Source organism: Mizuhopecten yessoensis, unplaced genomic scaffold (genome assembly GCF_002113885.1).
Source record: "Mizuhopecten yessoensis strain PY_sf001 unplaced genomic scaffold, ASM211388v2 scaffold8381, whole genome shotgun sequence".
Taxonomy (NCBI): Eukaryota; Metazoa; Mollusca; class Bivalvia; order Pectinida; family Pectinidae; genus Mizuhopecten; species Mizuhopecten yessoensis.
In genome coordinates, this window is record NW_018407519.1 from 327,712 (window position 1) to 399,800 (window position 72,089).

Sequence of the window (72,089 nt, forward strand, 5' to 3'; positions counted from 1 at the left end):
CTGGAAAGTCTGATATCAATCATGAGATCTGACTATCGATACGAAAATATTTGCAACAATTGAAAAATTAGAGCAAAATAAACTTTGATCACTTAGATGTCTGATCTTAAGTTCTCAAACTAAGAAGAGATAAGCTTATGAATTTCTTCTGGGAAATTAATGTTTGTACTGGTAATTAATTCGACCTTCCAAGAATTTTTCCGTCTTCTTGAAATTGCGATCAACTGCATGTTTATCGATGCTGGGAAATTCTTCATAAAACCTTTCGGCGGGTGACAGTCTAAGAGATCCAAATCCAAATCCAAATATTGGACAAATTAAGAGGTACCTTCAGATGGAACAGTTTACTACTTTATGTTTAAATCTCTGAAAGTTTATGACACGTTTAAATCAAAATACTACAGACATTTTTATAGTGATTTGCTCTCTACTATTTATATCCATCTACTTCACATGCTATATCAACATTTTGGCATACACACTGTGAACTATTGACGTTAATGTTTCCTCTATTTATATATCCTTAATTTTCTTTGTATACATGTATATTGATGTTTTTAGAGAATGCATCGGGGAAGGATATTTCTTGTTGCTAATTGTGTCACTTCTGTAAATAATACATTATTGTTTTAATTAGTATTTGCACTCTTCAGTTTCATCATGATTGTACTGGTAATTAATTCAACCTTCCAAGAACTTTTACCACAATACGCTGTGTAACATGTAGACTGTTTGATAAATACGAGTTATACACCATACGCGGTATATGACCTTCCGTAGTTTTGATTGGTCGAGAAGATGAACCATGACCGGACAACTTCTTTCACGCGCTTTTTGCCGTGTGCTGTTTTGTTACGTCGTCTGCTGTCAACATCAAGCAAATGTTGGTGACTTTTGTGAGGTTATGCGATGGGAAAGGGGGTTATTAAGACAATCTCAAAAGAAGATGATACTTAAAGATTTGATCGCTAGTTTCAGGCAAATTTGCTACAGACGCTCGATATCGTTTCGACGCAATACCGTCGCGTGTCCAGGTCGTGAAACCCAAACAAGATCTGTCACAGTGTCGGAAATTTTTTGTTATCACCACGTCCCGTGATCAATAGTTGGAGGGCCTATCTATGGCATAACTCTGACTATAAACGCCAACCATAGAACCGTCACAAAGAAATGTCCCAGGCCTATGGTTTTGGACATTGACAGCGATTAGTTCGTCTTCATCATTTGGCGGGAGGCAAACATCGTACGATATGCTTACGCGCATATAGTCTGTGGTTTATTTTTATATTAATTAATGCAATACTACATACTTTCAATATTTAAAGTCGTTCATTTATTATATTTTTCATGAAGTTGTTGCCGAAACATTAATTTGAAATTATTAAATTTGTGAGAAAAAATACATTTTTGAATATTAATGAGTGACTTTTTACATATGGGTCATATCACCACGCCAGCCTTGTCAACTAACACACGTGTGTGTGTAATACTCCAGCTGTTTCCGACTCAGGTTGTGGTAGAAACAGATCACACGACTCATGATTGTTGAATATGGTATTTATTTCTAAAGCTCGTGTCTTTTGTAACTTTTGAAAATTAACTCACTCGAGTGAAATAAATACCATATTCAACAACCACTCGTTGTGTAACCTATATATATATATACAGACAGTATATATTTTATTCAATTATTATACGCTCTGATTACAAACTTCCTTGTATTATACAAACATAGAGATTGATGTAGCTATATCATCTAGTTTAATAAATATGAGAATAATTTGGAATGATAACATCACATTATACAACTCAATGAGAAAATAAACGTCACTTACCTGTTATGTCGTGTGATTTGTTGTTCGGTCATAGACTTTTTAAGTATCCGATCGCGATCTGGATGTGTCCGTAATATTAAGCATATTAATATATTGCCTTTTTCTGGTTCTATCGAAGTTACCAAGCCTGTGTTATACGTTTACAGAATACCACAGATATTTTGCCGGCGATGTAACAATACTTTTAAATGTGTTACATGTATCAATAATGTATTATTTGGCAGTAGACATGCGCTTGTATATTCTGCTTGCCCTAAAAGACCTTGTTCTGTTTCCCAAAAAGCATATCCTATATTTCGAATGCAAACAAGTGAGCTATATTTGAATTATAGCTTAAGGCCACTACAAAACATGACATCAGCTGAGCATTGCTTGTTGATGACAAGAAAACGAGGCATTATGTTAGAAATATTTGCAAATGAAAAAAAAATATGATTTGATTATCTTGTTCACGATGTCTTACATGCACTATAAAAGAAAAGAAATCACTTTTCATCACTTTTTGACATGGTAGAATAGAAATTAAATCAACAAATGGTTGTATATTCTGGTGTGTGTCAGGCATAATTCAGTTCTAAAAAATGTTTGAAACATGTTTAAATCAGGGTAAGCGACTCTCCATTATTATTGTTATCAAACAATTCCTGACCATCAATGTACATTTCGCAATTATACACGAACATGATTATGTTTATTAATTTTTCAATCATTTACTATATACTCAAGATTGTAAAAGGAAGTAGGATTGTGGTACTGATATATGAACACTTACAAATAATGCGGTCTGCAGCTGTTTGTCAAAATGTAAGTTGAATAACATGCATATTCCAAAAGGAAACCCAGCATACTTTTTACACCGATGTGTTAATAGTCACTTCGAAACCAAATGACGCTGTTATCAATCCGAATTACATTCGCAGAGAACACTTAATCTAACTCTACAGAGGTACTGATATTGTTGACAGGGTTGTACGAAATAGTAAACATTCAAACTATCACGAACAAATGTTTTAATAATTGCTTGTTTATTCGTTCATAAAATGGTACTGTCACTCATACGTCTTCAAATAACAACGTTGAAATATTTGTTTACAAGAAAGTGTCGTGGTATAAAATAATTAGAATTTGTACATTTTGCGACAGGAAAAAGCATAGGTATAGAAGATGGGGATTACAAAAAGAACCTCCCTGCATCTTCGCGGGTAAATATTTCTGGAACAGCTACAACGGGTTTTTGCATGAAACGTTTAATATTATTTGTTCTTAAATCAAAATCCAATTTTTTGTAGACAATTTAGCATATCATTATACAATAGCAAAACTTTCATTAAAACTTGCATATGCAAACTTCATTGTAAGGATGAACGTTTGTTAAAGATGTGAAATTAGATACTAATAAATATCTTCAACTATAGTAATTCATTGCACTTACCCGCTGTCTCTGACACACATGTCTTTTGGTCAGAATCAAGTCGGTAAAGATTGCTAACAAGTGATGGCTCCTATAAAGTTGGTATTTGACACAGTATGCCAAAAAATAAAAATAAAGTGAAAATGAAAAGATAAAATGAATCGTTTCGTATTAAATGTTTAAAATATTTTGCTTATAGGGGAGTTTTTGGAGAGAGCGATAAATTCTATTTTCAAAACATAACAAGAGGCCAAGCGGGCCTGTATCGCTCACCTTGCTATTTAAGCAGTCAGAGCAAAATATTCCAACTTAATATTATACTGTACTACAAATATTTCAATCGCAAACCTTGTCGGCTCCATCTGTTGATGCTACCAGCCAAATAATAGTATATAATGGTATGCTTTTCGGTTCTTCTGCAGAGGTTATGGAAGTATTTGACATATTTGTCCCTGTGTACCTTGTAAGTAGGTCAAGGTAATTTTCCTTAACAAACTTTGTCGGTTCTATCCCAAGAAGCTACCAGCAAAATCTTATGAATCCATGCATTTTGGTTTTTAAGAACAAGTCGTTTGAAATGATGTTAACCTCTGTGACCTTTCAAGTACGTTATGGTCATTTCCATTCGGAAACTTTGGTGAGCTCTATCGCAAGAAGACACCAGTCAAATATTATGATGATATGCCTTTCAATTATTCAGAAGAAGTCGTCTGATGTATTTGACATATTTGACCCCGGTGACCTTGAAAGAAGGTCAAGGTCATGTTCATTCACAAACTTTATCGGCCTCAATCCAAAGAAGTTACCAGCAAATATTCAGTAGCTTTCAGTTCCTAACAAGAAGTCATTTGAAGTGTTGGAAATATTTGATCCCTTCATCTTCTTTCTCAAAATTTGTTGCGCTCTATTCCAAGAAGCTACCAGCCAAATATAAAGAATTCTCTACCTTTTAGTACTTAAAAAGAAGTCGTTTGAAGCATTCGACATAGTTGACCCCTGTGACCATGAAAGAGGGCAAGATCATTTCATTCTCAACCTTTGTCGGGCTCTATATCTAGAAGCCACCAGCTGAATATAATAATTGTATACCTTTCAGTTCTTCAGAAGAAGTCGTTTAAAGTGTTTGACATATTTGAACCCTGTGACCTTGAATGTAGGTAAAGGTAATTTGCATTCGCAATCTTTGTCGAGCATCACCCCAAGAAGCTACCAGCCAAATATTAAGATACTATAACTTTCAGTTCTTCAGGAGAAGCTATTTAATGTGTTTGACATGTTTGACCCCTCTGACCTTGAAAGTAGATCCTGGTTATTTTCATTCTCAAACTTTGTAAGGCTCCATCCCAGGAAGCTACCAGCCAAATATTAAAATTATATGCTTTTACATTATTCAGAAGAAGTTGTTAAAAGTGTTAACATGTTTGACCCCTGTGACCTTGCAGGAAGGTCAAGGTAGTTTTCATTCTCAAAGTGTGTCGTGCTCAATCCTAAGAAACTACCGACAGACGACGGACGCTGTGCCATGACATAAGCTCACTTGCCCTACGGGAAGGTCGACTTATAATTAACAAATCTTTCTGTGGAAGCTTACCGTTTTTCTGTACATTTTCATGGTAGACCCGAATGCCCATTGGGTTTAGAGGACTAACGGCGACCCGTTTGAATCCGTCACCTCTTAATTTGTTCACTTTGTTGATAGAATTTGTTCCCCAGTCAGTCCAGTATAGGTTATCCTCGAACAAAGTGATGGCAAATGGATGAGATATACTTTGGGTATCATGAAGAACTGTATAACCAGACCCACCATTTGTATCTACAGACTTGATCGCATCAAACTTAGCATCTATCCAATACAGGCGCTGATCTACGTAATCTGTAAAAGATGAAAAAGCATCATGAACCTTAAATCAAGGCACACCTTGTGTGTTCTACAATATCACAAATATCCCTTTCTTACCCAATGTAAGACCGTTTGGCCACGCCAGACCTTCATCAACAATAACACTCTGGTGCTTTCCGTTAAGTCCACAACGAGAAATCATAGGCTTCTTTCCCCAGTCGGTCCAGAACATCCATCTACAAGTAAAAGCATTATAATAGATCATGATCTAATTCCTCTTGCCCAACTTAAATGAACTCGTGAAATTAATTTATCACAGACACGTGACACCATCGTTTCTAAACATCGTAGTGTTTCAGATTCGTAGAACAAGACAATACAGGTAATTAAATTGAACGTGAGGGTCATGTAACTGCACGAGGCGTATATATGACTTGTCAATTGTAAAGTGGCGGTCCAGACACGGACAATATTGTATATGTGTAAATGTTTAAGAGCGCACATTGTTTTTGCAGGTTTCAATACAAAGCAAGAGTGATGGATGTTCTACCTGATTATGATAAAACAAACGGACCGTCAAAGGCCATACCCATACATTGGTGTTCAGTTTATACATTTTAAGTAACTATGTTTTTTAAATGTCATGTTTTCTTCATCTCGAAAGACTTACGGTAATGGATGTAGTCACTGTAAAAATCAAAGACATCAATTGGAATCTTCCCTACACCAATAGAACAATGTGCAGAGATGTCAATGAAAGCAATAATGAACTTTTATAGACTCTATTGCTCCTCCTCGAACTTCTATATGATTACACATCAGAAATAATGTTTCCCTTATTATCTGTCTGTTTACATACGATAAAACCCGAATAACGAAGAGGCCCAAAAGGCCTGTATCGCTCACCTGGATATATGTTTAAAGTACTTGATATGAAGCAAAGAAATAGCACTGCTTGGTAGGTACTGTATGTACATATGAACTTTCAGAAAGATCAATCCAGTATTTCTCGAGATATAGCAAGAACAAACTTAAAATGTCAAAATCCAAGATGGCGGCCTGGTGGTCATTTTGTTTTAATGAATACATCCTAATAGTAACAGGCACTACTAGACAACTTGATGGAGACAACATTGGGATAAAATCTTTAATTCCTATTGTAGGAGAAGGATTTCAAAGGTTTTACCTCTATTTCCACTATTAGGCCCCACTCCTCTGCCCTGGGGCCACACCCACCGTTTATACAAAATTGAGTGCATTTGACCAAAGGATCCTCCAAACCAAATTGGGATGAATTCCCTTAATCCCTATGGAAGAAGAAGGATTTTAAAGGTTTACCTCAATTTCATTTCATTTTTCATTTTCATTTCATTAAATTTTATTGAAAAATCAAAAGGATTGGACAACAGGCTATGCCTATATAAGTCCTCTCTTAGCCAGAATTACAAACAAATAAACTAGATATAGAAAGAAAGAGAGAGAAATGTTACATGAAGTAGTTACAGAAATAGTGATGCAATGGGAGTAACTTCCACAGAAGTTATAATTAAATAAATTAATAATAAATAAGCCTCATTTATTGTGACCAAGGAACCCCCAATGTTAGACAGCAAGAGATCCACAAGCAACTAGGGATTCTGACCATACAAAGTCCTTAGCCATACACTGGCTTAGGTCATTCACCCTAGCAGACCTTGGATCCTCGCCATGCAAAACTAGGAGATTTTTGGTAATACAATGTATATAGTTAAATATTTTCAGCAGAAGTCATCATTTTTATCATCATCATCCAACCACCTACATTCATCAATTTATTTTACCAATTTATAATATATATCCTTACGCTAGAAGAAGGCTTTTAAAATGGTTACCTCTATTTCCATTATTGGGGCCCTTTCCTATGCCCGAAGCGGAGCCACACTCACTGTTTATACAAAATTGAGTGCCCTTGGCCAAAGGGTCCTCCAAACCAAATCGGGATGAAATCCCTTAATCCCTATGGAAGAAGAAGGATTTTAAAGGTGTACCTCTATTTCCCCTATTCGGCCACACCTATCTGCCCCAAGGGGGGGCCACACCTACTGTTTATGTAAACTTGAGTTCCAGACCAAATTAGAATAAAATCCCTTGGTAGAAGTAGGATTTTAAAAGTTTAGCCTCTATTTCCCCTATTGGGCCTTCTACTCTGAACCAAGGGGGCCACACCCACCGTTTTTACAAACTTGAGTGTTCTTGGCCTAAGGATGCTTCAGACCGAATTGGGATGAAATCCCTGTATCCCTATGGTAAAAAAGGGATTTTAAAAGTTTATCTCTATCTCCCCTATTTGGCCCCACCCCTCAGTCCACAGGGGGTCCATACCCAACGTTTATACATCATTGAGTCATCTTGGCCCAAGGATGATCCAAACAAAATTGAGATGAAACCCCTGCATCCCTATGGTAGAAGAAAGGATTTTAAAAGTTTAACCTCTTTTTCCCCTATTGAGCCTTCTCCTCTGCCCCAAGGGGGGCAACACCCACCCTTTATACAAAATTGAGTGCTCTTGGCCTAAGGATGCTTCAGACTAAATTGGGATGAAAAGCCTCTATCCCTATGGTAGAAAAATAATTTTAAAAGTTTAGCTCTATTTCCCCTATTTGACCCAACCCCTAAGCCCCCAGGGGGTCAACACCCACCGTTAATACATCATTGAGTCCTCTTAGCCCAAGGATGATCCAAACAAAATTGAGATGAAATCCCTGCATCCCTATGGTAGAAGAAGGATTTTAAAGGTTTATCTCGACTTACCCTCTTCAGCACCATCCCTCTGCCCAAAGGGAGTCCACACCCACCATTTATACAACATTGAGTCCCTTTGGCCCAAGGATGCTCCAGACCAAATTGGGATAAAATCTCTTATTCACTATGGAAGAAGAAGGATTTTTAAAAGTTTACCTCTATTTCCCCTATTCGGTCACACCCCTCTGCCCCCAGGGAGGCCACACCTACCGTTTATACAACATTGAGACCCCCTGGCTAAAGGATAATCCAGACCAAATTAGGATAAAATCCCTAAACTCCTACGGTAGAAGAAGGATTTTAAAGGTTTACCTCGATTTCCCCTATTGGGCCCCACCTCTCTTCCCCCAGGGGGGGGGGGGGCACACCTACAGTTTATGCAAAATTGAGTTTCCTTTGCCAGAAGATGCTCCAGACCAAATTAGAATAAAATCCCTGGTTCCTATGGTAGAAGAAGGATTTTAAAAGTTTAACCTCTTTTTCCTCTATGCGGCCACACCCCTCTGCCCCCAGGGAGGCCACACCCACCGTTTATACATCATTGAGTCCTCTTGACCCAAGGATGCTCCAGACCAAATTGGAAAGAAATACCTTTATCCCTATGGTAGGAGAAGGATTTTAAAGGGTTACCTCTATTTCCCCTATTCGGCCCCATCTCTCTGCACCCAGGGGGCACACCTACAGTTTATGCAAAGTTTCCTTTGCCCAAAGATGCTCCGTTTATACAAAATTGAGTCCCCCTTGCCCAAGGATACTCCAGACCAAATAAGGATAAAATCCCTAAGCTCCTACGATAGAAGAAGGATTTTAAACGTTTAACCTCTATTTCCCCTATTCGGCCCCACCTCTCTGCCCCCAGGGGGGCACACCTACAGTTTATGCAAAGTTTCCTTTGCCCAAAGATGCTCCGTTTATACAAAATTGAGTGTTCTTGGCCTAAGGATGCTTCAGACTAAATTGGGATGAAAAGCCTTTATCCCGGGATATGGTAGAAAAAGAATTTTAAATGTTAAGCTCTATTTCCCCTATTTGGCCCAACCCCTCAGTCCCCAGGGGGTCCACACCCACCGTTAATACATCATTGAGTCATCTTGGCCCAAGGATGCTCCAAACAAAATTGAGATGAAATCCCTGCATCCCTAAGGTAGAAGAAGGATATTAAAGGTTAACCTCGATTAACCCTCTTCAGCACCATCCCTCTGCCCCCAGGGAGTCAACACCCACCATTTATACAACATTGAGTCCCCTTTGCCCAAGGATGATCCAGACCAATTTGTGATGAAATCTCTTATTCACTATGGAAGAAGAATGATTTTAAAAGTTTACCTCTATATCCCCTAATAGGCCACACCCCTCTGCCCGCAGGGAAGCCACACCCACCGTTTATACAACATTGAGTCCCCCTGGCTTAAGGAATACTCCAGACCAAATAAGGATAAAATCCCTAAACTCCTACGGTAGAAGAAGGATTTCAAATGTTTAACCTCTATTTCCCCTATTCGGCCCACCTCTCTGCCCCCAGGGGGCCACACATACTGTTTATGCAAAATTGAGATTCCTTTGCCCAAAGATGCTCCAGACAAAATTAGAATAAAATCCCCTGATCCCTATGGTAGAAAAAGGATTTTAAAAATTTAACCTCTTTTCCCCCTATTGAGCCCTCTCCTCTGCTCCAAGGGGAGCCACACCCACCGTTTATACATCATTGAGTCCTCTTGACCCAAGGATGCTCCAGACCAAATTGGGATGAAATCCCTTTATCTCTATGGTAGGAGAATGATTTTAAAGGGTTACCTCTATTTCCCCTTTTCGGCCTCACCCCTCTGACACCAGGGGGTCACACCAACCGTTTATACCAAATAGAGTCCCTTGGCCCAAGGACAAAATCCCGTAATTCCTACATTAGAATAAGGATTTTAAATGTTTAACCTCTATTTTCCCTATTTAGCCGCGCTCTTCTGTCCCCAGGAGTCTACACCCGCCGTTTATACAACATTGAGTCCCCTTGGCCTACGGGTGCTTCAGACCAAATTTAGTTAAAATCTACTAGGCCGTTCATGACAAGTAGCGTTTTAAAGGAACAGTTGACGGACGGACGACAGAAGCTGCGCCATGGCACAGGGCAGGAGCTAAAAACAAATGAGCCAAGAATATGAATACACCAACAACGGATGTTTAGGAGCTCACCCATGTAATGGATCAACAACAATGGCACGCGGTGCATCCAATCCTTCTGTGACAAGAATCCTACGCATTTTGCCATCATAGGTCGCAACCTCAATTTGATCAGCTGCAGAATTTACCCAATACACATGGTTATAAAGCCAGTCCACAGCAATGCCTTCCGGGGTCTTTATGTCGGAAACAATAACCATCTCATCAACTGCTGGGCCATTCACTATTTTTCTGGCAATGTTTGGCATTTAAAATGTATACTTCACGGTGTATATCATAGTTTTGCATTCATCTTATTATCATCTAAATATGTTTATCAAGACATTGAACATGATTTTTTATAATCGAAACTGAGAAAAAAGAAAGTTTGATTCATATGAATTGACTCATATGTTCATTGTCTTATCTGAATTATTGTGATACCAAAAGAAATCATGAGTTTTAATTTCATATTTTATGACATTCAAGAACGTTATTGATTCATATAGATAAAAATTACCGAAAGAGCTGGTTAGAGATAACATCGGTCCAGAAGAGGTAGCCATCATGATAGTCGAAGTCTATTGCAATTACATTGGACATGTTCCCGAAAACAATCTGCTCCAGCAACGTGTCTATTTGTAATGAACGGATATGTGATCGGTCGGCCCACAGCAGATACGGACGTATACCTGTATTAATCAAGGTCTTAAACTCAGTTATATGCAAATAGTTTCACAAATTGTAGGATCGGTTTCTTCAGATTCAAGAATATCAAGGTAAGCTTTATTCAGAGGAATATGACATTGTATAGCATTAAGAATCCCAGTATCACTACAAAAACCTATTTTTCTAACATGATTGCTTTGATAAATCCTTTCTAAAAAGAAACCCATGCCTTGTAGGATCTATAAAGATACATTAACAAGAAGATAATGGACAACAATGTTCTGAGTATAAATTGCAGCAGGGCTAGTTTTTTACAATAAAATGTGTTGAAATGAAAAATAAAATGTTATTATGTTCATTTTAAATTGCTGTTTGAGCTTGAACGATAAAATTTGCTTTACGTTGACATCAATTTTGTTGGTCAACCACATAAGTGTAATTTGTAGGCAAATACAGTATATATATTTGTAATGTACTTTGTAGGCAAAGCCAGTATATATATTTGTAATGTACTTTGTAGGCAATTACAGTATATATATTTGTAATGTACTTTGTAGGCAAATACGGTATATATATGTGTAATGTACTTTGTAGGCAAATACGGTATATATATGTGTAATGTACATTGTAGGTAAATACAGTATATATATGTGTAATGTACTTTGTAGGCAAATACGGTATGTATATGTGTAATGTACTTTGTAGGCAAATACAGTATATATATGTGTAATGTACTTTGTAGGCAAATACAGTATAAATATGTGTAATGTACTTTGTAGGCAAATACGGTATAAATATGTGTAATGTACTTGGTAGGCAAATACGGTATATATATTATATAATGTACTTTGTAGGCAAATACGGTATATATATTTGCAATGTACTTTGTAGGCAAATACAGTATAAATATGTGTAATGTACTTTGTAGGCAAATACAGTATAAATATGTGTAATGTACTTCGTTGGCAACTGACAGTTTTACTACACTTGGATTTTTGACTATCTAAACATTGAATTAAATTGTATATTTTTTAATATTAAGGAATTGGTACATATCTAAAATTGTTTACAATAAATTAATCGTCCTATTCGCTCAAGGTAGTCAAAATAGTAGCTCACATTTAATAGCTTCCGAAATTGTTGATTATGTTATAAATTGAAATATTTTCTGTATATATTACTTTTTTAATATTTAAACCACAATGAGGCGGGATCCAAATCGAATCTTTCTTTGCAATAAATGTGTCAACAGTTAAGTTATGACAATAATTAGTATAGATTAATATAGAGGTATGCATCATTTCTTATTAAGAGATGATTGATGTTTAAGTTCAAATAGCATCAAAAGACAAATTTCAAGCTCAATACCTAGATTTTTGTTTGGAATGTTAAACAAGTCGCGTGCGAGGACTATGCATTTTATTTCGGACTCTAGGAATAAATTCAGGATATGAAAACGTAGTTTGGTGATCCATTTTGGGTACTGTCACCTTATTACTCATTAGTTGTTAAACAATTGTAAATATAGCCAAACCGAAAATAAAAACCTGATTTGAAAATAAAATTATTGTTTTACCCATATGTTTTTAAAACATTACCTGAATACATATGATATCTATAATAAGACTATTTTTCTCTCAAAGTTTATTATCAAACACACGAACTCCGAACAGTCATATAGAATGATAAGATACAAATTACAATGTTGATATCACAGTATACAAACACACTATACAATCAGTCCTAACTAGAACTGTAAGCCAAAGGTTTACTAATACCCCCGCTCTTATATAAACCAGAACTATACGCTAAAGACTTACTTATGCAAATCAATATAGTCTCCCACCAGTAATGAGTTATGGTAATCACTATTTTATTAAAAACAAAATTAAAATAACAAAAAAATAAACAAGTATTTCGCACAAAGGGGCATAACTCCATCAAAAAGGGTCGAAATCCCAAATTAAAATGGCAGTGCACAACTACATAAGATACCGATCATTCCTGCAAAGTTTCAATGAAATCCACCTGTTAGTTAAGGAGGAGTTGCACGGACAAATATTTCGCAAAAAGGGGCATAACTCCATCAAAAAGGGTCGCAATCCAAATTAAAATGCCGGTGCACAACTACATAAGATACTGATCATTCTTGCAAAGTTTCAATGAAATCCACCTGTTAATGAAGGAGGAGTTTTCCGGACAAGTTACTGCGGAGGACAGACATCCAGTCATCCAGACAGGGTGATTCCAGTATACCCCCCAACTTCGTTGCGGGGGTATAATTGAAAATGACGTTTACCGTGATATTTCGTTGTAACTTGATCCTGCAAGATGTCATGACTTTTAAATTACCGCACAATTACGTCTAAAATTTAGTCTACAGTAGTTTTTTTATTTGTTTGATACGCCTTAAAACATATCTGTATTTGGAAAACCGATGTATTCGTTCCTGTCCGTGAAATACTCTGTGGATAATCAGAAATACGTGAAAAGTAAACACTTATTGGAAAATATTGCTTGTTGTAACAGAAAGCCAAACAAATGCGTTTGCTTGAGACAAATCAATCTTCTTTTAAAATGTTTAAATAATGAGAAATCAATGTTGTTAGTACACCTAATCGTGTAGAATATAGCAAAATCGGACAGTTCTTATCTAACCTTTTATAACGTTACAAGTTCAGGCTACACGAATTTGATTCTTAAACTAATATTTGTGAATTGTACCAAATTAAATTGAAGCTGCACGTCTGTGTATTTTCTGTCTTAAGTTGTACAAGTTATACTAAAAGTAGCATTTCATCTCCGACATTCCGACATACGGAGCAGTAACCCCTTAATTCCCTACCACTTACACATATCCGCCTTGAACTTCCTATCTCACTTCTCCTGCTGTATTTCTGCTTAAAGCTATGACCGAGATTACTTTTGTTTAGTTGTGGGGCTACTAGAGTAGAATGTATATAAATTGCACGTTACATTTACGTTACCAGTCTGATAAAATCCCAAGCATTGAATATAATAACCAATTGACTGAAAGGGGAAAAATATATTTGAATTAAGAAATGATGACGTCTAAGGCAATTTTGACTCTTAAGGTTCAAATTTGTTTTTTTACTTTTAACAGGTTTTTTGTTTTTTTAATTTTGTAATTTTTCGATGAAATGATATTGTGAATAACATGGGTGGTTTATTTTAATTCAAAGGCTTATTAGATCAGTGATTTGTCTCAGAATTCCTTTTATAAGATTTATGCAAGTAAAGTGATTTGTAATATCCGACGTACATTAAGTATATACAGGTATTACGATCAGACTACATGCCCACAAGCTGTAGTGTTATCGGCCAAATCTATATTTCGTGGTTCAAAAACTTACCGTTGTCTGGGACACATGTTACTGTTGAAATGACCAGAAGAACTGCTACTAGTCCAATTAGCCAATACAAGGACTTCATTTCCCAATTTTTCACAAACTGTTACTGAATTTCCTCGCGAACCGGGAATGTACAGCCTCCCTCTAACACAATAGATAGGCCACTCCGTTGTCATGACGACTTTCGATGGTTTGAGGACGTGACGTTAAATAGAAACGGAAGACGCTGCGGTATTACTTAAAGCAAACAACTTTCAAAAAGTATACGGTCATTGATTTTCTGTTTCTGAACGTCATAGGAAAAACAATTCTATATTTACGGAACTAATGAGAAACTGTTTTGTAGGGATGGCACACACTGACTGTTTGATACGTTACTTATCACTTATCACACCTGTAACGTCGTGGAGTGTGGTTCCAGTGTTAGTGTATTATATTTGATCAAAGGTATATTCTGGTTACTCCATCTTGGATCCGTCTGGTCCTGGCTCTTGGCTCCTTTGGTTGTTCTGATAACTACTCAACTTCAACAACAACTCGAGACAGAAATACAATTAAACTTTGATATTTAATCAAATCACAACTTCATATCTAGAAACACTGTACACAATGGCATCCTTAATTAATATATAATAGAAATTGAGAATAACGACGGAGTGCCGTTATAAATAAAAGTGATGAGTAAGTATCCTTAAAGGATACTTAAAAAATAGTAAGGGCTAAGTATCCTTAATATATTGTAACATTTTCGGACGTGGATTTACCGAAGTAGGTCTTAATATTGGAAAATGTTTTATCTAAAACCTTTCATAAATAATGATCATTAATTTATGTCTAAGTAAAATATACTAGTACAAAATAGCTAAGTATCACACGTGGTTAGGCGTTTAGGGGTTTAGCTGGACTTTGGTAATAAGCTTGGTTGCTTGGAATATGTAGGAGGGTAGGAAAGCCTGGCCGCTTGGTTAGGAGATCATGTGCGAACTCCGTTGAATCTGCCGCGGGATACTTTTATACTCTTCTCCAAAACTTCTGACCAATCAGAATTTAGTATACTCGGGTCTCTCGGCACGGAACACTTTAACTAAATGACTCAATAAAGCCCGAGAACACCGAACGCACATCTGCAATAGCGGATGAGTCGTCTGTTTGACAGGGTTCGCATAGCATAATCATGGATTACAACCAAAATACAACCAATCATGAGTGACAACATATCAACCTATAACGAGAATGTTCTCAACATACTAGGCTGTTGTATCTACGAGTCGGTACCGTAAGTGATTATTCCAGCCGTACGGAACAGAAACATGCGAGTACATGCGAGAGCATGATTCTAAATAAAGCGAACGACTGACGAAAACACATCACCGACTCGATGATCCTAAACTTGTAAACACGAACTGTTTTCAATCGAGACAATATTAAATGGTATCATAATTAGATAACTTGGAACTTAAAGACATTTACTATACAGTTTGATTATGATAATAAATGTAGTAGACAAATAACGAAGTTATTTATCAATACACAGACTATAGCAGGTAGGCAAAAGTACAGTCGTTACACACTCTTGTTTTATCATGTGTACAGAGGACAGGTGTAGGGGGCAGGGATGTGAGCGTTTGACAGGCACAGAGATGAGTGTATGCATGACGTGTTTTGGTAGTATACTGCAAACAGGTGTGAACACCTACGGTGTCTTGAAGGAAACATCTACCGGTTCATATTTAACCATATTTCATCATATTAACTTTCATTTCATTTCAACAAATTTTATTCATGATGTTGTGTGAATTGGATCGAACAACAATGATATTAACTTTAGGCCTTGCGGCCCATCAGTACATACATATGTTAATGCATTACATAATAAACGATGGCACGACAAACAGTGCAAAGTGACGAGTGAAGTACATACCCTGTACAGGTATGCTTAATTAAATTCTCAATTTATTTGCTTCCGAATTGTAATTACCAAGTTGACACAATTCCTTGGCGTTGTTAACACACAATATTTGTATATTTAAACATAGGTGTTCAGGATACGAGGTAAATGGGGATGCTAGACTGGAGACGAGTCCGCTGTCGTAGAAAGCACTAAGAAGGTCTGTCTATTTGGATTACTTTCAGTGGTGCGTACTTGACTGAATTGTTCCCAGCAGTGAACATGGCCGTCCCTTGTTCTTTGTGCCCGGAAGCATCGGCACATCAGCACAGGTGGCCGTTGGTTGTGTTACTTGAATTGATCGACATGGAAGTCATTTGGAGGTGTTTGATTTTCCATGGAATTACAGTTTGTGCTGAAGAAAAGAATATTTTAAGGAACATAATGGTTTTGCAAAACGGATGCGTCATTCAACCTTCACAGCCTTATACTGTAACTCGTAGACAGTGCAGCTGACAGGTCTTATACGTAACCTGAATATTTTGGTTCCTGAGGACCACCAGGTACCATTTTCTCTAGCTCTCCGTGCTAATTGGGATCCGTGGGTTGGGCTAAACAGTAGAACAGTACTAGTTTACAATCATACGTGTGATGTCTCGTCTCAGGAAATGTGACAAATCAGAAGATTCTGTGACGAAGATTAATCGAAACAGGAGTTATCATAGAAATCGTGTTCTCATAAGATGACTCATCAGAACCTAACGAGCCAGAAGCTTCAGAAAAATGGATATATGTAGAGTCCGTTCTTAATTTGTTACAAACCTGTCATATATGTTGACAAACGAACCAATGACATACACTTCGTCACATTTATATTTTATTGCGATACGTTTCTTATTGAAACACTTGTTTTAATAAAAACCCATCGCATTTGATGAATTGCATCTTTATATGAATCGTAACATAAAAACGGTATATTGATATGTATCATATTGTCAGAAAGTATATTGTGATATATATCGTATTTGTATGAGAATGGTGTGTGATACGTATCGTATTGTTATGAGAATGGTGTGTGATCGATACGTATCGTATCGTTATGAGAATGGTGTGTGATACCACTGTTACAAGAATGGTATTGTGATACATATCATAGTGTTATTCGGAATAAAATTGTGATGCGTTACATAGTATAATTAAGGACAGTATAACAACATGTGATATAGTTATAAAGGATTGAATTGGTGTATATATTGTATCGTTAGACTAAAATTGTGGTGCGTACCTTATTGTGGTAGGATTGATATCGCGATTCGTTCATAAAAAAACGGGATTGAGATGCATATCGTACTATTTTAAGAATGATACTGTGATACGTATCGTATTTAAGGATTAATATTGTGGTACGTATCTTATTGTTATAAGAACAGCGTTGTTAAACGTATTATATGACTATGAGAACGGTATTGTGGTACGTATCGTATTGTTATAAAAAATGGTATTGTGGTAATATTGTATCGTTATAAAATGGTATTGTGATACGTATCGTATTATTAGAGGAATGGTATTGTGGTACGTATTGTATTGATATATCAAAAAAGGATTGTTTTCCGAATCGTATTGTTACGAGAATGCTATTTTGGTAGATATTGCATTATTATTACGATGGTATTGCGATACTATTGTATTTGTAATATGAAAATGGTATTTTGGCACGTATAGTATAGTTGGAAGAGTATTGTTATACGTATTGTATTGCTATAAAACGGTATTGTTATACGTATTGAAAGGTTACGACAATGCTATTTTGGTACGTATTGCGTTGTTTTATCATATTACAGACCTGCGACCTTGGATGACAACTACATGTAAGTTATTTTTCACAATAGATATAGAAATCAATGTTAGTAATCTGCATTCTTTATGTCATGTCTCTATGCATTTTGGTTGTTCAGAAGGTGCAAAAAGCATATTTAAAAGGATTGTACCTCTATAACATTAAAACTGGTCAATATTATTATGTTATGAAACTTTGAAGCACGTGTTTTAACACATTCTACCCCTGTAGTGTAACATTGAGTACGGCTCATGGTCGTTTATTTGCACACACTTTGCATCATTTCAATCAAGGAAGTAACTGTCCAAATACAATGATTACAGGCCTTTTTGGCCAAATTGTTTTCCAAGTGACACTTTTTATAAACAGATTGTCATTCCTTCACAAACTTTGTAGCACATTTAAAATCACAAATGGTACTAAAAAATAAATATCAAAGCATCTGCATTCTGGTTCGTTACAAGAAGTGTTTACATGTTTTGCCCTAATTGAGCTTGCAGAAGGGACTGATAAATCTTAATAATTATCCCGCAGGGATACGTCCTACTTAATTTGGTTGCAATGTGACCAACACAAAGGTCAAGCGAGCTGAAAACAAGCAAGCATATAACTGACTCTTCTCTTCATTTTATCTCTATATGATCGCTTATCAAGTCGGTAGTCAACTTGATGCATATAGAAATCTCAGAATACACGCGTATACAGAATAGACAAGAGGCCCGATGGGTTTGTATTGCTAACCTATTATTTATTTTGTACCTATGACCTTCAAGGTCAATGTCACTTTCATTTTTAAGCGTCTTTAATATATATGCCTTTCATTCTTTCATTAGCTGTTTGATTTTTTTGATTTTTTTTTCAATATATTTGACCCCGGTGACCATTTTATTAGGTTGAGGTCATTAGTTAACTTTAAATTTGTTTGCTTCCATCCCACGTATGTATAAATCTACAATCATGACTCTTGGCCTTAAATATCTTCAAAAGAAGTCATTTCAAGTTTGTTTACCACAATGAAATTGATCAAGCCAAAGGTCATTTTTTTCTCAAACTTTGTCAGGCTTCGTCCCTGGATGTTAAAGCCAAATATATCATCATCTGATGCATTCCGCTTGTCCAAAAGACCTTTTGGCATAATTGACTCCTGCGAATCGAACATGAAAGTAGGTCTAGGGCATTTCTATCTGTAACCGTTATTTGACTCTATCTCAGAAGACCGTTTGGTTCTCCAGAAGAAGTCCTTTGAAGTTTTTGATATAGTTGACATCTGTGAGCTTGAAAGTAGGCTCAAGTCATTTTTATTTGAAAACTAACAGCCATATATCAAGACTCTCGGCCTTTCAGTTCTTCAGATAAAGTCATTCAAAGAACAACTTGACACACACCAGATAGAAGGACGGACGACACACGCTGCGTCACTTGCATTTGGGGTAGCTACTGTAAGCTAAAACCTTTTTAGCATATTTTGCATAAGAAAGGTTTATTTTTCAATATAATTAAAATGATGAAAGCATTGCATAATACAGATATAAACCCGGTACATACATAGCTGGGTTTTTTTTATAAATGTACCTGCCATGGTTCAAAATCTCCAACACAAATCCTGACCAACAACTTCACAGCTCAATAATTAACACATATAGATGTCAATTGGGTTTGACATCAGGCTAGGCCTATTAAATCCTTTACACACGTCTAAACAATCCAAATTAACAGTGTAGGAGAGATTACTCCATTTAGTTTTGAAAATTATATTTTAACTGCCGTATTAATTTTCAATCAGTGTCTGTTTGTTTTATATTTTAACAATTATTTGAATCACGTTTATTTGCCGACAACCTTACCAGGATAAAATCCACAGGAAGCAGGTCCTAAAGTTCACGTGTATTGGCCATCCACCCACTGCATATGCAGAATAAGTTACCAAGAAACACACATTTTGTACATTTCAGAATAAGATATAAATGGATTTATATACTACTCACATTTTGCTAAGGAACACCTATATTTTGAAAAAGAAATCAAAATGTTATAAAGGATATTACATTTTCCTTCCGTACTGTTTTTGGCGAATATGATAGTCCTGTGTGGGTGTGTTGTCAACCATAAAAGCGCGTGCACGCTTTTCCACGTGTACACCCATTTCAAAATCTAAGGTAGGATAGGTAAGGCGTTGTTCAAATTGTTAAGTAAATCAATTTGATGAATATTCTTTGCGTGTTTTTGTTTTAATATGTCACAAAGACGAATCAGACAACGGTTAAATGACGGTGAAATAAATAGGGGCATCGGAATGCTGCAAGTAAGCATGTCTCAACGTCAGGTTTCTATCTCGACTTCACCGACAGGCGCGTTAGAATATGGAGACAACCTGTGAAGAGGTTCCAGGCACTTGTTTAATTCATCTATTTGATCATATCAAAAAGCAAACTGCTAAGGGATTATTCACAGGTATAATAATGCTTGACCTGCAGAAAGCTGTCGACGCAGTCGATCACCATATAATTTGTAACAAATTGGAAATTATGGGAGTTAAATCTGTTAAATGGTTCCAGTCTTATCTGCAAAAACGAAAACAAGTTGTTTATGTAAATGGAGTAAAATCTGAAGAAGCTGAAGTTGATTGTGGTGTTCCTCAAGGGAGTATTTCCCTTTATTATTTCCAACTTATGTAAATGACATGCAAATCACTAAAAATCCTGCTTGCAAACTTATTTTATATGCTGATGACAGTACAATTCTCTTTTCTCACTCTGACCCAAAATCACAAAGACTACAGAATGGATATTTAATATATATATTAATATATCTAATTAGTTATTAAAAATCTGAAAACTGATTAGAAAACTTTTTTCAGATCGAGGTTGATCGGGGTGATCGACATGGTCATCGTAAGGTAAATACTGCAAATACTACTCAGAAACTGACTATCATCCTTCTAACAACGTTCTTCTCTCCATGTTATTTTAATAAGTGGTGGAACTGAGAACAAGCCGATGAGGTAAGGTGTAGGGGCGGGGATGTGAGCGTTTGACAGGCGTAAAAGACATTGTATGCATGACAATGTACGTGCTTTTGGTAGTGCGAACATACCAGGAAGGCATGTTCAGGATACAAGGGAAAGGGGATGGTAGACTGGAGACGAGTCCACTGTCGCAGAAAGAACTTAGGTCTGTATATTTGCATTGCTTCTGCGTAGTACGTACTTGAATAAATTGTTTCCTGCAGAACCTTCCTCCCATACAAATGTTAATGTTTTAATGATGAATGGACTTGTTTGAGAAGCTAGAACATCAGGACGTGGATGTTTTTACTTCCGAATTCAGCCCAGACGACACATATAAGCAAAAATCAAAGTACTGAAAGTACTGAAAGCTAAGGCAAAAGCTATATATCTATTATTTTTGGAATGGAGAACAAAATAACGACGAAGTTCCCATCATATTGTACAGAAGGATTTACTGTTAATTTGTTATGAATCATAGTTTTATGTAAAAGTGTACCACTGTGAAGTTATTCTTCTTGTGTGTAAAGTATATCTTTATAGGTTTGACAGAAGAGGGGTAACAAGTTTTCTCTAGAATGTATAATTTTAGACCTTTAGATAATTCATTGGCATAGGAATTAGGAATTGCTTCTATTTGTCCATATTTCAAACATTTAAATCTGAAACTGGCATTTACCCCTTTGGCCAATACCTGATTATTTTAAACCATTAAATAGATTATGCACAGATTGTGTTCATCTTTGAACTTTGCCTTTGTTGTTGAATAAGATATCAACCAAGTTTCTTCAGAATCTTGCCTTATCTGACAAAGCTACTTGGCAAAAACCTTTGACCAATCAGAGAACAGTATACTTATTAGTTATGCATGAATTTCACTCAACTTTGAACTTATCGTCTAAGTTTGTATATTGATCAATATATATTCAAGCAAGTTATCTTGTAAAGTGTGGACATTGGCCAGGGCATGCATGCTTTTTAATACGTGTGAACGTGTAAACCTAACCCTTAGCCTAACTCTAACTTGCTGAAACTAAATTGTGGACAGACAAGTGGATGACTGCTGCCATAACCTTTACAAGTCTCTCAATAATTTGAAAACGCTTTTACATACAGTGTTTTACATATTCACTGGAGTGAAAAGGTCTCTTCTTATGAAAAATGGAATTATTTTGCATCTGTGTTCCTAGGGACAAATAAGATAAAAAGCACTGTAATACAATATGATACATTGTTGTATGTTTCAATATTGAATAAGATAAACTAAATAAAAACATGCATACCCACACTCACACAAGATTAGGAGAGTTACATTATTTTCTCTCTATTTCCATTGCATAAATTCTTCACAATAAAAATCAATAGCATATGTTCAGCTTTATCATCTTCATAGGCTAGCAGTTGAAATAAGATGCATACATTAATTTCAAATATATTTTAAAAGAGTTCTGCAAATGTACCAGTTAGAGCACATACTATGTTATTACAGTAGTCATTATTGATGGTTTCAGAACTGATAGCATTGTGCAACAAATGTTGACAACAAGACTTATTGAAAGCTGTAGCCTTCACCTTGAGTGTATGAACTTGACCTTAAAACTTCTTGAACAATTGATGCATGAAATTTAGAAATGAAGTTTCAAGAAATATGGTTGAAAACCTAGGAAATAATTGCTTTCATTGACATAGCCAAGATACTGTCTTGTGTGCGATTCCTCTCATATATCACACAAGATTTTACATCAAATGTTGGACACGATAAAATAGAGCGAAATTAACAAACATCAAGTTGCATATTAAAACTTTTATTTTATTTTATTGATATTGATCATAAGCATTGTTAAAAGTACAATGTATACCAGGGATCTTACATTTCTTTTACTGCTTAACATTTGCGTTGACTTTTAATTCACTGGACAAAAACTAATAGGAAGCCATGACCAGTATTTCTATCTTTAAAAACATATTTTTAATGTTTTTCCAATTTGCTCCCACCACCCATAGTATTATATTGATCAAAACAAACGTAGTTTCCAACATTTGTGCCTTTAGTCGGTAGGGGATGTTCAATCACATTTATCAGGCTTTCAGCATCAAGTAGGGGCTGTTCAATCACATTCATCAGGCTTTCAGCATCAATATTCACAGATTCGATCTGTCCCAAGTAAAGATCTCTGAATTCTCCATTAAGGAAAAGTTTGCGAGGAAAGCATTTGAACTACATTTCAACTATTCGCTGATGGAAGGATCTGTGGACTCGGCTTTCATGTGTCTGAGTTAAAATGATTTAGTCAGAGGTTCCTCCTCTATACAGTAACTGACAGACTTCAAAATGTCATGTCACTGTTGGTACAGTTCTTGCAGCCTTTTGGAAAAGTTTATGAAGTCCTCAAAGGTATGAGAGAGTGGGTTCAGTTCCTATTTCTCATCCTCCTTCCTCCCATCAATAACCATCCCGGTCTGTTGTAATATTGATTGCTTTTCCCCTAAAATAGAACATAGTAACCATATAATTTCTGCACCAGCAATAATAATGTTTAGAGACAATATTTAACCAAATAGGAGGCATAGCAATATGAGCTTGTATAGTGAGAAATAAGGCGTTCATTGAAATGTTTCACAAACATTTCAATAAGTCAATCTCTTTGGTAGCAGAACTAAATATAAGCAAAATGTACATAAATCCAACTTATAACAGCACATCTCATTGGGGCTTAAGACAGCTAAACTAATTTCTTATATGGTAAAACATGTGTACATAAAAAAGGTAACAGTAAAAACAAAACAAAGTTATCTCTCTTTTTTATATATAGGCATTCGAATTGAAAAACCTGATTAAGTTGAAACAGTACTCTTGCGGGAAAAAAGGAAATATTTTCTTGAACCACAGTACAAAAAAGGGACACATGCACTTAGGTATTCACGGTTTTCATTAATACAAAAGATGAAGCAGAACATCACTCTTCCCTGGTTGTTTCCAGAAAGAAGAAATTAACCAGGAAACATGGAGATGTCCATTGCACTCCTTTGTTTTGCTTACAGTGTGCAAATGTGCCTACTATGTGCTAATAAACTTTCCATGTGATGGTTTTGTTTTTTATGTGCTGTGTGCAAATGTTCTAAACGTGCTTAAATTACCATGTGCTGAAGTGCTTACCGTGTGCAATGTGCCTATTATGTGCAAAATGCTTTCCAAGTGATAAACTCTTTTTTCTGTGCTTACAGTATAGTACATGTATGGGTTTTTTTAATTTTTGCATGTTGTAATATTTTGGTCTCTGTTGTTATACTCATGTTTTGTCGAATTACAAGCTCTTTGTAGCTTATGTTGGGTGTTTTTTTTGCAAAATTGACGTAAAATAAATATTTGTGTATCTTGTAAGTGCTTAAGGATATAGAAAAACTTTTCCCCAGTATGAGATATTTTTACACCTTTTGTCATAAAACAAATTATGTTCAGATTTCAGACAGAAGATACTTTAAAATTGTACAACTCAGAAAAGGTTGAAAAATAATTATATTTCGATTTTTTCTGCTAAGAACTATTATATCTAAAGTTATAAATGATAACTGTTTTAACAGGTCTAGTTTCCGAATTGGAAACCGAGCCCTGTGTGACCTATTAATGATAATTAAATAAGGCCAATTAAAAAAAATATTGTGTATCCGCTTACCACACAGATACTGGACACACAATTAGTAATATGATGAGTATAAACTATTAATAATTACACACACATTACTTATTGGTATGTCCGTCACCTGTGGCTAACCCGACTTATCTTAGATTTGTGTGCCTACAATACCCTTAAGTTTGTATATGCACTGTTAAAGTCAGAACTCCTGCTCTATATAAGCGCAGTCAAGATATTTTTTTTAAATTAAAAATAAAATGCCTAGCTAATACTTACCTACCCTATTTTTTTCTGCGGATGATAGTAGAAACACAAGTAATTGTTTTTGCCTAATGTGTCTGTCATTTCATAATATTTAGAACTACTATACTTTTTTAAGTTTCCAAAACAGGAAGAAGTATAACAATTGAAACTTCGATGACAGCCAACAGCACAATGAATCTAATAATACAATGTTTATAACATTTCTTTTTACCAACTGAATCAGAAGAAATGTAAGGCGAAATATCCTCACAAACAACGCTTAACAGGTCCAGTACACCCTGCCGATTGAGCTATATAGCTGTAAAGACCTATAATAGCTCTATTGACCTATCTGAAATAGCTAGGTCTTTTGAGCTATTTTAATGTGATTTTCTTTTTGAAGGAAAACGAAACAAATTCGCTTTTAAAAGAAGATTTTATCATTAGGTTGATAACAAAAGATTTTAAATATAAGTATTCTTTTCAAAAAATAATGATGTAAAAAATCGGAAATTTAACATTTATGAAAAATGAAAATAAACATCAAAATAGTCAACATAACCATAAACCTTATTGTTTTATGCGACTTTGGTTTGATATAATGAAAATTATAGCTCAATACAGCTATAATGTATAGGTGAATATAGCAATATAAGTCTTTATAGCTATATAGCTCATTCTACAGAGTGTACTGGGCCCGCTTAAAGTGAAATCAGTTGGCAACTTAGCCTAGTTCGAAAATGTATGCAACACGTCTGGAGAAAGACGTTCCTTGTGACTCTGGTATTCACTAGTGTAAAAAGTCTATTTATTTTGTTTGTTTATGCAGAATTACCTGCTATACATACCGTTCAAGCACCTTCCTTTTTGTTATCGCCGCTGACAGCATGCGCCATTATCGGCGGCTTCGGCCGCATGCTTGGCCACAAGTCACCGAAATCGGGATCCAGAACCTTATTTATGAATCGGTTGTAGGTAAACGTTGCCGAAGTGTTTGCAAACAACATGTCTTACACTAAGTCAACACTCGCCTGCATTTTCGTCTTTTCCGCTTCGCGTTGCGAATGATTTCTGGCCTACACAAAATGAAAGTAAAATGTGCGCATGTCTAGGCTTAATGTAAGGGAGATCACTCGTTTTACTTTAGTACATGTCTGAAATCATTCCGAAGGCGAAATAGAGTTGTTGTTTTGTGTATATTGAAAAAAGTCTGTTTTATGGTAATACTTGAACAGACATACAGAATGTAGGCCTATCGGCGCATATTTTTCGTTTCTGGCAAAGCTGTAATTAGCGAGCAGGCGTTTGTGACACCTCACCTTTTATTGATATAAAAATGCAAAAGAATATCTTATGATGAAAATGGAACAAAATGATAATAGTGCGAAGGTAAATCAAAGTACTGAAAGTACTGAAAGCTAAGGCAAAAGATATATATATTATTTTTGGAATGGAGAACAAAATAAAGACGAAGTTCCCATCATATTGTACAGAAGGATTTACTGTTAATTTGTTATGAATCAAAGTTTTATGTAAAAGTGTACCTCTGTGAAGTTATTCTTCTTGTGTGTACAGTATATCTTTATAGGTTTGTCAGAAGAGTGGTACCAAGTTTCCTCTAGAATATATCATTTTAAACCTTTGGATAATTAATTTGCATAGGAATTTGGAATTGCTTCCCTTTGTCCATACAATGTATTTCATAGAACATTAAAAACTGAAACTGGCATTTACCCCTTTGACCAATACCTGATTATTTTAAACCATTGAATAGATTATGCACAGATTGTGAACATCTTTGAACTTTGCCTTTGTTGTTGAATAAGATATCAACCCTTGCCTTATCTAACAAAGTTACTTGGCATAAAACCATTGACCAATCAGAGTACAGTATGCTAATTAATTAGGCATGGATTTCACTCAACTTTGAACTTATCGTCTAAGTTTGTATATTGATCAATATATATTCAAGCAAGTTATCTTGTAAAGTGTGCACATCGACCAGGGTTGGCATGCTTTTTAATACGTGTGAATTTTGTTCAAGTTTCAATTTTGCATCAGTCAGTGTATATTGTTACAGAACAATATTTATAAGGATGTTTACTTGCCGAAACTAAATTGTGGATAAGCAAGTGGATTACTGCTACCTATAAATTTACAAGTCTCTCAATAATTTTGAAAAACTTTTAAATAAAGTGTTTTACATATTCACTGCAGTGAAAAGGTCTCTTCTTATGAAAAATGGAACTATTTTGAATCTGTGTTCCCATGAACAAATAATATAAAAAGCACTCTAATTCAATATGATACATTGTTGTATGTTTCAATATTGAATAAGATAAACAAAATATAAACATACATACTCACACACACACACAAGATTAGGAGAGTTACATTATTTTCCCTCTATTTCCATTGCATAAATTCTTCACAAAGAAAACAACAACTTTATAGCATATGTTCAGCTTTATCATCTTCATAGGCTAGCATTTGAAATAAGATGCACATATTAATTTCAAATACATTTCAAAAGAGTACTGCAAATGTACCAGCTAGAACACATACTATGTTATTACAGTTGTCATGATTGTTGGTTTCAGAACTGATAGCATTGTGCAACAAATGTTGACAACAGGACTTATTGAAAGTTGAGGTTGCTTGTGTATATGCAAACAGGTAGTGCATGATTTAATGTTGAGAATGATGGATCAAGGTTTATAAAATTTGGTTTGAATACTTAGTTAGGAATGCACTGACAATTTCTCTGTCACATGTACATGAACAGGTTGTGAAGCTGTAGCCTTCACCTTGACTGAATGAAATTGACCTTAAAACTGTCTTGAACAATTGATGTATGAAATTTAGAAATGAAGTTTCAAGAAATATGGTTGAAAACTTAAGAAATAATTGCTTTCATTGACATTGATACAATCTTGTGTGCTATCCCTCTCATATATCACACAAGATTTAATATCAAATGTTGGACACAGTAAAATCGAGCGAAGTTAACAAATATCAAGTTACATATTATAACTTTTATTTTATTTTATTGATATTGATCATAAGCATTGTTAAAAGTACAATGTATACCAGGGATCTTACATTTCTTTTACTACTTAACATTTGCGTTGACTTTTAATTCATTGGACAAAAACTAAAAGGAAGCCATGACCAGTATTTCTATCTTTAAAAACATACTTTTAATTTTTTTTCCAATTTGCTCCCACCACCCATAGTGTTATATTGATCAAAACAAACGTTGTTTCCAACATTTGTGCCCTTAGTCAGTAGTGGGTGTTCAATCACATTCATCAGGGTTTCAGCATCAAGTAGGGGCTGTTCAATCACATTCATCAGGCTTTCAGCATCAATATTCACAGATTCAATCTGTTCCAAGTAAAGATCACTGACTTCTCCATTAAGGAAAAGTTTGCGAGGAAAGCATTTGAACTACATTTGAACTATTCGCTGATGGAAGGATCTGTGGACTCGGCTTTCATGTGTCTGAGAGAAAATGATTTAGTCAGAGGTTCCTCCTCTATAAAGTAACTGACAGATTTCAAAATGTCATGTCACTGTTGGTATAGTTCTTGCAGCCTTTTGAAAAAGTTCATGAAGTCCTCAAAGGTATGAGAGAGTTGGTACAGTTCCTATTTCTCATCCTCCTTTCTCCCATCAATAACCATCCCTGTCTGTTGTAATATTGATTGCTTTCCCCCCCTAAAATAGAACATAGTTACCATATAATTTCTGCACCAGCAATAATGTTTAGAGATGATATTCAAACAAATAGGAGGCATAGCAATATGAGCTTGTATAGTGAGAAATAAGGCATTAAAGCTGAGGAGTTCATTAAAATGTTTCAAAAACATTTCAATAAGTCAATCTCTTTGGTAGCAGAACTAAATATAAACAAAATGTACATTAAATTCAACTTATAACAGCACATCATATGGGGGCTTAAGACATCTAATTCCTTAGGTGGTAAAACATGTGTACATAAAAAGGTACCAGTAAAAACAAAACAAAATTAGTTTAAACACACGCACTTAGATATTCACGGTTTTCATTAATACAAAAGATGAAGCAGAACATCACTCTCCCCTGGTTGTTTCCATAAAGAAGAAATTAACCAGGAAACATGGAGATGTCCATTGCACTCCTTTATTTTGCTTACAATGTGCAAATGTGCCTACTATGTGCTAATAAGCTTTCCATGTTATGGTTTTGTTTTTTATGTGCTGTATGCAAATGTTCTAAATGTGCTTAAATTACCATGTGCTGATGTGCTTACCGTGTTCAATGTGCCTATTAAGTGCTTTCCAAGTGATAAACTCTTTTTCTGAGCTTACAGTATACTACATGTACATACATGTTTTTATTTTATTTTTCCATGTTGTAATATTTTGGTCTCTGTTATTATACTCATGTTTTGTCTTTGTAGCTTATGTTGTATGTTTTGCAAAATGGACGTAAAATATATATTTTTGTATCTTGTACGTGCTCAAGGATTTTATCTGTAGTTTTTGGGACTATATATAGAAAAACTTTACCCCAGTATGAGGAATTGTTTTACACATTTATCATAAAACAAGTTATGTTCAGATTTCAGACAGAAGATACTCTAAAATTGTACAACTCAGAAAAGGTTGAAAAATATTTATAGTTCATTTTTTTCTGCTTAGAAATATTTAATCTCTAAATTACAAATGATAACTGTTTTAACAGGTCTAGTTTCCGAATTGGAAACCAAACCCTGTCTGACCTATAAATGATCATTATATAAGGCCAATTAAAAGTTTAAAACAAATATTGAGTTTATGCTAACCCCACAGATACTGGACACACTAATAGTAATATGATGTGTATAAACTATGATATATTATACACACTATACTTATTGGTGTGTTCGACACCAGTGTGGTTAACCAGACTTATCTCAGATTTGTGTTCTACAATACCCTTAAGTTTTTATATGCACTGTTAAAGTCAGAACTCCTGCTCTATATTAGCGCAGTAAAGATATTTTTCAAATTAACAATAAAATGCCTAGCTAATACATACCTACCCTATTTTTTTCTGATAGTAGAAACACAAGTAATTTGTTTGGCCTAATGTTTCTGTCATTTCATAATATTTAGAACTACTATACTTGTTTAAGTTTCCAAAACATCAAGTAGTATAACAATTGAAACTTCAATGAAAGCCAACATCACAATGAATCTAATAATACAATGTTTATAACATGTTTTTTTTTAACTGAATGAGAAGAAATGTAAGGCCAAATATCCTCACAAACAACGCTTAAGTGAAATCAGTTTGCAACTAAGCAGTTCGAAAATTTTGCAACACGTCTGGAGAAAGACGTTCCTCGTGACGCTGTAATTCACTAGAGTAAAACGTCCGTTTATTATGTTTGTTTTTGCATAATAACTGCTATACATACCGTAGAAGCACCTTCCTTTTTGTCATCGCCGCTGACAACATGCGCCATTCTCTGCGGCTTCGGCCGCATGCTTGGCCACAAGTCACCGAAATCGGGATACATAGCCTTATTTATGAATCAGTAGTAGGTAAACGTTGCAGAAGTGTATGTATATTGTTCATTGTCAATGCTGCTTAAACAACATGCCTAACATTAAGTCAACACTCGCCTGCATTTTCGTCTTTTCCGCTTCGCGTTGCGAATGATGTCTAGGCCTACACAAAACGAAAGTAAAATGTGCGCATGTCTAAATGTAAGGGAGATCACTCGTGTTTTCCCGCAGTATATGTCTGAAATCATTCCGAAGGTGTTGTTGTTTTTGTGTATATTGAAATAAAAGAGTCCTGTTATATGGTAATACTTCAATAAACGAAAAACACAAATCACACCAACAGACATATAAAATGTAGGCCTATCGGAGCATATTTTCGTTTCTGGCTGAGCTGTAATTAGCGAGAAGGCGATATAAAAATGCAATAGCATATCTTATGATGAAAATAGAACAAAATGATAATACTGCGAAGGTAAAAAAAGCCTTCAGGTTAGAATACCAATATGGAACTAGAGAAGGACAGTGGCTAGTTCTAACATGATTCCCGGTCTCATCTGCCCCGGCCGGTTGATCCCATTTTAGTTAGGCAAGCCTGGTGTGAATCACACGGAGGCGATTTTAGAATTAATTGACAGGATCCGTATCCATTAATAGGTTTGTAATATGAACTTTTTATGTTGATCTCCTACATAATTGTAAGTTATACTCCGCCTTATATTTCGTTAAATTATCAAGTTTACGTAACAAGTGCAAGCGAAATCCTAATTGACTGCCATGTTGGAAACTTCCTCAATCTTTCCGATATAGGTCAGACGTCTAAATATGGGTGTCATGACCAAATATGGAAATTGTAGTAAACATGACCGCATCAGTAGTAATACTATATTTGGCCGTGAAGGCCATATAAGGAAACGGATAACATCACGCGTGATCTAACATGGCCGTCGTTTCTTTTTTTAGAGTTTTTAGTAAGGATTTGTTATTTTAACGATGAACGAATATGCAATATTTTGATAACATTATAATCATATGAAGCGTGAATCAGATATATTATTACTGATTAGCACTTTTGATTATCCTCAGTTAGTTGGAACAGGACCGCTTCATAGCTCTGACCACGCAATATATAATTGTAAACAGGGACGTAAATGTCACCAATTTTAGCCAATCACAGGACAATATTTCCGTGTAAAGGGTTAATCCAGCGACAGTTCCAAGAGTAAATACGAAGTTTTAGAAGGATACTTAGTTCTAACTAAGAATAAGATTATATCCAATGACGTTTGAGTGAACTTGAGTCCGTGGTAATGGATTTTATTTGCAGTTTGTTTAGTATTACTAGAAGGTGACGTTATGTCTCGTTTATGAATATCTGAGCTCATTAACTGAAGTATTTTTACCGGAAGTTGCGTGTAGCATGCATGACCTACATTCAAGTAGCAGTTCCCGATTGAGATAAACAGGGTGCATTTTCAATAAGAATACGACGTTGTGATAAGATCATATGTTCTATAAAGAAAAGTAATGATATTTACAAGCCATTCAAGTGCATTTGAGTCCAAAGTTACGCATAATAAAGACAGTAGGTCCGGTATATGATTCAATTTAGTACCAGTGACTACCGCTAGAGGCCGTCTGTGTGAAATCGACATTTATGAATAGCTGAGCTCATTAACTAAAGTAATACCAATAGCTGGCGGCTAACGCCTTAGCTAAAAAGCCTTCATGTTAGAATACAAATATGGAACAATATAATAATCGGCCTCCTCTGCCCCGGCCGGGCGATCCCATTTTAGTTGAGCAAGCCAGGTATGAATCACAGGAATCCTATCCATTAATTTTTAATTTGAACTTTTCTGTTGATCTCCTATATAATTTTAAGGTATACTCTGCCTTATACGTCGTTAAATTATCAAGTTAACGTAGCAAGTGCAATCGAAATCTGAATTGACTGCCATGTTTGAAACTTCGTCCGTCTTCCGATATAGGTCAGAATTCTAAATATTGGTGTCATGACCAAATATGGAAATTGTAGTAAACATGACAGCATCAGTAGTAATACTATATTTGGCCGTGAAGGCCATATAAGGAAACGGGTAATTGAGATAACATCACGCGTGATCTAACATGGCGGTCGTTTCTATTTTAAGTAAGGATTTGTTATTTCAAAGAATATGCAAATATTTTGATAACATTATACTCATATGAGGCGTGAATCATATATATTATTACAGATAGTAATATATATATGATTTTCCTCAGTTAGTTGGAACAGGACCGTTTCATATAGCTCTGACCACGCAATATATAAATGTAGGCAGGGACGTAAATGCAAGAGTCACAAATGTTAGCCAATCAGAGGACAGTATTTCCGTGTAATGGCTTAATCCAGCGACAGTTCATAGAGTAAATACGAAGTTGTAGAATGATACTTAGTTCTAACTGAGAAGAAGATTATATCCAATGACTTTTGAGTGAACTTGAGTACGTGTTAAACTAATTGATTTTATTTGCAGCTTGCTTAGTATAACCACGGAATTAGATTAGTTATCTAAGTCCGTGATATTACTGGTATGTACGTTTGTCTCGTTTCTCAGCTCATTAACTGAAGTATTTTTCCGGAAGTTGTGTGTAGCATGCATGACCTAGTGAAGTGGCAGTTCCCGATTGAGATAAACAGAGTGCATTTTCAAGCAGAATACGACGTTGTGATAAGATCATAGGTTCTACCAAGGAAATGAATTATATTTACAAGCCATTCAAGTGAATTTGAGTCCTAATTAATACATAATAAACACAGTAGGTCTGGTATATATGTACAAATTTCTGCCGATAGGGCGGAGTATGTGTGAAAACGGCATTTATGAATATCTTGGGCTCATCAACCAATAGCTTGCGGCTAACGCCTTAGCTAAAAAAAACTGTTGTGAATATTTTGGGTCGGGATTTGAGGAAGCCTTTTCAACCTCGACAAAGTCGCCTGGTTCAGGTGATGAATCTACAACAATCCAACTGTCACGGAATAAACAGAGTCGTGCCGAGAAAAGCATTGCTTCAAAGAACTCGTGGAAAATCCAGGTAAATACATTCTTACCACATGCCAACTGATCAGGATTAACACACGTCCATTGACCGTCCTTATGTGTGGTACATCAAATGAGAACATACAGGTAACACTGACAACCAAACCAGCATGGTCTATAGAGACCACCTCTACATCAGTACTGGGGAAATACAAAAAGCATCTGGGTGGAACTGCCCAGCAGTTCAGAGTGATGAACATGGTCAGGACTTTCGCGGAAGCAGCAGCACCAGTAACACATGATCGACATGAAAAAAGGTGCATGGTGTCTGACAAAAAACTTAATCTGACAGACATGTTCTCACGGCATTACAGTTTTTGATAAAGAGAGAAAGATATTTTAAGGAACAGAAAGATTTTGTATGTGTTATTCACCCATCACAGCCTTATATACCAATATCTGAGTACAACTCGTAGACAGTGCAGTTGTTACATCGTAGTTGTAACCTGCTGTATGTTTTGGTTCCTGAGCACTAGCAGGTACCATTTTCTCTAGATCTCCGTGCTAATTTGGATCTGACGACAGACGGACGGTCAGATGGACGGACGCCGCACCACGACATACGCTCACTTGGCCCTTTGGTCCAGGTAAGCTTAAATGTGCATTGTGACGTCTTTATTATACTCTTCTTTTTTTTTGTATGCATGGCATAGTAATGTTTACCCAAGTACACTGTAGAGCAGTTTAAATGTTGCCTCTTATATTATAAACACATTTTGATACGCTATGCTCTTTTGTCTTCACATTAACTTTCTAGTAGACGTAATAAATACTGTATTCTGAAAACAAAGTCTAGTCTAGAGAAAGGGACACATTTACCTTTACTACAATGTGAGTTTTGATTGACATCCAGTTCTGTGACCAGTTCTTTCTGGATGACAACTTTCACCTCAATCGCTACTAGCCAACTTTTAATTTTGTTTTCGTATTCAACATTTTCAAAGCGTTATAAACACAAGACGCATGACTTTCAAAATCCATGCGTCTTTAATGACTGTAGGTATACATTACATGTTGTCAGCCCACATGCGTCGAAAACAAAACCGAAAAAATGGTTACATTGATAAAGAGTCGGCCTTCCAATGTTCAACCAATGCCGTTTGTTCTGCTTTTCTTTTCCACACATGCAAAATTAGAATAACTATAATTCAATAAAATGCATCGCAACATGTGAAAAGGACTCGCTCAAATAGAAACAATGGTAGTAATATACTTGAACATGACGTTACCTTTTTCAGTAATTTTTGTTTTCTTTGGGGGTTTGTGTGGAACGCCAGCAAGTCACTAGCTATATATTATAACTTTAGGCCTCTTTAGTGTTTCAGGTGATACAGTTTGAATTTTTAACATATTTGACTCCTATGACCACGAATACCTGCTAATTTCATTACCGTTCCCATACGTCTTTGTACTACATTCAAGCAACTACAAGCTTCTTGTTATGTATAATGACTCCAGAGCTTTACAATCTTTAGAGGAGTGTTTTGACAAATTTGTCTCTTGTAACCTTGATTTAAGACTATTCCTCTTCTCAAATAGTGTAGTGGTCATTGCCAGCAACCCATACATATATATGCATCTTGCTTTTCCAGATGAAACAATTTGGAGTTGTAACAGATTTGACCCCTGAGATTTAGATCAATGTTATTTCTTTCTTCTAAATATTAGTATTTTGTAAATCAAGGTAGTTTCTTTTCCATAACTTTTTAGCACTCATTGCCCGCCAGCTACTTCCTTTGCTACAATGTATACTTCAATATTCTTTGCAATTTGCTAATTCAGAAGATACATAGTGTTTTAACATACCGTGTATTTGACTCCTGTGACATTAGGATGCCAATCTAGTCATTTTTCACAATAGATATAGAAATCAATGTTAGCATTATAGACAGCAATCTATTGTGTGCTATATATAGTGACTCTATGCGTCCTATTAAATTTGGTTGCAATTGGCCTTTGATGCTTCAGTAAACAAGGTTCAAAGAATGGTTTATGGATGGATGACGCGCAGTAACGGATCCGATACCTCTCCTAGCCTTCGGGCAATGTGACCAAAACAAAACTCCAGTGAGCTGAAAGAAGTTAGGCATATAACTGACTCTTATCTTCATTTTATCTCTGTGTGATCGTTTATCAAGTCGGCTAAGAAAGTTGCAAATAAACATGCAAAACTGTCAACTTAATGCTCTTCCCAGACATCTACCAGTCTAATATCGTGACAATATATTGGTCTTTTGGTTTTGTTAGTTAAGGTATTTTGACATGAAATGCTTGACAAAATTGAAATAACTTGACTCTGTGCCTTTCACTTTTTGAGAAGCTGTTTGAATTTTAATATGTATTTGACTAATGTGACCTTTATAATAGATTGAGGTCATTTACATTCGTCAACTTAAATTTGTTTGCTTCCACCCAAGGTATGTACAAAGCTATTATCATGACTCTTGGCCTTATAGATCTTCAAAAGAAGTAATTTCAAGTGTTTACGCCTGTGAAATTGATCAAGCCAAAGGTCAGTTTTTTCAAACGTTGTCAAGGATTGGTCCCTGGACACTAAAAGCCAAATATATCATCACCTTAGGCATTCGCTTATTCCGAAGACGTTTTGACACATTTGACTCATTCGAACATGAAATTAGGTCTAGTGCATTTCTATTTGTAAACCGTAATTGGCTCCATCCCAGAAGACTACCAGTCTAATATCATGGCTCTAGGCCTTTTGGTTCTCCAGAAGAAGCAGTTTTTGATATATTTGACAACTGTGAGCTTGAAAGAAGGCTTAAGTCATTTTTATTTAAAACATTGTTGTGTTACAAGCCAGGAAACTACAGTACCAGCCCATACCATGGCTCTCGGTCTTTCAGTTCCTCAGATGAAGTCATTTAAAGTTTCTGATACATTTGACAACTGTGAGCTTGAAGGTAGGCTCAAGTCATTTTAATTTGAAAGTTATGTTGTGCTATATCCCAGGAAACTACTAGTCATACAGAATGACGTTCGGCCATTCAGCTCTTCAGATGAAGTCATTTAATACTGCCGTCACACCGGACTGGCGTCCTTACCGCGTCCTAAACTGTCATATTTTGGAGAACGCCGATGGTCGCATTGAGAACGCCAATGATTTTTCTAAAATAAATCCAGATTTCGAGTCAGCCGTCACACCGGAGTTCTGTGCTCTGCGATCTGTGTATGTACACGGCGTTCCCAACACGACCTTACCGCGTTCTTACTGCGTCCTTGGAGTTTCTATCGAGTTTACACGGCGTCACTGCAGCGTCCATACGGCGATCAGCGGCGACCCCACTGCGTTCTTAGCGAAATATCCGCCCTGACATCGCGGTAAGGACGCCATAGACGTGATGGGGTCGTGGTGAGAACCCCATAGACGTGGTAAGGACGCAGTAAGGTCGCCATTGGTTCCCCCGATCCTTTTCTCCGCGTTTACATGGCGACTCTACCACGTCTGTACTACGTTCCTTTGGCGTTGTTCGGGTTCCTACTGCGATGCTACGGCGACCATGGCGACCTCAGGGCGATCCCACGGCGTCCTGAGCCAGGACGCGCTCAGGACGCCGAACCTCGGCGTTTACTTTGAACATGTCCAAAGTAAACGCCGTCGCTCTGCGACCTTCGGCGTCTTTGGGGTCCCCACGGCGTCTTGATGCGTTCTCACCACGACCCTACGGCGTCCATGGCGTCCCTTCCACGTCCTGGGTCGCCGTAGGGACGCCAGTCCGGTGTGACGGCTGTATAAAGAACAACGAATAAAGGACGGACGACACACGCTGCACCAAGGCATAGCTCACTTGCACTTGGGGCAGCTACTGTAAGCTTCAACCTCCATACTATATTTTGAATAAAAAAAGGTTTATTTTTTTAATATAAGTAAAATGATTAAAGGATTGTATAATACATATATAAACCCGGTACATACATAGCTGGGTGGTGGGTTTTTTTTATAACTGTACCTGCCATGGTTCAATATCTCCAACACAAATCCTAACCAACAACATCACAGCTCAAAATGTACAATTAACACATATATATATGTCAATTGGATTTGACATCATGCTATATATATAGCTAGGCCTATTAAATCCTTAACACACTCAAAACAATCCAAATTTAACAGTGTAGGGGAGCTAACTTCTTTGAAATATATCTTCTAACTGCCATATTCATTTTCAATCATTGTCAGTATGTTTTAGATATTAACAATTGAATCACGTTTATTTGCTGACAACCCGGCCTGCATAAAATCCACATGAAACAGGTCCTAACGTCCACGTGTATTGGCCATCCACCCACTGCATATGCATGCGCAGGATAAGTGACCAAGAAACACACATTTTGTACATTTCAGAACAAGATATAAATGGATTTATATACATGCATGGGGAAATGGATTTGGTTCTCTTTATTGGCAAGTAATTAGAGATTAATAGGAATGGACTGTCGCTATAGAATTTATTTAATTCCAGTCAGAATAACAGTGATATTATATAAAGATCTATATATATATTTACCAGCATTAGCATGTATCTGCACAGTGACACTATAAACATAAGTATCACTTTCGCTACACCGCCAGTTCACGTTCTTCAAATCCAGTGTATACTTAGCATTGAGACAATAAAGGATGATAAAATTCTTATTGTAGGGACTATTAATATTATTCCATGATGCTCGGAACAGAACTGTGTTGCATGACATTCTATCATAATATGTATGCGGTCTTTTTATATTAAATGAAAGAGGGATACCTTTGGGTCAGGTGAACGAACAAGTAATCTCGAGGTCATGGTAAAAATTCACAGACATCATACACCAATGGCCTTTTAATGTACTTCATGTCTGAATATATCCTATGAATTGAATAAAAAAAACTTGCCACATACCCTTAGACAAGGATTCCACGGGGGTGGATGTGTTGCCTGCTCAGCGCTTTTTGTAAGAAAGGTGTTTTGGCTTGAGTTATCGCGTAAACAGATATGCCAAAACACGGAAAGTTGAAACTCATCAGAAAAAACCGTAAAACATATTGAACATTATTGCTTCGATTGCTGTACAAAATTTGAAAGGAATAGATTAAAAAAAAAATGTTCTTGCATTTACTACACAATGCCCTTATTTGGCAATAAAAGGGGCATTTATACTCCACCAAAAATACACCTAAACTTCTGAAATGCGAACTTGTCCAAGCTATATTGGTATGCAAAATGTGTACCAAGTTTGAGTTCAATCAACCTAACGGAACTCAAGTTATCGCACGGAAACCTTGTTTCGGACGACGCATCCGACAACGACAAAGAAATACCTATATGTCCCCTCGCGATGCAGGCGACACAAAAACCAGTCTTGTACAAGCCTTGCTTTTTGCCACAAAATCACACCCCTTTTGCCTATCATGTATACTATATATAGTAGTATACCATAACCACAGACATCACACTTGTACAGTTTATCCCATATGTGTCTTGCAGTGCATTTTTACACTTTCTCCCTGATTAAATCCTAACAACAGACATCGCACTTGTAAGGCTTAATTCTCTCCTGTATGTGTCCTGAGGTGTCTATTTAGGCTATTTGCCTGATAAAACCCCTTACTACACAAATAACATGTGTATGGCTTCTTTTCTGTGTGTACTCTATGGTGTTTTTGATTTCACCTGTCTGATTAAACTATTAACCACAGACAGCACACTAGCATGGCTTCTCTCCTGTATCATCTGTCTGGCTAAACTCTTTACCACAGACATCACACTTAGTATGGCTTCTCTCCTGTGTGGATCTTGAGGCGTCTCTGTCGGTCACCTCTCTGACTAAACTCTTTACCACAGACATCACACTTGTATGGCTTCTCTCCTGTATGTATTCTAAAGTGTCTCTGTAGGCTACTTGCCAGATTAAACCCCTTATCACAGATATCACACTTGTATGGCTTCTCTCCTGTATGTGTCCTATGGTGATTTTTTCTGCTATCTTCTCGACTAAACTCTTTGCCACAAACCTCACATTTGAATGGCTTTTCTCCCGTATGTACCCTGAGGTGTCTTTGTCGTTCACCTTTCTGACTAAACTCTTTACCACAAACTTCACACTTGTATTGCTTCTCTCCTCCGTGTGTCCTGATTAGGTGTTTCTGTCGGTCACTTGAGGAAATATAACCTTTACCACAGACATCACACTTGTATGGTTTCTCTCCTGTGTGTATCTTGATGTGTATCTTTAGATAAGAAGCAAACAAAAACTCCTTACCACAGACATCACACTTGTATGGCTTCTCTCCAGTATGAATTCTGACATGATTATTTAGAATACCCAAACGATGAAACTCCTTACCACAGACATTACACTTGTATGGCTTTTCTCCTGTGTGTGTCATGAGGTGTATCTTTAATTGATAGGCAAATATAAACTCTTTACCACATATATCACATTTGTATGGCTTCTCTCCTGCATGTATTTTGATGTGTTTTTGTCTACCGACTTCCTGACCAAACCCTTTACCACATATATCACATTTGTATGGCTTCTCTACTGTATGTATTTTGATGTGTTTTTGTCTACCGACTTCCTGACTAAACCCTTTACCACATATATCACATTTGTATGGCTTCTCTGCTGTATGTATTCTGAGGTGCTTTTGTCTACCGTCTTCCTGACTAAAACCTTTACCACAGACATCACACTTGTAAGGCTTCTCTCCAGTATGTATTCTGAAGTGTTTTTGTCTTCCATCTTCCTGACTAAACCCTTTACCACAGATAACACACTTGTATGGCTTCTTATCTGTATGTTTTCTGAGGTGTCTTTGTCTGCCATCTTTCCGACTAAAACCTTTACCACAGACATCACACTTGTATGGCTTCTCTCCTGTATGGATCATGAGGTGTCTCTGTCGGTCACTTGTCTGACTAAACTCTTTACCACAAACATCACACTTGTATGGCTTCTCTCCTGTATGTATTCTGAGGTGTTTTCGTCTGCAATCTTCCCAACTAAACCCTTTACCACAGACATCGCACTTGTATGGCTTCTCTATCTCCTGTATGTATTCTGAGGTGTCTTTGTCTGCCATCTTTCCAACTAAACCCTTAACTACAGACATCACACTTGTATGGTACTCATAACATAAAACTCTTCGCCGCAGATATCACACTTGTGTGGCTTCTCTTCTGTATCCACTATTTGGTGTTTCTTGACTATGCTTTCGTTGTAGCTTCCTTTTCACTGATACCACACATGTACATGGCTTCTCTACTGTATGAGATGAAAGATGTCTCTGTGTCTGTTATTTGGCTGAGAAAGGAGCTTAACCTTAATGTGTTCACTTTACTACACACATCACAATCTTAGTACCAAATGATTTTCTATTTTTCAGATCCTGCTTGATTTCCTTCACGGTTTAATATTGCCTTTTGTCACGATTTGTTCATTCTGACACTGACAACAACAAATACGTGCAACTGATTACACAATTGTAATTTGGGCAAGTTCTTGATAAATGAGGTTTTGATTCTTTTATCTTTGAATACATGTACATCTATCCTTATGATCCTCACTTCTTTACCACATGGTTGATTTCAATGGGTAGAGATTGCGGTAGAAGGTAGAAGTTGGCAAAATCTCACCTAATTAAATCTGAAACCAAGAAAATAAATACATTACATATGCGACAGATTTTAATTGTACATAGGATTTAATAGGGATGCCTTCTAGCTTTGTGCTAAAGGGAATTTCCATTTAGCTCAGTGGTAGTGCGTCCAACTAGCTATAGGTACCTAATTAATCGCGGGTTCAATCCACAGTGGAAGCACACTATTCTCTATCCTGTTACCGTAGTGCCTGTGACCAACCCTTGTTTCAAGCTTTTGGTGAACGCAAATGCTTGGCAAGCGGATACCTAAACCTGGATTGTAAATAGGTGTGTCTTCGTGGGCGAAGACTTAGAAAAAGGAAGGAGGAATGTAGTGGAACTGGACCTGAACGAATGTCGGCGACCAGATATAGCTCATTTGGTAGAGCATCCCTCTAGAGTTGGGAATGTCCCAGGTTCGAACGCCGGGCTGGCCGTGAAGTTTTCGGTGTTCTACTACAAAAGGTGTCTGACTGGCCCTCCCCATGGTGACAGGGAGTTTCAAGCTGGGTTGTGGTGTTCGAGGACAAACACATTTAAGAAAGGGTAGAGTAATGTGGCAGTTTTTAATTGTACATATATAGGATTAAGTTTGCCTTCTAGTTTCGAACAAGAGGGATTTTCCCTTTAGCTCAGTGGTAAAGTGTCCAAATAGGAACCTAGGGATCACGGGTTCAATCCACAGTGGAAGCACACTATTATCTTTCCGGTTAAAGTGGTGCCTATGCCCAACCTTGCTTCAAGCAATTTGATGTCAGGATCAATCTAGACTTGATTCACTACGGTTTATTGATAGTTTCCCCTACAGAAAATAATTCCCCTGTCCTTTGAAATTCCCCCTAAGTGCTTCAAAATTCGACAAGAATACAGCGGTTTTCTTCAATATATATATGATTTCTTTAAAGTTCAACAGTTAAAATGCATAATACTGCATATATATTTTCTTCCCATAATTTTAACAAAAATTCTATAGCTTAAAACTGTTTATAAATAGAAATATACTGCATTAATGTAAGTCAGACAAAACATTTTATCTTTTACCTTCATCACGCTAGAGCCTTGTTTCAAAATTTGTATTTCCCCTTAATCTGAATAAGATTATTTCCCCCTAAAACCTTGATTGATCCCTGGGTGTATATATATGCTTAGCAAGGGGATACACGACCCTTGGTTGTAAATAGTTGTGTGTTCGGGGGCCAAGACTTAGAAAATAAGAGGCCCATGGGCCTTAACGGTCACCTGATATATTTATACAGATAGTTGATTTTGTATTTAACAGGAACAGAAATATTATTCAAAGTGACAAAAAACAATAAAACCACCTTATTCAATATCTAGCATACAGATTTAAGACTTTTTGTATTTGAAACTAACACCTCTGATTCTAAACAAGGGAAATGATGAATTTTTAGCACACTGACTCCTTTGAGCCCCACCCTACAGCCCTTGGGGGTAGGGCTGGCTCAAAATTTTCAAAGTATCAAACTGTCAACTCAAGGTTATAATTCCAATCAAGTTATTAACATGTAATATTCAAAGTATCATTTGCCATTATAAACCATAATAAATTTTGCCCCCCCTCCCCTCCTTCCCCAGGGGGTAACGTGAGACCCTAGGGTCATAAACCTTAAGACCCTTCCATCTATGAAGAGTATTACTTCCAATGGAAGTTTAACCTATGTTGGTCCAAAATGTGATTTCCCTATATAAACTATAGTAAAGTATACCGCCTCCCCAGGGGGAAACTTGAGACCCCAGGGTCTTGAGAAGAAGATTTTTGAAATTTCAGTCAATTCAACCCTTTTTGGCCCCACCCATCAGCCCCTGGGGGTCAGTCAGGGCTCATATGTGCATACTATCAAACTGCTACCTAATACTGATAATGCTAACCCAAATTGAATTACTTCCAATGGAAATTAAACAAATGTTGGTCCAAAATGTGATTTCCCTATATAAACTATAGTAAAGTTTACCCCCTCCCCAGGGGGAAACGTGAGACCCCAGGGTCAAGAAATTCACAATTTCGGTAAAGCACCTTAAGACCCTTCCATCTATGAAGAGTATTTGATTCTACCATATCTGGGTCTTGAGAAGAAGATTTTTGAAATTTCAGTCAATTCAACCCTTTTTGGCCCCACCCATCAGCCCCTGGGGGTCAGTCAGGGCTCATAGGTGCATATCATCAAACTGCTACCTAATACTGATTATGATAACCCAAATTGAATTACTTCCAATGGAAATTAAACAAATGTTGGTCCAAAATGTGATTTCCCTATATAAACTATAGTAAAGTTTTCCCCCTCCCCAGGGGGAAACGTGGGACCCCAGGGTCATGCAATTCACAATTTCGGTAAAGCACCTTAGGTCATGAAATTCACAATTTCGGTAAAGCACCTTAAGACCCTTCCATCTATGAATAGCATTTGATTCTACCATATCTTGGTCTTGAGAAGAAGATTTTTGAAATTTCAGTCAATTCAACCCTTTTTTGCCCCACCTATCAGCCCCTGGGGGTCAGTCAGGACTCATATGTGCATATCATCAAACTGCTACCTAATACTGATAATGATAACCCAAATTGAATTACTTCCAACGGAAATTAAACAAATGTTGGTCCAAAATGTGATTTCCCTATATAAACTATAGTAAAGTTTACCCCCTCCCCAGGGGGAAACGTGGGACCCCAGGGTCAAGAAATTCACAATTTTGGTAAAGCACCTTAAGACCCTTCCATATATGAAGAGTATTTGATTCTACCATATCTGGGTCTTGAGAAGAAGATTTTTGAAATTTTAGTCAATTTGACCTTTTTTGGCCCGCCCCTCAGGCAAAATTTCATTGAAATTGGTTCAGGGGTTTTGGAAAAGAAGATTTTTGAAATTTTAGTCAATTTGACCCTTTTTGGCCCCGCCCCTCAGGTCCCTGGGGGCTTGGGACTAAACCGGCAACTGTTTTTGTTGACCTTTGTCCATGGGAGGTCCATGCAAAATTTCATTGAAATTGGTTCATTGGTTTTGGAGAAGAAGTCGAAAATATAAATTGTTTACGGACGCACGACGGACAACGGACAAAAGGCGATCGCAATAGGTCACTTGAGACTTTGTCTCAGGTGACTTAAAAACAAAGGAGGACAGTAACTGGCTGGGTTGATCGTCGGCAACCAGATAGCTAAATTGGTAGACCATCCGTCTAGAGTTTGGAAGGTCCTGGGTTTGAACCCCGGACTGGCTGTGCATTTTTCCTCCCCTGTTACACATACATACAGCTGAAAAACTATGCATTCCTCCTAATTCTTGTATCTAATATTTATGATTAAATTTAATGATTTCATAAAACAATATATTTAAGAAAACAGCAAATAGATATTGGGGTATCTAACTGCCATGATAGACTGATACCATGATTTACTTTGTGTGATTTATATCTCAGGCTATGTGTACCAGTGATATAATTATTATACAATAAGCTGTGTGACATCTATACAACTAGACCAAGCACTGTTGGAATATAGTACATTTGCTTATGTAGTTGAGTGAAAAAGGTATGAAAAATATTTTTAAATTCTAATTAATGTTTGGAATAAAGAAATAGCATCCCTTTGTCATTGATGATGCTTATTAAGTCGTAGAGATTTCTCCACCTGAGTTGTCGACAGAGTGGCCCAAAGGGCCTGTATTGCATACCTGAATCTATCAGTAATCAAAGACAAAATATTTGAAACATTAAAAAATGTGAATCCAAATCTTCATGCGGACTGTACTACATCCATGGTAACGGCAATCGAAAATACAGGCTTCTGCACTAAATGCTTTGAAAGGGAAGTAACTCGTAAATAACTACCTGGAGAACTTTTAGCCGGTATATATATATATATTGTAGGCATACTTTTATTGACACATTTCAGTACTTTGCACTGCTACGATCAACCTCTGAACCTGCAATTTTGCACATAGCTAGGTTAGTGGATATGATTTATGAATCAGAAGGAAAACAAATAATAATCTAATAAAGAATTCCTTGGTACTTGAAAACCTCCCTTGAAACTCATTCCTCCCCTGTAGGCATACTCTTTATCAACGTATTCAGGTACAGTGCACTGCTGCTATCCAACTATCATTTTGCACAAAGTTTGATTATTGAATATAATTTATGAATCAGTAGAAAAAAAATCTAATAACAAATTCCTGGGTGCGCAAAATCTGCCCTGGACCCTCATTCTTCCCTCGTAGGCATTTTTATTGACCTACTGCTGTACTTTTTACTGTTATGATTGACCTGAAATTGAGCATACAGCTAGGTCATTGAATATTATTTATGAATCAGAGGATTTTTTTTTATCTTTTAACGAATTCCTTGATGCACCAAAACCTTCCTGGGCACTCATTAGGGTGACCGTCACTTTCACAAAAGGTTACTATTCGATTGGCCCACTGCAGGGGTTCATTACAAATGTCTGCATTATAAAGTGGTATACACATATGATTACATGTATGTGTGATGTGACCCATATAAGTATAGCATATGTGTATTTCAGACACAGGTAGTAGCCTCGTCTGCCAATACACCTATAATATAATCAAGAGTCAAGGGACTCTGCCCCTAGTAAAATGACCCTGTTCCAAAAAACATGTGATTTTGTCATAACCGTTCATAATATGATGCTGAGAGCAGTCTAGATTGATAGGGAAAATTATTGTCTTTGATATGATGCATGATTTGCCATATATCATGCAGTATAATTTTCGTTACACTTCATGAAATATTGAAAAAAATAGTTGAATTTCAGATAGTCAAACACTGTGTTGTCCCCCGGATGACACCCTAAAACGTCAGTGGGCAGTGCCAAACACAGTACGCTATTCAATGTCGGTACAGTGTTTCTACGATATGAAACAAACTTACTTTTATGATAGTTCATGGCCTTACAATTGTAACATCTTTAGTTGGATGCTTTACTAATTGAGCTATCTGGTCGCTGACGATCGACCCAGTCCAGTTCCGCTACATTCCTTTCTCCTTTAACAAAGTCTTCGACTCCAAAGACACACCAGACCCTATACCACCTTCTGTGGGTATATTTTGTTGGGCGCCAAATGTAACAGGAGAGGAAAAATGCACGACCAGACCGGGGTTTGAACCTGGGACCCTCCGAACTCTAGACGGATGCCCTACCAATTGAGCCATCTGGTCGACGACGATCGACCCAGTCCAGTTCCGCTACACATTATCATGTTGGACACCCGAGTCCAGTTTTGAAGCTGCTCATAATGAAAAATATATGGAAGTTGATTGGTATACCCTTGTCAAGAACAATGTCAATAATGACCTTTGCAGAAATTGTTTGTCGAAAATATTATTGATTTTGTCTGAAAGGTAACTTTTAAATGCAGAATTGGAGCACAGGGGCTGGTATAGACTTTTATGATTAAATTAGCTACAAACACCTATATATGTTTTTATATAGGTATTTCTAGCTAATTTTATCATAAATTTCTATATAGCTATACAAGCCCCTGTGATTGGAATAGTGCAAAATTGCATTTAATATTTTAAGTCATGAAAACACTTACCTGTACATGCATTTCTAAAGTATCTGTGTGTTCACTATTATCGATAAAAGTAAGAAAATGCTTCAAATCTCAAGAAAGATTGCATGTTTATTTTCACTGAATAAATCACATCTGAGCACAAAGCAATCGAGGCTGACTAAGGTTGGAAAAAGAATGCAAAGCATTGAAAACACTACAGGTTCTCACTTAGATGCGATAACGTAGCTTCTGACAATGTTTTCAAAATTGAAATAAATACATTTACAGCATAGAAATGCCAATGGTAAGAAGAGCATAGCTCTCGGGGCCGAAGTATTGGTAACACATGCGTGCGTAAACATAGTTGCTTCCCCTTGCTTCACTTTGCCTTTATTTTTTTTCGTCCGGAAGTAGACGTCCAGTGGGGAAATAGGAAGTGTATCCTTTAAGCGAAGACAATTGTGTTTCAACCCATACATGAATATCTTCATATAGTGAAAACAATCTTCATGTTTTATTACTTGTTTATTTAGATAAAACATGATATACATTCTGAGTGAAAAAAGTCTTTCACATAAATGTGATACTAACAGGCATGAAACTTCATTCAGAGTTTATCATACTATGACGTCACAAGCACGTCACAATCCTTCGGTTATTTCCGGAAGGGTGAAAAATAATCAGAAAATTCTGGAACTGATGCCGTTGCATTTATCGTTGTCTGTGCTTCAAGACTTTTTTTCATTTTTTTCCACAGGCACAGAAAGTAAAAATGCAGATATTTTCTGAAGATCGTTTTTGATTCTATTGATATTTCTACCGGGAGATATCTTCAAAAAGAGATCATTTAAAATTAAATCAGCTTTTAATTTCCCTTTCTTGAGATTGTGAACGAAAGTCTGAATATAGTCTTTACATTATGTATGCATCACCACTCATAAAAGAAGCAATGGAAATGCTCAAATGATATACATAAAAGCAAAGCCAATCACTCACTACCATTTTTTTTTTTTTTTTGCTGTACAATAAGAATTTATTGAAATATAAATTTAAGCCCGAACAGGTTCGACCAATCATAAAGTGGCGAGGTCGGCCCATGTAGTTAACACATAAAAAGTCGTAAAATTGGCGGTAAAATCTGGAGTTGCATGCTTTATAACGTCATAATTAAGGTCATTGGAGTGTATTGATAAACGGAAACAGGAAGTACATCCCTTGTTGAAAATCCAATGTAGGGAGACAGTATCACTATTTCCGCAAATTCTAATGTTTAATATTAAACTGATGAATATTGTATGTTTATTATTGACAAAACAGTGTGTTCTCTCAATATTAAAGTATTTCAAAGCAATCCAGGCTTTAATTCAGGGGTTTTTTTATCAATGAGTCACATGTGTCAATTTTTCTGTACTTCAGGAAACCGGCTACCTCCTGTGAAGTTTTTCAAGAACGATAACTCTTACCTGCAATTACTATGTGTATATGGTTTTATTATAAAATGTCAATTTTTATATCGTCTATAGAGAATAAATTTTACACAATTTCAGCATTTATTAAACTGATATACATTAATGCAATACTAATATATGTCAGTATCATTTTTATTGACATTATTTTGTAAAAATATTGTGTCTTTCATTTTTTTTTTCAAAATTCACTCCATTTTACATAAATTTCCATTTAAAAACCTTAAAATTCTGAAAACCTATATGTTTTTTGTGGCAGAATATTTTCTTTACTTTAAAGCAATATAACTACAAAATTTGAAGAAATTCTACTGAGAAATGGTGACACAATCCTTAAACCTCAAGCCGATTCCAATGGGGCCGAATTTACCAGAATGCCTGTCCGAACTTAGGCCTACCGCATGACGGGGCTCGTTCGGCCATCCGATTTTCCGACAGGAAAAGTTAAATAATGTTCCAAAACGGGCGTGCAGCCATACTTCCTAAATCGGACTTTAATATTAAAAAAAAAGTTCGAACTTGCCCCGGTCTCCCTTCTTGTTATGTCGGTCTTAATCTCATTAGAGCTGGTGTTTTATTGTTATTCCTCGACTACTGTAGCCGACTTTAAATAAAGTTTATCTTATCCCTTTCTGAAAGTTGTTTTCTGAATCAGTAAATTACACAGATCAACAAAAGCTACGCTCTTTTAAGGCTTTGTCTTTTCATATTAAACGGATCGATATTCATACTCACCAACAGTTTATATTCCACAAAATATCCATCTAGTCCACTTATAAGTCCCCCTGGTCTCTTCAAAATTCATAGACACCGGAAGTTTTGGACAGGTACATACAAAGCTGCCCGTTAACCGGAGATTCCGGATTACATGCTTAAGTGTGGTCATATAGATATCACGCCTATCATACGCTGGTATGATACATGTGTACGAGGGATGTGTTCTCAGTTCTCCCACATTTTAGAGATTAAAGAAAAGTGTTGATATAACCTGTTATATATAGGAAGACAATAATAGCAGAGACGTATATATTTATAATAAATACGTCTCTGATAACAGCAAATTATAGTCTGTTTCATATACTTACCCCACAGGTAACTTAATTACCTGTCTGACTTGTAGCATTTCTGTGTATTTGATATGTTAGGTATTTTGGGATATATATATATTTTAGTTTTAATGAATAATGGGGGGGGGGGGGATAAAAAGATAATAAATAAACACTAAAAATTGTCTGTTAGGTTAATTTAGATTTTCTGTGTATGTGATGATATAATGTAAGGTATTTTTTGGATACATATATTTTTTAAGTGTTAAAGTAATATTTTGTTTGGGGTTTCAAATTGATAAAATAAAATAATAAACACTTAATTGTCTGTTGATCAAATTTTAGGTTAATAATTTAAAATTCTTTAATACATATACACAAGATAGAATCATTACATACATAATGCACAATACAGATATAACAATAACTCAATAGTTTACAGTCAAATATATCAATACTTATACATTACATTTCTTTAACATTGCACTTTTTAAGCCACCAAATACAAGACATGCTAAAATATATACTTAAAAGAGCTATGGCGGAAAACCGCCCATATTTCCCCAAGTCAGCATTTATGGATAAGGGGAAAAAAATAATGAGTAAATAATTTCTTGTAGCGAAAATGCATGGAATAGATATCAAACCAATTGGATATGAATTTTTGAGCTACTGAGATATTAGGTATTGTTAATATAATACTATAAATATAGCCATATTCACTATATCCATGAAAGTGATGGCGTTTCCCAGACTTGAAAAACATACTTTCATCACTTTCCAATCCGAGGACCAACTTTGAATACTTTTTTTGATTCCGTGATGTAATATGCAAAATAAATCGTATGACGGGAAAGTGGTCCTCCGTTGACTGTTTGAGAAAGTGCTCAAAATGATAAAAAAAAAAACATAGCTGATCAAGCTTCTCAAAACTACGACATGTGTTTCTTGGGTAAAAACATATTGCATTTCCATATTTGTACAAATGCAGTTTACTTTTGACCAGTAGAAGTGAACGGTGCAAGTTCGAATCCACGTTCACCTTTTTTTTTACATTTAGGCATGTGATCTTTTTCCTTGATTACACTGAAATAATGAAATATTTTTCAAATCAATGGAACATATGCCTTTTATTGATATTTTAAAAACATACCTATTGATTTAACTTCTATGGAATCATGTCATCTAATTCCTATACACGTGGACAGTACAGCTACGCTTTGTAGATAAGACGTCTTTTTAAATGATATTGATGAATTGTTTTACCCTTCAATTGACACTAGTAATTTTATTTATTATTTAAACACATACAAATGATGCCAAAAAAAACAAAATATGTGGGATTATTGCGTCATAATAAAAAAGGCCAAGCAATAAAAAAGGCATGCTACAGTCCTACAGTCAAGTGTCACAATAATAAGAGATGTGATGCTGTGTTTGTGTACTCCATCGTCCGGATCTCAATGTGTTCATAGATAATGGTAAAACTCATCATTATCCCACGAATTAGCATAGGACGCGATCAATTTTAATGATTTTTATGATAGTTATAATATACTTCTAACATCTAGGAATTTAGATGAATTTCTTTTTTTAAAGCTTAATTATCAACTGTTAGTCACACATAACCATTCTTACTAGGTATTTAGGCATCTTATTAAATGTTACAATGATAAAGAAAAGTTTTATTTTATAAATATTTATATTATTATTTAAATAATATGTTTAAAGTACAAAATTATTACAAAATAAAGTGACATATTTCATCTTATCAAATGTCATATCAGCAGCACAAAGACTACAGAATGGATATTAAATATATATTAATATATATAATCTATTATTAAAAATCTGAAAACTGATTAGATAACTTTTTCAGATCGAGGATGATCGGCATGGTCATCGTAAGATAAATACTGCAAATACTACTCAGAAACTGACTATCATCCTTCTAACAACGTTCTTCTCTCCATGTTATTTCAAAAAGTGCTGGAACTGAGAACAAGCCGATGAGGTAAGGTGTAGGGGTGGGGATGTGAGCGTTTGACCGGCGTAGAAGGTATTGTATGCATGACGATGCACGTGCTTTTGGTGGTGCGAACATGTACAGTCTACTGAAGGAAAAACTTAACGAAACGTATTGTAAGAGATCATTCCAGGAAGGCATGTTCAGGATACAAGGGAAAGGGGATGGTAGACTGGAGACAAGTCCACTGTCGCAGAAAGAACTTAGAAGGTCTGTATATTTGCATTACTTCTGCGTGGTACGTACTTGAATGAATTGTTTCCTGCAGAACCTTCCTCCCATACTAATGTTAATGTTTTAATGATGAATGGACTTGTTTGAGAAGCTAGAGCATCAGGACGTGGATGTTTTTACTTCCGAATTCAGCCCAGACGACACATATAAGAAAAAGAACTGTTGTGAATATTTTGGGTCGGGATCAGAAGCCTTTTCAACCTCGACAAAGTCGCCTGGTTCAGGTGACGCATCTACAACAATCCAACTGTCACGGAATAAACAGAGTCGTGCCGAGAAAAGCATTGCTTCAAAGAACTCGTGGAAAATCCAGGTAAATACATTCTTACCGCATGCCAACTGATCAGGATTAACACACGTCCATTGACCGTCCTTATGTGTGGTACATCAAATGAGAACATACAGGTAACACTGACAACCAAACCAGCATGGTCTATAGAGACCACCTCTACATCAGTACTGGGGAAATACAAAAAGCATCTGGGTGGAACTGCCTAGGAGTCCAGAGGGATGAACATGGTCAGGACTTTCGCGGAAGCAGCAGCACCAGTAACACATGATCGACATGAAAAAAGGTGCATGGTGTCTGACAAAAAACTTAATCTGACAGACATGTTCTCACGGCATTACAGTTTTTGATAAAGAGAGAAAGATATTTTAAGGAACAGAAAGATTTTGTATAACGGATGTGTTATTCACCCATCACAGCCTTATATACCAATATCTGAGTACAACTCGTAGACAGTGCAGTTGTTACATCCTAGTTGTAACCCGCTGTATGTTTTGGTTCCTGAGCACTAGCAGGTACCATTTTCTCTAGATCTCCGTGCTAATTTGGATCTGACGACAGACGGACGGTCAGATGGACGGACGCCGCACCACGACATACGCTCACTTGGCCCTTTGGTCCAGGTAAGCTTAAATGTGCATTGTGACGTCTTCATTATACTATTTTTTTTTCCTTTTTTTTTTTTTTGCATGCATGGCATAGTAATGTTTACCCAAGTACACTGTAGAGCAGTTTAAGTGTTGCCTCTTTTATTATAAACACATTTTGATACGCTATTCTCTTTTGTCTTCACATTAACTTTCTAGTAGACGTAATAAATTTGAAATGAAATTTAGGTACTGTATTCTGAAAACAAAGTCTTGTCCAGAGAAAGGGAAACATTTACCTTTACTACAATGTCAATTTTAATTGACATCCAGTTCTGTGACCAGTTCTTTCTGGATGACAACTTTCACCTCAATCGCTACTAACCAACTTTAAACGTTGTTTTCGTATTCAACATTTTCAAAGCGTTATACACACAAGACGCATCACTTTCGAAATGCATGCGTCTTAAATGACTGTAGTTATACATTACATGTTGTCAGCCCACATGCGTCTTAAATGACCGTAGTTATACATTACATGTTGTCAGCCCACATGCGTCTTAAATGACTGTAGTTATACATTACATGTTGTCAGCCCACATGCGTCGAAAACAAAACCGAAAAAATGGTTACATTGGTTAAGTGTCGGCCTTCCAATATTAACGTCATGTGTTCAACCAATGCCGTTTGTTCTGCTTTTCTTTTCCACACATCCAAATTTGAAATAACTATAATTCTATAAAATGCATCGCAACATGTGAAAAGGACTCGTTCAAATATCCCACACTAGAAACAATGGTAGTAATATACTTGAACATGACGTTACCTTTTTAAGTAATTGTTTTTTTCTTTGGGGGTTTGTGTGGAACGCCAGCAAGTCACTAGTTGTATATCATAACTTTAGGCCTCTTAGTGTTTTAGGTGATACAGTTTGAATTTTTAACATATTTGACTCCTATGACCACGAATACCTGCTAATTTCATTACCGTTCCCATACGTCTTTGTACTACATTCAAGCAACTACAAGCTTCATGTTTTGTATCATGACTCCAGAGCTTTACAATCTTTAGAGGAGTGTTTTGACAGATTTGACCCATGTCACATTGAATATAATTCAAGATCATTTCTTTTCATAAAAATCGAGGCACTTATTGTCGGCAAGTCACTGATACTTAATCTTGACTCTATGTATCTTAGTTCTTCAGAAGAAGCTGTTCCGGTGCGTAAATATAGTTTACTCCAGTGACTTTGAATATAACTCAAGGTAATATCGTTGTTCCTAACTTTGTTGTACATTCATTCCAGCTTTTTTCTCAACCTCATGTCCTTTTGGTTCTTCCAGAAGACTACCAGTCTAATATCATGGCTCTAGGCCTTTTGGTTCTCCAGAAGAAGCAGTTTTTGATATATTTGACAACTGTGAGCTTGAAAGAAGGCTAAAGTCATTTTTATTTAAAACATTGTTGTGTTACAAGCCAGGAAACTAGAGTACCAGCCATATACCATGGCTCTAGGTCTTTCAGTTCCTCAGATGAAGTCATTTAAAGTTTCTGATATATTTGACAACTGTGAGCTTGAAGGTAGGCTCAAGTCATTTTAATTTAAAAGTTATGGTGTGCTATATCCCAGGAAACTGCCAGCCATACATCATGACGTTCGGCCTTTCAGTTCTTCAGACGTTGTCATTTAAAGAAAAACTTGACGCACAACGCATAAAAGGACGGACGACACACGCTGCACCAAGGCATAGCTCACTTGCACTTGGGGCAGATACTGTAAGCTTCAACCTCCATACCATATTTTGAATAAAAAATGTTTATTTTTTTCAATATAAGTAAAATGATGAAAGCATTGTATAATACATATATAAACCCGGTACATACATAGCTGGTTTTTTTTTTATAAATGTACCTGCCATGGTTCAAAATCTCCAACACAAATCCTGACCAACAACTTCACAGCTCAACATGCACAATTAACACATATATATGTCAATTGGATTTGACATCAGGCTATATATATAGCTAGGCTTATTAAATCCTTAACACACTCAAAACAATCCAAATTTAACAGTGAAGGGGAGCTAACTCCTTTGAAATATATCTTCTAACTGACATATTCATTTTCAATCATTGTCAGTATGTTTTAGATATTAACAATTGAATCACGTTTATTTGCTGACAACCCGGCCTGCATAAAATCCACATGAAACAGGCCCTAACGTCCACGTGTATTGGCCATCCACCCACTGCATATGCATGCGCAGGATAAGTGACCAAGAAACACACATTTTGTACATTTCAGAATAAGATATAAATGGATTTTTATACATGTATGGGGAAATGGATTTGGTTCTCTTTATTGGCAAGTAATTAGAGATTAATAGGAATGGACTGTCGCTATAGAATTTATTTAATTCCAGTCAGAATAACAGTGATATTATATAAAGATCTATATATATATTTACCAGCATTAGCATGTATCTGCACAGTGACACTATAAACATAAGTATCACTTTCGCTACACCGCCAGTTCACGTTCTTCAAATCCAGTGTATACGTAGCATTGAGACAATAAAGGATGATAAAATTCTTGTAGTAGGGACTATTAATATTATTCCATGATGCTCGGAACAGAACTGTGTTGCGCTCATGACATTCTATCACAATATGTATGCGGTCTTTTTATCTTAAATGACAGAGGGATACCTTTGGGTCAGGTGAACGAACTAGTAATCTCGAGGTCATGGTAAAAATTCACCTTTAAGCTTCCAAGCCAAAAATACCGGTACTTTTCACAGACATCATACACCAATGGCCTTTTTATGTACTTCATGTCTGAATATATCCTATGAATTGAATAAACAAAACTTGCCACATACCCTTAGACAAGGATTCCACGGGAGTGGATGTGTTGCCTGCTTAGCGCTTTTTGTAAGAAAGGTGAAACTCAACAGAAAAACCCGTAATATATGTTGAACATTATTGCTTCGATTGATGTACAAAATTTGAAAGGAATTGATTAAAAAATAAAAAAAGTTCTTGCATTACTACACAATGCCCATATTTGGCAATAAAAGGGGCATTTATACTCCACCAAAAATACACCTAAACTTCTGAAATGCGAACTTGTCCAAGCTATATTGGTATGCAATATGTGTACCAAGTTTGAGTTCAATCAACCCAACGGAACTCAAGTTATCGCACGGAAACCTTGTTTCGGACGACGCAACCGACAAAGTAATACCAACATGTACTTGTATATGTTGCCTCGCGTTGCAGGCGACACAAAAACCAGTCTTGTACAAGCCTTGCTTTTTGCCACAAAATCACACCCTTTTTGCCTATCATGTATACTATATAGTAGTATACGATAACCACAGTCATCACACTTGTACAGTTTATCCCATATATCATTATGTGTCTTGCAGTGCATTTTTACTTTCTCCCTGATTAAATCCTAACAACAGACATCGCACTTGTAAGGCTTAATTCTCTCCTGTATGTGTCCTGAAGTGTCTATTTAGGCTATTTGCCTGATAAAACCCCTTACTACACAAATAACATGTGTATGGCTTCTTTTCTGTGTGTACTCTAGGGTGTTTTTGATTTCACCTGTCTGATTAAACTATTAACCACAGACAGCACACTAGCATGTCTTCTCTCCTGTATCATCTGTCTGACTAAACTCTTTACCACAGACAGCACACTAGCATGGCTTCTCTCCCGTATCATCTGTCTGACTAAACTCTTTACCACAGACAGCACACTAGCATGGCTTCTCTCCCGTATCATCTGTCTGACTAAACTCTTTACCACAGACAGCACACTAACATGGCTTCTCTCCTGTATCATCTGTCTGACTAAACTATTAACCACAGACAGCACACTAGCATGTCTTCTCTCCTGTATCATCTGTCTGACTAAACTCTTTACCACAGACATCACACTTGTATGGCTTCTCTCCTGTATGTATTCTAAAGTGTCTCTGTAGGCTACTTGCCAGATGAAACCCCTTACCACAGAAATCACACTTGTATGGCTTCTCTCCTGTATGTATCTCCAAATGCCACTTAAAATGATAGGATATATATATAAACTCTTTATCACAGACATCACATTTGTATGGCTTCCTTTTCTGTGTGTACTCTAATTAGGTGTTTTTGGTTTCACCTGTCTGGTTTAACTCTTTACCACAGACATTACACTAGTATGGCTTCTCTCCTGTATGTTTCCTGAGATGCTTCTGTCTGTCACCTCTCTGATAAAACTCCTTACCACACTCATCACACTTGTATGGCTTCTCTCCTGTATGTATTCTAAGGTGTCTCTGTTTGCTATTTGCCTGACTAAACCCTTTGCCACAGATATCACATTTGTATGGCTTTTCTCCTGTATGTATCCTACGGTGATTTTGTCTGCCATCTTCCCGACTAAACCCTTTGCCACAGACATCACACTTGTATGGCTTCTCTCCTGTATGTATCATGAGGTGTCTTTGTCGTTCACCTGTCTGATTAAACTCTTTACCACAAACATCACACTTGTATGGCTTCTCTCCTCTGTGTGTCCTGAGGTGTTTCTGTCGGTCACTTGAGGTAGTACAACCCTTACCACAGACTTCACACTTGTATGGCTTCTCTCCTGTATGTGTCCTGAGGTGTCTCTTTAGATTAGAGGCAAACATAAACTCCTTACCACAGACATCACACTTGTATTTCTTCTCTCCTGTATGTATTCTGAGGTGTTTATTTAGAATATGCAAAAGATGAAACTCTCTACCACATATATCACACTTGTATGGCTTCTCTCCTGTATGTATTCTGATCAGGTGTTTTTGTCTGCCATCTTCCTGACTAAACCTTTTACCACAAAAATCACACTTGTATGGCTTCTCTATTGTATGTATTCTGAGGTGTTTTTGTCTGCCATCCTCCTGAAGAAACCCTTTACCACAGATATCACACTTGTATGGCTTCTCTATCTCCTGTATGTATTCTGAGGTGTCTCTGTCTGCCATCTTTCCGACTAAACCCTTAACCACAGACATCACACTAAGGGTACTCGTAACATAAAACTCTTCGCCGCAGATATCACACTTGTATGGCTTCTCTTCTGTATCCGCTATATGGTGTTCTTGATAACGCTTTCGTTGTAGCTTCCTTTTCGCTGATACCACACATGTACATGGCTTCTCTACTGTGTGAGATGAAAGATGTCTCTGTGTTTGTTATATGGCTGAGAAAGGAGCTTAACCTTAATCTGTTCACTTAACCACACACATCATAATTTGTTCATCCTGACAATGACTTTATAACTATATATATATGTATATCCTCAACGAACATCCACTTATTTTACTGATCATGATAACACAATTGTAATTTGGGCAAGTTCTTGATAAATGAGGATTTGATTCTTTTATCTTTGAATACATGTACATCTATCCTTATGATCCTCACTTCTTCACCACATGGTTGATTTCAAAGGGTAGAGATTGCGGTAGAAGTTGGCAAAAACTCATCTAATTCTATCTGAAACCAAGAAAATAAATACATTACATACATGTATAAACAGCTTAAAAACTATATGCATTCCTTCTAATTCTTGTATCTAATATTTATGATTAGATTTAATAATTTCATAAAACAATATATCTAAGAAAACAGCAAATAGATATTGGGATTAACAACTGCCATGATAGATTAATACCATGATTTACGTTGTGTGATTTAAAGGGACATCAAGTGAAGAGCCATATTTTTTTTAATGAATGTAAGTGTTGTATGCACTTCCACTTGTTACCTTGCTATCCCAATTCATAGACTGTTTCAAATGTCCAGTTTGACCACTTGAATTGTTCAGGAATGCCTTGTTAAAAATAGTGCCAATAACGTCATGTGAGGGTTTTGAAACAAGGCAGTAAACACAGGTGGTCTAATCGAGATGCAAAGTTTCCAAAGGGGCCCCCAGTGAGGGGCTGTCTGACAGGCAACTGCAACTTCTTACCGCACTATGTGTATGAAACCAGGAAATATGATTTCCAAGTCCATGTTAAAACTTATTAGGGCCCCGTATTGAAGATACGGGTGCCCTATATTAATCACTGTCTGTCTGTCTGTCTGTCTGTCCGTCCACAAATTTTGTTTCTGGCTGATAACTTTAGTATTTATTGACCAATGTACATGAAACTTGGTCAAGATGTTCAGTTCACAAAAATACACATTAAGGTAAAAAAAGTCGAGGTCAAAGGTCAAGGTCATTAGGTTCAATGGTCAAGGTCAAATTTTACATATTTTCACTGATGAACATTTTGTTATGACATTATGAAGCAAAGTTGATCAGAATTAAACAAGGAGTCAACTGACCAAAGGTCAAGGTCATCGGGTCAGGGGTCAAGGTCAAATTTTGTAGCTTTTCACTGGTGAACATTTCGCTATGACATTATGGAGCAAAGTTGTTCGGAATTAAACAAAGAGACACACTGAGGTAAAAAGTCAAGGTCAAAGGTCAAGATCATTAGATTGAAAGGTCAAGGTCAAATTTTGCATCTTTTCACTGATGAAAATTTTGTGAGACATGATGAAGCAAAGTAGATCAGAATTATACAAAGAGTCAACTGACCAAAGGTCAAGGTCATTGGGTCAAAGGGCAAGGTTAAATTTTGTATTTTTTCACTGGTGAACATTTCGCTATGACACTTTGAGGCAATGTAGCTCAGAATTAAACAAGGAGTCAATTGACCAAAGGTCAAGGTCACTGGATCAAAGGTGAAGGTTAAGTGTTGTACCTTTTCCCTGATGAACATTTTGTTATGACATTATGAAGCAATGTTATTCAGAACTTAACACAGAGTCAACTGACCTTAGGTCCAGGTTACGGGGTCAAGGTCAAGTTTTGTATTTTTCACTGATGATCATTTTGTTAATATATTATAAAGCAAAGTTGGTCGGAATTAAAGAATAAGTCAACTGACCAAAGATCAGGGGTGCTGGGTTAATGGTCAAGGTCATTTGGGGTCAAAGGTCAAAGACAAAGTGGATCTCTGACTTTGACCCTGGCTCTTGATTGAGGAGGTATATAAGGTTAAATAAAACAAATCAAAGCTAACAAATGAGTATTGCACCGGTATTTACATTTCTGTTAGCCCAGCAAATATGGAGGTGGAAGGAAACAAGACTCACATCATAGTACATGTAAAATATATATTTTGCTTCCTTGCGATTCTTTTTGAAGTCCAAATAGCAAAAGTCAAGCTCAGCTATAAGGGCAGATTACTTCTTGATGATTATTGGGGATATATTGCCACAAGACGGGGCCCTTACTGACCTGTCAGTGTTCTAGTTGAATCCTCTAAGCAGTAATTATTCATCATCAGAAGTTAATTGCACACATGCCATTATTCAAAATTTAAATGTAGAAATATCTGTTGGCCTCTCGGCATGATTTATAGACACAAGGACAAATCTATTACCGGAATGTGACTGGAATAAATGGATACGGGGCTGATCTCCTTCCATCAACCATTGGACAAACTTTTCTGTAAAAAGGAATATTCACGTGACGAATATCCTATTTCAAATGTTTTCAAAAAGTGTATATATACACTGTATGCATTGACAAGTATAAAAGGAAAAGAGAAATATTTGTGATTTTTTTTTATTATGACTCTTTAAATGTCTTTGGCCACTTTTTCTAGACCATGCATATATATGCGTTAAAGGTAGTTCTGTCATCCAAGGAGCAACGCTGTCAATTCCTTCAGAATTCCAAGGAGATACCTAAAATCATGGACGAGGATCTCAAACATGTCATCATTGTTCGCGATCTTACAGAGGAGCAGCGTAAGGTTTGTAATTTAAGGATAACCACGCCCAAGGTAAAGAGGATCGCCCAGGTAATGGAGTCGCCAGTGGTCATCAGGTCGAAAAGTCAGCCGATGATTCCCAAGTGAACACCGGTAAATTAAAGCTTTTCGTGGTAAATAACAATCGTAACCAAAGATCAGTTTTTAAAAATGTAAACAGTGAAGACAGTAAGTCTTTTTTAACTACAATTTACTCCAACCTTGATAGTGGGTTATTGAACCAAAAGGATGAGTTATCAACATTAATTCAAGAGAAGAATCCTGATATCATGCTTTTTAACAAATACTTCCAAAAAAGAAGAGACGTAAAAAGCAAATAATATCCAAAGATTTTTTCATTGAGGGCTATAATTAAACTACATGGAAGTGATAGTCTCCTGATAGGGAACATTTACAGAAGTCCATCATCTAATGTAGATAATAACAAACTGTTGTTAGATTTACTATCAAATGCATTACAGCTTGGAGATACTCATATTCTTATAACTGGGGACTTCAACTATGGAAGTTTAAACTGGGAACTAATGCAGTCAACAGAAAGCATTAACCATTGTTCATCCATGTTTATGGAGAGAATTAAGGACTTATTTCTGTATCAACATTGTGTCAGACTTTACTAGGCATGGAGTGGGCCAATCACCGTCGCGGTTAGATTCGATATTTCTAATGAGCATAGTACATTTGTATGATAACCGATCTAGAGTATCTACCGCCATTAGGTGCTAGTGACCACGCTTGCTTGGCTTTTAAGTTTGAGTGCTATACAGAAGTTAGACCTAGTGACGCTCCCCGTCCCAACTTCTATAAGGGAGACTACTTATCAATAAGAGATGAGCTCAGCAGTACAGACTGGGATTCTATTAAGAATCAAGATGTGGAACTTTTCTGGGGAAATTTCGTGTCGTTAGTGACTTCTATGACTGAAAGACACATTCCTAAGTTTAAGCCATCTAATAAAGCTAAGAAAATACCTTGGATGAACAGAGACTCTATAGAAGCAGGTTAATCGAAAAGGACAGCCTGGAAGAAGTACAACATGTGTAGAACCAAAAAAATATTCAAAGGACCTGTTACAGGAACAAAAGAATTTTGCCCACAAAGCAATTTAACATTTACTGGGTTATATTTGTAGCTCCCTAAGGCACGACCCATGAGATTTTTTTTTTTAAATTAAAAAGGTCCCCAGGGCCTGTGCTATGAACTATTTAGTGTCGCCTTCCAAAGGTGTACGACAGGGTTCACTTTTTTGTCCAAAAAACTATCAAAACAATATTTTACGCTACCAAATAATATTATATTATTTAAAATAGGATCTGCTACAAATTATGAACTCAAATATGTAACAAAACATTGCATAATAAAAAAGTTATAAAATCTTAAACTCTGAAAGTGTTGGTATTTTCATACACTTTTTTGCTACATCAATAGTTTTATGGAAGTAAAACACCAATTTCCAGTTCTTGTACACCAAAAATCTTTTAATATTATTTGGTGCATTATGTTGAGATACGATAGTGAAAATTTCAGAAAATTTGAGAACCGGTAAATTTGTCATATAAATGTCAAATTGTAGCAACGTCTATTTCCAAATAAAATCTAACAACCTTATGACCTATAGTCATGTTTGATAATTTAACAATACGTCGCACCAATTTATTATCGCAACTGATCAAATTTTCATCAATAGGGTCTGCTGCTCATGATGAGCCCAACTATAAAGCTAGATGTTGCAAAATAACAAAATTATGCAGTCTCACACACATAAAAGTTTAGTAAGTTATGTACATTTTCAGTTGTTTCGCATCTTTACGGAAGTGATAGACATATTTCCGGTTTTTGTACACCAACATACTTTGGATATTATTTGGCACATTATGCTGACTGACGATAGTAGAAATTTCGAAAAAATCGGTAGCCGGTAAATGTGTCATCTTAAGGATAATATGTTGTATGACCAATGTCAAAATAAATCTTCAATAACTACAGATCAATGCAATTATTTCATAATTAACCTAAAATCATTCCAATATACTATCAAGGTGGATGATATGGTTTATAGTAGAGTATGACTGTTTAGCTAAACTAGGTGGTTTAAGGGGACATACAGCATAAGTTAGGCAATTCGTCAGAACATTTGGTGTACCAGTATAATATGTTGAAGCTATGCTATCCCATAAAATTGCTTCTTTTCAGGAGAGTTATAGTTTCCAATTCATGGATTGTTGTATTTACTGTTTTTTTTTTTTTTTAATTTGACAACAAATAGTCAAAATTGGTCATTCAAAACATTTTTCTGAATTTCTGCTTTCTCAGTTCAATCTTAGGTCTTATTATTTTTTCATATTATTCCCGACAAGTGACTGGCCAGAAGTGCATCACGTGTCCACCGATAAAAACCGATATTGACTTGGAGCGCGTGATTTTTGTTGAAGGACTGGGTGTTTATAAAAATAGAATTATGACGTGTCTCCAAACAATGCACCGTCCCACTTCCGAAGTTGTTTTTGGTTTTTTTCAGATTGCTTACATTACTGTTTTGTAAAATAATAAAACAATTGTAGCCTTTAACTTCGGTCAATACCTGGATTTATCAACCTGAGAAAAGATATATCGACCTCAGCCATAGGCTATAATTGAATAATGTTTCTTTTTTGAATGCATTCACAATATGCAGTCTCTGAGTTTGCGAGCTTTAGGCTGGAGCGTTTTAGCATCTGTTAAATGTGCATAGTATCCTAGATAATACAGTATTGATGCGACATGAGTCTTTCCTGCAGGACACACACAATAGTATATGCCTTGACAGGATCCTCTGATGCGTGTAGGTCAAACTCTATCCAGACATTGTATTTTGCCTGCGACCTGTGGCGATAATGTAATTGGCCTCGCAGAAGGTCATCAGCATGCGGATACACCCATATCTCATAATCACCCCCATCTGTCTGATGTTCTGTGATATAGCCAGGTGCCAGCTTCAGCTGATATGTACCACAAGCCAAAGTCGCATTGACCTGTAGTTATTGAAGATTTATTTTGACATTGGTCATACAACATATTATCCTTAAGATGACACATTTACCGACTACCGATTTTTTCGAAATTTCTACTATCGTCAGTCAGCATAATGTGCCAAATAATATCCAAAGTATGTTGGTGTACAAAAACCGGAAATATGTCTATCACTTCCGTAAAGATGCGAAACAACTAAAAATGTACATAACATACTAAACTTTTATGTGTGTGAGACTGCATAATTTTTTTATTTTGCAACATCTAGCTTTATAGTTGGGCTCATCATGAGCAGCAGACCTTATTGATGAAAATTTGATCAGTTGCGATAATAAATTGGTGCGACGTATTGTTAAATTATCAAACATGACTATAGGTCATAAGGTTGTTGGATTTTATTTGGAAATAGACGTTGCTACAATTTGACATTTATATGACAAATTTACCGGTTCTCAAATTTTCTGAAATTTTCACTATCGTATCTCAACATAATGCACCAAATAATATTAAAAGATTTTTGGTGTACAAGAACTGGAAATTGGTGTTTTACTTCCATAAAACTATTGATGTAGCAAAAAAGTGTATGAAAATACCAACACTTTCAGAGTTTAAGATTTTATAACTTTTTTATTATGCAATGTTTTGTTACATATTTGAGTTCATAATTTGTAGCAGATCCTATTTTAAATAATATAATATTATTTGGTAGCGTAAAACATTGTTTTGATAGTTTTTTGGACAAAAATGTGAACCCTGTCGTACACATTTGGAAGGCGGCACTAAATAGTTTATAGCACAGGCCCTGGGGACCTTTTTAATTTTTAAAAAATATCTCATGGGTCGTGTCTTAGGGAGCTACAAATATAACCCAGTAATGGTTAAATTGCTTTGTGGGCAAAATTCTTTTGTTCCTGTAACAGGTCCTTTATGCAGAAAGGAGGAATATTTAGGCGACACATGCTTGTAGATGAGCCAAAGTGGATTTTGAACGGAAATTAGCCGAAAACATAAAATTTGCTTCTAAATCATTTTGGAATTATGTGCGTTCACAATCCAAGACACATTCTGTAATCGGTGACCTGGAAGTCAATGACGGGGTTTTATGTTCATCCGACGTACAAAAGGCTGAATCACTGAATGCGTTTTTTGCTAGTGTATTTACAGATGATGATTTATCTTCAGTACCTTAATTGGAGGAAAGGACCTTTAATAATACATTGGGTGAAAACTGTCACGAAAGATAATGTAAGGAAGAAGCTTAATCAGCTAAAAACCTTGAAATCCCCCGGACTAGACCAGATACATCCGCTGTTATTGAAAGAGTTTAGTTCCGAGCTGTGTGAAATATTATCTGTCTTGTTTACTATGTCCATATATATATAGTGCAATATTACCAGAACAGTGGAAACTCGCGCAAGTGATTCCTTTATTTAAACAAGATATCCCAGAGGGATCTTGGCGCCCACCTTTGTACCATCTTCATTAGTTCTTTGTCAGTTCGATCTTTTCTCTTATTTCCTCTAATCTGTTTGATCGAATCATGTTACAGTAAATGCACCTTGAGGTAACTTTTGATCTAAACTTAATACTGATGTGTATGAAAGCCAACCTTCAAAGTGAGTTTGTCATTTCACATATTTACTAGTACAGTACTTAATGTGAAAGAAATAGAATCGATCATTGCAATATGAGAAAGATCTGTTTAGTTATTCTTTTAGTCCATTTTGTTTTTATGATCAGTCTCGAAATATAACATGCACAACGAGAGATCAAGGGGAACCTACATATAAAATTTTAAAAAGATCCCTCGAGTACTTCCCAAAAAATAGCGATAATGCCCTGCACACCTTAGGAGCAAGGGGAACCTACAGATAAAATTTGAGAAAGATCCCTCTTATACTTCTTGAGAAATAGCGATAACAAACTTTCAATTTCAAATTCAAAGATGGCTGCCTGTCGGCCATGTTGTTTATCTGATCAGTCTCGAAAGTTGCCCTGCACAGCTAAGGACTGAGGGGAACCTACATATAAAATTTGAGAAAGATCCCTCTGATACTTCCCGAGAAATAGCGATAACAAACCTTCAATATCAAAATCAAAGATGGCTGCCTGTCGGCCATGTTGTTTATCCAATCAGTCTCGAAAGTTGCCTTGCACAGCTTAGGACCAAGGGGAACCTACATATACAATTTGAGAAAGATCCCTCCGATACTTCCCCAGAAATAGCGATAACAAACTTTCAATATCAAAATCAAAGATGGCTGCCTGTCGGCCATGTTGTTCATCCGATCAGTCACGAAAGTTGCCCTGCACAGCTATGGACTAAGGGGAACATACATATAAAATTTGAGAAAGATCCCTCTGGTACTTCTTGAGAAATACCGATAACAAGCATTGTTTAAGGACGGACCACGGACCACGGACGCAGGGTGATTTGAATAGCCAACCATCAGATGATGGTGGGCTAAAAAGGAAAAAAACACTTATGTTCCAACTATCGACCCGTGAGCAAGATGCTAGAGTCGTGTGTGAGGGATGTCATTATGTCACATATGGAGAAAAATTAATTATTTACTACTCACCAACATGGTTTCCGTTCTAAACATTCTTGTGTTACACAACTCCCGGAAATTGTAGACCATTGGTCAGAAATTCTTGAGAAAGGTGGCAGTATTGACTGTATTTACTTAGACTTTGCTAAAGCTTTTGATACAGTACCCCATCAGCATCTCATTATCAAACTACATGCCTACGGTATAAGAGGTCATATTTTAAATTGGATATCATAATTTTTGTCGTATCGAAAACAACAAGTGCGTATACGTATCGGACCATCAGTGTCAAGTTGGGAGTCTGTAAGGAGTGTTATCCCTCAAGGAAGCGTCCTCGAGCCGACTTTGTTTTTAATATATATATTAACGACCTACCTGATGTTGTGTCCAATATTGTAAAAAGAATTTCTGACGATACCAAACTATATAGGTCAATAATAACTAGTCCTTCAGACAGCGCAAGCATTCAAGACGATCTAGACAACTTAATTGAATGGTCAGACACTTGGGTTTTACGATATAATACCGGAAAGTACAAATGTATGCATTTAGGCAAAAACAACGTACAAAATATTCGATGGCAGGAGCACCTTTGGAGAGTGTAAAACAAGAGAAGGACCTTGGCGTACTGTTTGATCACGAGTTTAAATTCAACGATCACATAGCACTGAAAGTGAAAAAAGCTAATCAAGCATTAGGCATGACTAAAAACACCTTTACTTGTTTGGACAAAGACATATTCCTTACTCTGTATAAGAGTTTTGTCAGACCCCATTTAGAATATGCGAGTGTTATATGGTCACCCTTATACAAAAAGGACATTTTAGCTATAGAGCAAGTACAACGTCGCGCTTCCAAAACGGTAACTGGACTTCGCGATACACCATACGAAAACCGCCTGAAGATCCTGGGTCTACCAATACTTCTTTGCAGACGCGATCGATGTGATCCAACTGCTTAAGATAATGCACGGCTATTAGGAGGTTAGCTTGGACAATATAAAAATATCAGAGAATTCAATTACTCGTGGACATTCGCTCAAACTTGGAAAAGTGTTCTCTGGATCAAACAGTAGCCAAAATCGCTTTTCAAATAGGGTAGTAAATAAGTGGAACTCCTTATCAGAGGCAACAGTTACAGCGAACTCTAGCAGGTATCTACAACAAGAGGCCCATGGGCCTTAACGGTCACCTGATATATTTATACAGAGAGTTGATTTGGTTTTTAACATGAACAGAAATATTATTCAAATTGACAAAATACAATAAAACCACCTTATTCAATATCTAGCATACAGATTTAAGACTAAAAAGTATTTGAAACTAGCACCTCCGATTCTAAACAAGGAAAATGAAGAAATTTTAGCACACCGACTCCTTTGGGCCCCACCCTACAGCCCTTGGGGTAGGGCTGGCTCAAAATTTTCAAAGTATCAAACTGTCAACTCAGGGTTATAATTCCAATCAAGTTATTAACATGTAATATTCAAAGTATCATTTGCCATTATAAACCATAATAAATTTTGCCCCTTCCCCAGGGGGTAAACGTGAGACCCTAAGGTCATAAACCTTAAGACCCTTCCATCTATAAAGAGTGTTTGATTCTACCATATATGGGTCTTTGAGAAGACGATTTTTGAAATTTCAGTCAATTCAACCCTTTTTGGCCCCACCCATCAGCCCAAGGGGGTCAGTCAGGGCTGATATGCCAATTCAACGCTTTTTGGCCCCACCCATCAGCCCAGGGGGTCAGTCAGGGCTGATATGTGCATACCATCAAACTGCTATGCAATACTGATAATGCTAACCCAAATTGAATTACTTCCAATGGAAATTAAACAAATGTTGGTCCAAAATGTGATTTCCCTATATAAACTATAGTAAAGAATACCCCCTCCCCAGGGGGAATCGTGAGACCCCAGGGTCATAAAATTCACAATTTTGGGAGAGCACCTTAAGACCCTTCCATCTATGAAGAGTGTTTGATTGTAACATATCTGGGTCTTGAGTAGAAGATTTTTGAAATTTCAGTCAATTCAACCCTTTTTGGCCCCACCCATCAGCCCAAGGGGGTCAGTCAGCAGGGTTGATATGTGCATATCATCAAACTGCTACCCAATACTGATAATGATAACCCAAATTGAATTACTTCCAATGGAAATTAAACAAATGTTGGTCCAAAATGTGATTTCCCTATATAAACTATAGTAAAGTGTACCCCCTCCCTAGAGGGAAACGTGAGACCCCAGGGTCAAGAAATTCACAATTTTGGTAAAACACCTTAAGACCCTTCCATCTATGAAAAGAATTTGATTCTACCATATCTGGGTCTTGAGAAGATTTTTGAAATTTTAGTCAATTTGACCCTTTTTGGCCCCGCCCCTCAGGCCCCGCCCCTCAGGCCCCTGGGGGCTGGGGACCAAACCGGCCATTATTTTTTTAGACCTTTGGCCATGGAAGGTTTCTGCAAAATTTCATTGAAATTGGTTCAGGGGTTTTGGAGAAGAAGTCGAAAATGTAAATTGCTTACGGACGCACGACAGACGATGCCGGACAAAAGGCTATCGCAATAGGTCACTTGAGACTTTGTCTCAGGTGACCTAAAAACTGTATGACAACAGCAAAGATGAAGAGGAGAAATCTCCTGCTGTAGAATTTTTAATGTATATAATCAGTACAAACATTAAATTTCATCATTTCACATGGATTATCTGAATTATTTAAAAGAAAAATCTAAAATCTTCATTTTATACTTATAGTGGTGGGAGACGTGACAGTCTCTAACCTGCTGTGTCTAACATGCTAAATATTAAAAACAGTTACATTCTTCATGGATTTCATCATTTCACATGGATTATCTGAATTATTAAAAAGAACAAGAGGCCCAAGGGCCTTAGCGGTCACCTGAGTTATATCATAGGTACTGGTAGCTTTATTTTATTGTTTAGACGTGATGTGGAAATCAGCATGTAAACTAAGTGAAATACAATACTTGTCATGTCATCAAAGGATAAGAATTTTAAAATATTTGTAAATGTTCCCTTTGGGGCCCCGCTCTAACCCCTTGGGATGGGGCAGGAATTCCAAGTTTACAATGTAATACCGTCATCCACCAAAGATGATTCTGACCAAGTAAAAATAATTTCCAACAGAAAATTGTCAAAATATACCCAAAAGTGTTGTTTCCCTATATAAACTATAGTAAACTTTACCCCCTCCCCAAGGGAGAACGGATAGCTCGGGGGTCCTGAAATTTACAATTTAAATAAAGCCCCTGATGATCTTTCCATCCATGCAGAGAAAATGACTGTAATACCTCTGAGTCTGGAGAAGAAGATTTTTGAAATATTGGTTAATTTTCCCTTTTGGGCCCCACCCTGGCCCCTAGGGTTGGGGTAGGAATCCCAATTTTACAATTTGGTAGCCTCATCTACCAAGGATGATTCTGACCAAGTTTGAAAAAATTCCATCCACTGGTTCTTGAGAAGAAGTTGATAATGTAAAAAGTTTACGCACGACGGACGACGACGGACGGAAAGTGATTGGAATACATTGTAGGTCACTTGAGCAAAGCTCAGGCCCCGTTAGGTGTCAGACCTAAAAATCTAAAATCTTCATTTTATACTTATAGTGGTGGGAGACGTGACAGTCTCTAACCTGCTGTGTCTAACATGCTAAATATTAAAAACAGTTACATTCTTCATGGATTGGCATATCACCTCAAATCATTTGTTTAAACATTCTGCCTACAACTCGCATTAATCTTTTTTTTTCTATGTTTTTGTTTCAAATGGCATTTGTTTCTTTTGGATAAAAATATTATTATTATTATGAACATACATGAGTAGAGGGAGGGGGTATATACGGGTATTCTTGGATAAAACAAGAACCAAATTATGATTCTATTACTATCAATATGGTCTAGTAGGATACTGTAGCACAATCAGTCAACTTCAAACTAATATGTGATGCGTCATATTGGTGTAGTGTGAATGTGGATCATTCTAAAAGAGAGCACACATATAAGTACAAGGATGAATGATTTTGCCCAGCAACAGATTAAAGTTTATTATAAAAAATCAATTATAGGTACATTTTGTATGTATTAAAATGGGTTATGTTATGATTCAAAAATTATACTATACTATTGAAACAAATGTACGAGCTTCGCTCTCTCCAGAGTCATATTATCATTAGAGCTTGTTTTGTTTTATTGTTATTCCTCGACTTGCCGACTTTAAATAAAGTTTATCTATAAGTTACCTCATTCTGAAAGCAGTATTCTGAATCAGTAAATATCAGAAATCAACAAAAGCTACGCTCTCTTAAGGCTTTGCCTTTTTCATATTAGAAATGGCAATGGCAATAAACGGCTCTATATCCATACTTACCAACAGTTTATATTCCACAACTTTCTTGACTAGTTCAAAATTCATAGACACCGGAAGTCTTAGACAGTTACATACAAAGCTGCCCGATAACCGGAGATTCCGGATTTTTCTCTGCTCGGTGTGTGGTTTCTGGATTGCACAACCGTACAGTCTGAAGGCTAGCTGAAGTTATAAAACATTAGATATTAGATACATTTATTTCCGGTTCGGGAATTATCAATTCCTCTATACCAGACTCATAAATAAATACATCATATAATACATCAAGCTAACAGTTACAAAACACTATAAAAGCAGCTAATGTTCTATTATGTATGCTGAGTTCGCTTAATATTTAATTGTAGCTCTGTAGTTTGGCCAAACCGGTTGCATTTGCTTATATTATTTTGAACCACGATCTTGTGAAGATGTCAATGTGTTACTCGTACGACGTTTCTTTGGAAGAATGGTCAGAAATAATTGATAATGGCGGTCAACTGGATGTTGTATACTGTACATGGACTTCATGAAGGCCTTTGACACAGTTCTACATCATCGCGATTACTCAAGAAACTTAAACAGTAAAGGATACGGAGTTAGTGATCGGGTAACCAACTGGATAAAAGACTTTCTCAGCAACAGATACCAAAGAGTACTATCTTCGCTAGCCAAGGGTTGATCCGGTACGATCTACCTAGAGTAGGTAGATCGTACCGCCGATCAACCCTTGGCTAGCTAAGATGAAAGAGTACTAGTTAATGGAGAATCATCAAAGACCTACCCTGTTATAAGCAGTATTCCTCAACGAAGCGTGCTTGGACCAATTTTGTTTGTAGTATATATTAACGATTTACCCGAAATTCCAAAATCTAAATCTCCACTTTTTGCGGACGATACAAAATTATACAGAGAAATCAGGGATAAAAATTATAAAGACATTCTGCAAAACGATCTGAACAAACTTGAAAAATGGTCAGCAAAATGGCTACTCAAGTTCCACCCAAACAAATGCAAAGTGCTCTCAATTAACTCCAAAGAGAAAAGACAATATATCATGTCGGGAACAACGGGTGGACAAATAGAACTCGAAAATATAACATCTGAAAAGGACATTGGAGTAACAGTGGATGAAAATTTGAATTTTAGAACCCATATCCGGTTGGGAGTAAATAAAGCAAATAGTGTTCTAGTACTGATTAGAAGAACATTCACATATTTAGACGAAAAAATGTTCAAACTATTATTTAAGGCACTGGTAAGACCCCCCCTTGAATACGCCTCGAGTGTATGGAGTCCTTATAAGATGAGGATATCGAAATAAGAGAAAACGTCCAGAGGAGGGCTACAAAACTCGTACCGGGTTTTAAAAATTTATCGTACCATGAACGCTTGCAGAGACTAAACCTGCCAACCTTAGAACACCGTAGGAATAGAGGGGACCTGATCAACGTATTCAACATAGTGAAGAAGATTTATGATGAACGAGTCACGACAAATATGTTCCGAATGGAAACCACCAGCAGGACAAGAGGACACTCAAAAAAATATATTCAAAAAGCGCTGTAGACATTAAAAAACACCTTTTCAGCTTCCGCGTAGTAGATGCCTGGAACAACTTGCCGCAAGATGTTATAGATGCAGAGGATGTCAAACATTTTGAAATTTTACTGGACAATCACTGGGAAAATACCAACAAATAATTAACTTAATTTTATATATATGATAAAGGACATGTTAATTGTACACCAGAAGTATATCATACTGTAAATATTGCAATATCAACTGATCATATGGACACAGAGGCTCACAGCATGCGTCCATTATTTATCGTATTAAATCGTATTAAAACGACATGAATAAGTAGCTATTCGGTTCACAGAAAGTTCGCAAAAAGGAGAAAGAAATGTTCAAATATTTGCACCTATCTTCAAATAATAGAGCATACAATTGTAGGTTCAATTCAAATGAAGAAAGGTACACATAATTGTACCTATTTTTTTTTTATTTACAGACAGGTACAATTGAATTAAACCTACACGTATCTTCAATTGTTTCACGGTTAATTTGGCTTTCCATAGAAATGAGGTCATGGTTTTCTAATTTCTTTCCTCTCATAAAGTAACTTTCTCCCTTTTACTCATTTTGTCCGTTTTTTGAGAATGTCCCGTCCAGCCAACTCAACCCAAAAC

The 72,089-nt window shown here is 36.4% G+C and overlaps 2 protein-coding genes, 1 non-coding gene and 1 pseudogene across 6 annotated transcripts in view; all 4 read right to left on the reverse strand.

Moving 5' to 3' along the window:
- Positions 1-3,321, reverse strand: part of LOC110455788 (cysteine-rich secretory protein LCCL domain-containing 2-like) — a 20,297-nt gene extending 16,976 nt beyond the window's left edge. For all 4 annotated transcript variants that reach the window (XM_021506153.1, XM_021506150.1, XM_021506152.1 and 1 more), the window contains exons 1-2: positions 3,268-3,321; positions 1,836-1,893 (exon numbers count right to left, since the gene is read on the reverse strand). The gene's annotated coding sequence lies outside the window, so the exon portion shown is untranslated. The remainder of the gene's footprint in view (positions 1-1,835; positions 1,894-3,267) is intronic.
- A 1,407-nt stretch (positions 3,322-4,728) lies between these two features.
- LOC110455790 (low-density lipoprotein receptor-related protein 6-like) lies at positions 4,729-14,230 on the reverse strand. Its single transcript, XM_021506156.1, has 5 exons — positions 14,065-14,230; positions 10,542-10,713; positions 10,055-10,273; positions 5,204-5,322; positions 4,729-5,119 (listed from the first exon to the last, which is right to left on the reverse strand). Exons 1-5 carry the CDS (start codon positions 14,141-14,143, stop codon positions 4,734-4,736), a joined length of 975 nt encoding a protein of 324 aa, XP_021361831.1. The 5' UTR covers positions 14,144-14,230; the 3' UTR covers positions 4,729-4,733.
- A 24,132-nt stretch (positions 14,231-38,362) lies between these two features.
- On the reverse strand, positions 38,363-59,475 carry LOC110455779 (annotated as a pseudogene).
- On the reverse strand, positions 46,045-46,117 carry Trnas-aga. The gene has a single exon. It is a non-coding gene; the product is annotated as a tRNA-Ser (tRNA).
- Positions 59,476-72,089: the final 12,614 nt, after the last annotated feature.

What these genes read in the sequence shown, in the direction of transcription:
- LOC110455790 (XM_021506156.1), bottom strand. Translation starts at nt 14,143, where the DNA reads ATGAAGTCCTTGTATTGGCTAATTGGACTAGTAGCAGTTCTTCTGGTC. An exon ending in ATCTCTAACCAGCTCTTTCG is followed by an intron (nt 10,274 to 10,541) that starts GTAATTTTTATC and finishes AAACATTGCCAG; the next exon opens with AAAAATAGTGAATGGCCCAG. An exon ending in GTTGTTGATCCATTACATGG is followed by an intron (nt 5,323 to 10,054) that starts GTGAGCTCCTAA and finishes TTTTACTTGTAG; the next exon opens with ATGGATGTTCTGGACCGACT.